At 42.2% G+C, this 71,494-nt stretch overlaps 3 protein-coding genes across 7 annotated transcripts in view; all 3 read left to right on the top strand.

Annotated features, from left to right (window-relative positions):
• Nucleotides 1-5,664, top strand: part of ap3d1 (adaptor related protein complex 3 subunit delta 1) — a 27,204-nt gene extending 21,540 nt beyond the window's left edge. For 3 of the 5 annotated variants that reach the window (XM_042220067.1, XM_042220068.1, XM_042220069.1), the window contains 8 exons: nucleotides 324-371; nucleotides 791-811; nucleotides 1,118-1,307; nucleotides 1,807-1,895; nucleotides 2,150-2,235; nucleotides 2,597-2,718; nucleotides 2,870-2,949; nucleotides 3,052-5,664. In XM_042220067.1, the coding sequence (XP_042076001.1) occupies nucleotides 324-371; nucleotides 791-811; nucleotides 1,118-1,307; nucleotides 1,807-1,895; nucleotides 2,150-2,235; nucleotides 2,597-2,718; nucleotides 2,870-2,949; nucleotides 3,052-3,147 (732 nt within the window). In that variant the 3' untranslated portion in view covers nucleotides 3,148-5,664. The remainder of the gene's footprint in view (nucleotides 1-323; nucleotides 372-790; nucleotides 812-1,117; nucleotides 1,308-1,806; nucleotides 1,896-2,149; nucleotides 2,236-2,596; nucleotides 2,719-2,869; nucleotides 2,950-3,051) is intronic. The other 2 variants (XM_005920802.2, XM_005920803.2) reach the window with 1 other exon arrangement.
• A 1,986-nt stretch (nucleotides 5,665-7,650) lies between these two features.
• On the top strand, nucleotides 7,651-19,035 carry cdc34a (cell division cycle 34 homolog (S. cerevisiae) a). Its single transcript, XM_005920807.2, has 5 exons — nucleotides 7,651-8,125; nucleotides 16,683-16,769; nucleotides 16,981-17,078; nucleotides 18,311-18,445; nucleotides 18,600-19,035. Exons 1-5 carry the CDS (start codon nucleotides 7,943-7,945, stop codon nucleotides 18,826-18,828), a joined length of 732 nt encoding a protein of 243 aa, XP_005920869.1. The 5' UTR covers nucleotides 7,651-7,942; the 3' UTR covers nucleotides 18,829-19,035.
• A 7,842-nt stretch (nucleotides 19,036-26,877) lies between these two features.
• Nucleotides 26,878-37,480, top strand: LOC102307496 (C2 calcium-dependent domain-containing protein 4C). Its single transcript, XM_042220066.1, has 2 exons — nucleotides 26,878-27,929; nucleotides 28,774-37,480. The coding sequence occupies exon 2, from the start codon at nucleotides 28,823-28,825 to the stop codon at nucleotides 30,077-30,079; it is 1,257 nt and encodes a 418-aa protein (XP_042076000.1). The 5' UTR covers nucleotides 26,878-27,929; nucleotides 28,774-28,822; the 3' UTR covers nucleotides 30,080-37,480.
• Nucleotides 37,481-71,494: the final 34,014 nt, after the last annotated feature.

Below are 71,494 nucleotides of genomic sequence, written 5' to 3'. Positions count from 1 at the left end.
GGTTTTAGCATTTGATGGATGTTAAAGTAGAGATGATATGAGTGAAGTAAAAATTAAATTGGCATCTTTGTGTCATTCCTCTTCGATTGAAAACAGACAAACAAAAGCTTACTGACCTCAAAGACACGAATAACTCAAAGCCGCATGTAGGCAGTATAATTTATCATCATTCATCTGAGCTCCACTGGGTAAACCCACTTACTGCTGCCAGCACACACTGCCTTCCTTGTTATATAGCAGCTAGGTAGGAGCTCCTGTTGCCTAGTTAGCATGCTTAGTGGCTGAGAACGCCTCCTCTGACCTGAGCTCTTCTCTCCTTTCAGCCCATGTCCAATTACTGCCTGCTGGCTGAGAACTCCTACATCAAGATGGTGAGTGATGGTGACTGCGATGCCAGGCTTTGGAAATTTGTTTTGCTCTCAATTTGTTAAAATAATTCCGGTCTCATTTTGGCCATGGAAACATTTAATTTTCGAATTTAATTTTTAGCATCCAAAGCTGCTCATGCCTTCTCCAATCTGATAGTTTGCATTGTTAATTAAAATGCACCAAGGGAACCAGATTGTGATAAATATTCTGCTTTATTTCGACATGTTGGGTTCTTCTGTTTACTTTAGTGAGACGATAAATAAAATAATTTTCTTGCTACATTATAGCGCACATTTCTTTCTAGATGCTGAGAAAGAGAAACGTTGTTGTTTCCAAGATCCAGCATGTGGAGTAATTAGAGTTAAAAAACCCAAAAAGAACTATCATATACAGATTTCTTTTTCTCTTCCTCTCTTTAAAGATGATGGAGGATGCTGATCAGGTATTGGTTAAAGTTTTGTCCTAGATGTGTTTCTCTCTGGTCTCGTTGCTCTTTACAGGCCTTCCTCCTTGGGCAGACTAATTTATGTTTCTCTAGCGCAGCAGCGCTCAGTTTCTGAGAATGATTCTGTCCTTGTGATTATCTCCTTGTGTTCACTTCTTGGAAATGGTGATGTGTGCTCTGGATCTGGGTAATGACTCTGATTTGCCTTGTTAACACTGTGTAAAGAGAGGAAAGATGAGACCGTAATTCACTGTTCCAAAATCCACGTTTAGCACTTTCCTTGTTTTCCCTCTTCCCCGTAAGGTGTGTGACATCCAGGGGAACCTACAGGATGGCAGTCAGGTGGTGGTGTCTGTCATCTTTGAAAATAAGAGTGACAGCTTCCTCAAATCCATGGAGTTCAATGTGCTGGACTCTCTGAACTCCAAGCTGCAGAGGCCAGAAGGGTCAGGTCCACATGATGGCCTCACCGTCCCCTTCCAGCTTCCCCCTGGTCAGTTATTATCTAAAGAAAAATCGTGTATGAATCCATCCATCCATGACTGTGAATTAAAAGCCCATAGCCCCCCTCAAATATTTAGTATTCATATTTTGGAGGGGCATCCAATCAGAAGTAAGTTAGCTTAAACTGAGGTTGAATAGAGCTGAAAGAGTTTTTGTTTGTTTCTTTTGTTCAGGCAGATTATTATCTGAGGCCCAGGATAAGATAAATTAGTATTACTTAAACCATGTAAAGCTAGTCTAGCATAACCCAAGATGGAAAATATGGGGTTGGAAATGGGCATCATACTTATCCTTTGCTATAATATTGGCTTACTAAAAAAATAAAGCATTTTCCTGGTAATTGTAGTGGGGCTTTTCAGAATAAATGTCCATCCTTTTTACTGAGTTACAGATGATTCAAGCAGCAACTTAAAAAATTGTATTATATGAGTTTTTAAAGTTGTTGAGTTCCACAATTTGATGCTGAGAGCTTCTGTTTTTTCTTGTAGGAGTGTCCAATGAAGCACGATTTGTCTTCACTGTGCAGAGCATCGTAATGCCGCAGAAGCTGAAAGGAACCCTCACCTTTATTGTAAAGGTTCGTAGGAAAAGCAAACAAGTGCCGTGTATACTAAAAAGAAAACAAAATCTAATGAAAAATCTGAAATCCAAATGAAACGCAAACAAGATTGACAGGATTTTTCATACGTTATTATTAAACCTGTGGCTTAATTAATTAATCTTTTGTATTTGTGATACTAGAGTTGGCCTAGTAGCAGATGAGTTAATTCCGAGACCTATGAAGGAATCAAACAGGTGTTTTTAATATGCCGTTTTGCTCCATTCCCACAGAACGAGGACTCCTCCACTCATGAGAAACTGGACTTCAAACTGCACTTTACCTGCACCTCCTACCTGATCACTACTCCTTGTTACAGGTTGGTTATGCCACTCCTCCATTCATATCAGAGTTTCAGTGAGTCATTTAAACTTTTTAAAGAAGCTGTTGAAACTCCTCTCAAAGTGTTTCCAGGGAGAAATCTTTGGAGTGGGAGAGTTTGTAGACTGAGTGGTGAGACTGTGGTTTAAGCGTGGCAGTAGAAAATGGCCATCTTTGAGGAAGAATAAATATCAGTAAATTTCACTTGTACTTGTTTTAAGATAGAGCTTGTGTGAAATTTTAAATTAAAAAGATCAAGAACCACGGTCTGGGAATCATTAAAATCTGTTGAATCTTCGTTAGATTTTAGTAATGGAGAAATCTAAAACTGACTTCTTTTTGTTCTTTTGCTCTCTCAGTGATGCGTTTGCAAAGTTGCTGGAGTCGGGAGATCTGAAGAGCAGCTCTGTCAGACTGGAGGGAGTTAACATGCCCTTCCATCACCTTCTGGCCAGGATCTGCTTCCACCACCACTTTTCTGGTACCTTTACATTATCACTTTTTTCGGGGGACCTGAAACCTGTGCTACTTCACATGCAGGAAATTACAATCATCAGAGGGGAATGTTTGAAAAGTGTATTAATTCTGATGCGCTGCATTTGTGATTGTGCTTCTTTCTCGTCTTTGATTAGTTGTGGAGAGGATCGACTCCTGTGCCTCCATGTACAGCAGGTCTATCCAGGGTCACCATGTCTGTCTGCTGGTCAAAACTGTAAGCGACAATAACATAAATCTGAGTTAAAACCGAAGATGAAAAGAGTTTTCAGGTGGTGATGCTGACATTGTCCCCCACTTCTCTCCCCCTCTCTCCCAGTCTGGTCAGACTGTGTCCATTGACGCTAAATGTGACGAGCCAACGCTGCTTGGGAATGTGCTGGATGAGATCAAGCAGACCTTCTCTCAGTGCTGATTGTGTCTGACAGCCGAAGGGTGCCCCACCCCCACCCTACCGCTCCATCCCGCCCCTCCCTCACTGAAACACAACATAATCACGTTACGAAACACTGCGACTGGCACTTCCAGTATCGCCCTATTTATTAGTCTGCAGATTTGCAAGATTTCTTTCCCCTTCTCAGCTTCTCCAGCGCCCCACACTTTGCCCCTCTTTGCACTCTGTGGTCACTCCCTCACACTTGATGTTGCTTTACAGACTCATTGTGTACATGCTTCATCTTCTCTGCAGTGTCATTTTCATTTTTACTTCCTAGTTTTCGAACAGCCGCCCTGTTGCACCCCGACTCTAACTGAGCTCCCGTTTCTGGACGCCTGGCGTCCTCTTCTCTTTCCTGCGTCTCTTTCCGCCCTCCACTCTGTCGGGAATTCAATCTGTGACGGTCGCGTCATGTAATGTTGACAACTGGACTTTTGCTGTTAATGGTTGAATTGTATTTTTACTGTTTTGACGTTTTTGTCTTTGGTTTGTTTTGTTGTTTTGTCTTTTCTTTTTCTTTATCTTTGTCTGAAACCTGACTGCGCCTTCATGTAATCCCCTTCTTTACTGCTCACTAAAATCTGTGTGTGCTGCTCATCTGTGTAGGCCTTGAAAAAAGATAAATCAGGTGATTGACTCTTTTTTCGGACTAGATGGGCGCTATAACCTGCTCACCCACCACTGACCTGGTGCCTGGAGAAGACCAGACACTGGGCAAGTGCAGTGAGAGGAGAGCAGAGGTGAAACCAAAGCTACAAATAAGGCATGGGTTTTAAGCTTGTATCGGGGTGCTTTTGCCCTACTTGCCTCTTGGCGAGGCTCAGAGCAGATCTGCTGGTGTTTAGTTGAACCGAATCCTTGTGTCTCTACGGGTGATTGTACAGTAGTTCAGTAGTTTTGCTCTGTGCCTTAGCCCTGCAGTCTGACCTACTCCGGCACTTCATAAGTCTTGTAGAGCCCCCACCTCTCCCCTGAGTGCACTGATCTAACAGTGCTAAACTGCAGATTGACCCTCCCCAAGGACTTTGAACATATCATTCCTTTTGCAAATCCAGTGCAATGTGAGGTTTCTATTACACCTGACAAAGCCACCTGTGTTCTACCACGCATGGATGGTTTAGTTATTGTATAGAAGATGTAATAATATTGTAAAGCAGGATGCTGTTCTTTGTCTGAAGGCAAGTCGTCACTTGGCCAACGTGTTCACGGAATAATCTGACGTAAAGAGCTGACATCACTGTCCTCTGTGGGGGGGAAGACAACCTGTGACAAGTTAAAGGACACCACACTTATACTCTCAGCCTGCCTGTACTGTTTCTTTTAAAACTGCTGGTCTGCATATGAGATTGCTAAAAGTCATTTTACTACTAAGCGGGCGCTGTTAACTGGTCAGTGGCTTGAGGCGCCCTGTGAGTCAGTATTAATCAACACGGCTTCCACAGTAAGGAAGCGTCGCCTCTGTCAGCAGCAGCAGTTGTGTGGTTTTTGTCTGTCCTCATGTGAAGTATTTGCGCCCGTCTCCCTCTCATGCATCACAGAAAAAGCCAGCTGACCCACCCATATAAATCCCCCCCATGTTTCTTTTTCCCTCCAGAAACTGCCTTGCTACTTTGTGTGTATGTGTGTGTTAGGAGAGACTTTAAAGAAAACACAACACCCGACTTCCTGCTGAACTCTGATGTCTTCATTTGGATCATTCATGTTTAAAGCAACCACCCCGTCCACTTCAACTGATCCTTGTAGTAGCAAGAGTGAAAGGGAAAAAAGACTTGGTAGCGTCTCTGTTCATATATATACTGGTAAGGCCCTCCTCTCTTGCATTTGTCTGCTATTGTAGATAAGAAATATAATGATGTCTGGCCTGAAGGTCAAGTCAGCCATTCCACTAGATTTTCAGTAGTAGTCTGAAATCAGAGGTGATCAGCTGTTTTTCAGGAACGTCAGTAGAAAAAAATTATGTACGCGCTCCCTGTTCCTGAAAATGATATCCATGAATCTGAGAAACGACTTCTCTAATCACACGCTGTCCTAATACTGATCATTCTGTGCATACTGTTAGATTAAAATTTGTATATTGCATGATTAGGAATGTACACTTTTATTTTCCTTGTTTCTTTCCCATGGTCATGCTTTCACAGACAAAGATGTCATTCCATTTTCTCTTTTGTTTTTCCTACTTTTTTTTTTTAAATGAGGTTTTCTTGACCATTCTCTATTTTTGATGGTATTGTGTTTTTATCTATTCTAAGTGCAGACAATTAAAAGAAGTGATACCATTGAATGTTTTAAAATTATTAGTCACAGGGGAAGGAAGGGGGTTCTGTTTGGTGTCGCACCACTGAGGACATGGGGCTCACAATAACAGTAGAACAGGTTACGTGAAGCAGTGTACTGAGAGGCAAACCCGCTCTGTCTTAATGCTCTGTTGGTTCAGCTGTAGTGACTTAATCTACCAAGTTTGGCTTGTGACATTGAAATATACTCTCATATGACAGATTTTTGAAGGTCCTGTCTTTTTATTTCTTCATATTCAACTCTACAATGTCATATTCAGAAGGGGACAACATAAATTACATTTCCTTCAAAGAAATTCCACTCAACAAAAAAATAAAAATAAAAAATAAAAGCTGTAAGAAGATGCTGTAGTCCTTTTGTGTGTGTGTGTGTGTGTGTGTGTGTGTGTGTGTGTGTGCGTGTTAAAGTGAGCCAATAAGCATACGAAAAACTAGTTTTGAATGAAATGATAGAAACCTGGAGTGTATACGTGTAGATGAAGATATGTTCTTGGCAAATTAATACCTGTCTCTTTATCAATAAAGCAAGATGTGCCGCTTTGAACTTTAATTCCCAGAAAGCCTAGCAGCAGAAGTAATCGAGACCCCTGACTGACAGCGAGCAGCTGAGTTGAGAAAAGTTGAGCAGACAAAGCCTCAGATTGAAGTTTTATGAAAAAATTGATTGTTTTATCGAAATTGCCGCTTGGCCAACCTCCCTTTCCTCCTTAAGGCACCCGATAAAAAGAGGAGGCTGACAAGCTTTCGGTAGCAAAGATAACCGAGATCAAAATGAATTTCCGGTATAGACTTTCAAAACAAAACTCGCGATTCGAACTGTATTTTTCTCTAAGAGCAAGCAAAAATGGACACTTATGTATGTTTAACTAGAAGTACATTAAACGACACAAAACCTAAAAATAAAGACTCTACCTTCATCATAAACAATGAACATCCTAACTGTAAGGTCTTAAGAAGTTGTTTACCTGAGAGAGTGCAACTAGGGTAAAGGTCAAAAGAGAGAGGGGTAAATTGTGCAGTGCTGTGAGAAAGTATTGGCCCCCTTCCTGATTTTTTTTTTCTTTTTTTTTTTTGCATATTTGTCTCACTAACATGTTTCAGTTTAAAGAAATGTTAGGCAAGCTAAACAAATGCAAAATGCAGTTTTAAATGATGGTTTCATTTATTAAAGGAGAAAAGCTATCCAAACCTGCCCTGTGTGAAAGAGCTAGTAACCTAATAACTGTTTGTGCCAGCCAGTGAGATCTGCAATCAAGCATTTGTGAAAACTGGCAATGAGTCTTTCACACTGCTGTGGAGGAATTTTGGTCATGAGAAAGTAAGTTTATCAGACCTGGACTTTGATTAGGCAACCACAAAATCAAAACTTTAATTTTCCTTTCAAAGGTGGACTTGGTGAGATATTCTCCTTCAGGATTTTCTGGCAGACAGCAGAATTCATGGGTCTATCATTTACAACAAGTCACCCAGGTCAATTCCATTTCCCAGGTTGGATTCTGTAGACCGACACCCTTTCTATTTTCAAGGTTTAAAACTTTTGATAAAGCATTTAGTTGGGGCTGGATCAGCTGACCCTGACTCCTCCCTTAATTATGCTGCAACAGGCCAATAGTCTGTTGGGGGCTTCCTGTGATGCACTGAATGTTTCTTCTTCACTTACCTTATTCACTCACTATGTGTTTACACCCCACTCTGCATTTAATCAGTAGTTATTATTAATCTCTGGCACAAACACAAATGTTTGTGTTGTTCTGTTTTCCTTCTCTCACCCCCAACCACTCGATGGATACCCCTGCCTGAGGTTTCTTCCTGTTGTAAGGGAGTTTTTCCTTCCCACTGTCACCAAGTGCTTGCTCACAGGGGGTGGTTCATTGTTACAGTTTTCTCTGTATTATTTTAGGGTCTTTATCTTACAGAATAAAGTGCCTTGAAGCGACTGCTCTTGTGATTTGAAAAATGAAAGCATCTTTTAAAAACTTTGTTTTGTATTTATATGGGTTAAACTATGATAAATATAATATTCTTTTATTAATGACATAATATCACAAATTTGTTTGACGATCTCAAACAGACAAGTTTGAAAAATTAGCAACAAAAAAAAAGAATTCAGGAAGGGGGGCGGGGGGTCACAGCTGTCTGATATGGGCTACTGATACTTTAGAGTTTTATTTTGAAGAATGTCACCGGAAATAAGGCAAGTAATGCCTTCGACTTGATAACGGTAGGTTCATGGTCGTTAATAACTGGGGCTCCGTTGGATTGTTCACAACAACAGAGAGGAAGGCGCACCAGCTCCGGCCAAATAAAGCCCAGCCGCGTTTTGGCACCGCACACAAACGGAAACCAACCGTTCCTGCGTGACGAGCTCCGTTCTTCTACTGTTAGCTGTTGTTTGTAACGAGCTAGCTTTGTCCTTCGCAGTCACAGCTGTGGTGGGTCGCTGATATATTTTTTTTTATATATAAAAATCGCCGTGGAATATGGCTCAGAATAGACATCATGTAGCCAGTTCCCAAAAAGCATTAATGCTGGAGATGAAAAGTCTCCAAGATGAGCCGGTCGAAGGGTTCAAAATAACTTTGGTGGACGAGTCGGACCTGTACAACTGGGAAGTAGCGATATTCGGACCCCCGAATACACACTACGAGGGTGGTTATTTTAAGGTGAGTGGCTAATGTTAGCTAGCAGTCCGTCTATTGTTCTTTAACTGGTTAGTTTTACTGTATATTTCAGTAATTTGATCATACAGGGCAACCAAGCGACCAACCTCACCCTTCATGTAACCGTTTCCACCAGCAGCAGGTAATAGTTAATAACGTTAACTTGGCTAATTGCCCCCCTGTTTAGCGTTATTGTGACAAATACTTCTTTGTTTAACTTTAAACCAACAAGACTCCATGAGAACTTTGTTGCTTGGGCATATTTTTTCATCAAAACACAGATTAGGTCTCTTACAGATCTTACATGTGCCCGAGTTACTTTTTTGTTGGCCTGAAACAAAAGGTTGTTGAGCATAACCGCCTCCAGCACTACCTTGATAGTTAAGCTCATCTTCTATCTCGCTAATTCAATCCTTTTCTTTGTGTTCATCATTACAATTCAGCAGCTCTGGCTTGAGTACTTTTTTTTTTTTGTTGGTTATTCAAATGTACCATACATACATGCATGGTACTAACCTAAATGGCTTCCAGCCTTAACTTGTCTAACTTGTGTAGTGACTCATAATTTGTTTTCTCGTCTACTTCCTCCCTTGAGAGTAAAGATGCGTTGGTTTTGTTCCTGTTTAGCAGAATTTGTGCTGATTATAAACCGCCGCCATCGTATTTCCGTCTTCAGAAGATTTCTGCGGCTGATGTTTGAGTGTGCCATTTCTCTGCCCTTTAACCCCCTGAGTACTGACCATTAAGTAGTGTTTTAAAGTTCTAGTACAAGTATTTATATTGGCATGTCATGTTTTCTAATTCTAACGTTCAAACGTTGCAACTCACTGGAGTCAGAATCAGAATACTTTATTGATCCCTGGGGGAAATTATTTATTGTTTTTGGTGCTGTGATGCTCATCCTGGAGGGCGATTGGATTCATTACTTTGTTTATGTTTAGTGCAATAAAGCCCCAAGTAGCTGTGCTTCAGATTTTTTTGTTTTTATTTAATTTAATTTTTTTCACTGTGTATAAAAACAAACAAACAAACAAACAGATGACAAGCCTTTTATTGACGTGGCACAATAATGTTTGCTTGAAACCTGAATATAATTTGCAGAAAAGCAAAGTAACAAATTCTGCACGATTGCTTTACAATGACTTGGTTTTATTTCCTCCCAATGCTAAGCCTGTGTTGTATCCATACAACAGTTGTTAAGCTGTAAATGATTAATATTGTCTGCAGACCTCATGTAACACCACCCTTCTTGCACACTGTCCCTTCAGCTGTCCTGAGGTTTTTTTTGTAGTTCCAGTTCTTAAGAAGCAGTCTTCATTTTGCCTCTGCTCTTTTTAAAGCCTGTAAGAGCAAATGGAGGGGCCCGACCAGGCTCCCGTAGACGGTGTTCAGTGGGTCTGTGTGGTTGCCGTGTACAGGATTCCTTTGTTGGGCCAGGAATGCACAGCTTGGCTGTGAAATCTGCCGCATGGCTGTGACTCATTGTTCTGTGCTGGGTTTCTATCCGACCAGTTTGCAATATTCAGAAGAGAGAAGGGAGGGGAAAAAAGAGGAGAGGGAAAGAACCACCTCTTTTTGGTGTTCCCAAAACAAACAAAGAGTTATGATTCGCTGTGAGGCCTGTTCATCTGAAGCGGGGCTGATACTGACGTCACGTGCAACCTGGCTGAGTCAGGCGTTTATTTCACATGGGTGTTTCTTTGAAAAAGGCACACCATGACGAACACATTATGCATGCAGGCGGGCACGCACAGAGTGGACCGAGACGTATTGAAGTGTCACTCACACAGGATTAGATAACTGTCCTGGTTGCTTTAGTAAACACACGGTGCAGAAGTAAACACACAGTGCCTGATAATGATAAGCTGACCATGACCTGTGACTTTCATATACTCGCTGGTGCTAACACCCATTTGCTGACTCTGACATTTCTGTGTATTCATGTGAGGAATCCGTTTAGGTTCTGAGACTCTGACGTTTACTGACTTTGGCCTGTAGTAAGCTGTGGTCTTGGGACATGAACAGCTGAGTTGGCCAGAGCAGTGGTTCCCATACTAGGTGCTGAGAAAGGTCAAGGTGTGCTTGGGGATTTAACGACACTACCTGAAAAGGACTGCTAATTAGTAGTGGTGGGGGGAAAGAATCAATACAGCATAGCATCAGTATTTTTTGTGGCAGTATTGAAGCGATACAGGGACACCAAGTATTGATATTTTCTTAAATGATATCAAATATTTTGGGAATACTGGAAACAAGAGGGCACATCTCATGCTCCACCATCCTGTGGTAATGTTAGCTGAGGAAGCTTGCATTAAATCAGCTCAACTGAAAAACCATCCAACACTGGACAAACTTAATTATCTCCTAATTAAGCTAATGGCTCAGTCACAGGAGTAGAAATAGGGCCGCAACCTTCTTGCAACTACAAATCAAAGCATAAAAACGGTGGCTGTCTGGTGATTGAATTATTTTTTTTTGTACATTCTGCAACCGATTGATTGGCGACTAGGCTGCCCGTACCCTCGTGGTGTTGCACGCTCACGACCAGTTTTGGTGGCGAGGTGATTGCACAGGTTAAAGGAGGCACTCTTTCTGCAAATGTTTGCAGTCTGAGTTGTACTGACGGCAATCACTCTCAGAAATAATTGATGTCTAATTTATAAATGCAGGCAAACGGCCAAGATCTAAGTGCAAATGGAATTATATGTGTGTGATATTTTATTTATTTATTTATTTTTGACAATTTATCACAGTAATTGCTGTATTATCAGAAACTGATTGCATCGTATTGGCAACTTGACCCCATTCAACCACAGACTGATAGCAGCATTGACGATGTCATTTCGCAGCAAAAGATAAACTAAAGCAAGATAGTGTTATCTTATTTAAAACTGACAAAGTTTGAGGATGTAATTTGCGGTTAGAAAAAAAGGTGATAAATGTTGCTGTGTTTTTAACACCTTGCAAAATGTTAAAGGTTGCATTAATATTGCACCGTGAGGCTTAAATATGAAAACTTGGGTAATGCAGAGAGTTTAAAAATATTCTCAGTGCAGGAAACTGTGTGTAGATTACACTGAGTGTAATGAGTGTTTGACTCTCACTCTGCTTTTTCTTCTTCTTCTTTCTCCTCACATCTGTTTGTCCCCGGGGATAAGATTTGAGTCACACAGCTAAAAACACTCCACGGCTTTAACAGCTTACTCACCAGCCCAAATCATAGGAAGCATAGTATCACGTATCGAGTGTGACTGCTGCAGAACCTTAGATGTTTGCGTATTCACAGATTTATCTAGTGAGCAGCGACTTGTTGATGATTTGAACTTGAATTGCAGTCCTTTAAAATTAGTTACAGAACATGGACACAATACAAATTCAGCAAAGTTTAACAGCTGTGACAGTCAGAGACGTCATGAAAGAGGCACTGCACTCAAATAGTCCCGAATTGATGCAAGAAGGCAGATGGAATTAGTTTTATTCACCTTTGACTGGTGGTTCAAATATAAAAGTGCAATGTTTTATGTGCAGGTGAGCACTGAAGTTCAGGCTTTAACAATCAGTGTTTTTAAGATGGCTAGTGTGGCAAGAATTGCTTCTGTAAGGACTTTAAGCTAGTGTCCCACCCTGAACACGTGCAAACGCTACAGTTTGCATCACAAAGTGCAGCACTTCCACAAGTGTATTTAAAGCTGTGGGTTTAATTTTGCTGTCGGCAGTACATTTAATGTCTGCCGAAAACCGTAACCATTAGCCACAAGTGAAACAGCCCAGACATTTTTAATTTTGCCAAACGTTTTCTAGAACACACTGACATGAGGCGGGGTCGGCCAGGTCACCAAGTCGTATGACAGAGAGACATTTTTACTTTGCCTGAAACAAAATAGTTTGTTCACCATTTGCTACATTTCTGTATATTTGTACTGCTTCTAATACCTCTGTGTTGGAATAACCTAAAGCATTTCACTGATCGTAGCTCTGTACTCTCCAGGAGGAGGTTTTTGTTTTTTGCCCTCCACTTCAAAAGCAGCAAAAGATGCAGCATTCACTATTTATGTCCACAGATACCGTCATCTAATTATGCTTCGCAGGAAAGTTTCCTGTGGCGACTTGTAGATCTCTCACTATGTGTCAAGTGGCACAGGTCTTTTGAAGGTTGGGTGGAGGGGCTGTGTCAACTTTCTTACTTGAGGTCATAGCGTAAATGAGGGATCTGCAGCTAATACTCTAGAATAAAATACCTTTAATCTTTCAGTGAAGCGTTTTTCTCGACTGACAGACCCCATGTTCACAGCTGTTATGAGAGAGGAGAGCTGCCCTTTGGTTTTTGCCCGGGCCTGCCTGTTTTTGTTTTAAAGCACTTGACAATCAGATGACAGACACTGTTTGCGATCAAGAAGCTGACTTTGTAGTTGCACCTTCCTAATATGCTACAGAATTTGTACATGTTCTCTGTTAGCCTTGCAGTAGCAATAGAAGAGAGTGTAAAAAAAAAAAACCTAACCTGACTGCAGTGTGCCTGGCTGAGCTGCTGGAGTCATGTTTCCCCCTCTGGCTGTGTCACAGAGAAACAAGAGCAGGGTAGAGGGGAGGAAAAAAACCCTCCAAAAAACATGGAATATTGAAGGGGCCAGATCAAGAGCAGGCACAGCCCTTTTCCTTGCAATGCCCCCCCGCTTTGAAGGCGCAGCCTGCTGTGAGCAGAGGTGAGTGTGAGGCTCTGGTAGACGGTTATAACCATCCCCTGAAGCCCTGGCAGTGTGTTCTCTTCCTCTTCCTGTTTGGGCCACTGGTGCAGTAATCATCTCTGAGACGTGGCTCGGTGGGCTTCTTGAAATGTCCTTGTGCTAAGATCACCTAAGAGTTGTTTGAAATATATCTGTATTACAGTTTGCAACAACCAGAAGGACGAGAATTAAAAACAATTGAAGAGAAAGGGGAGTCGGTTGGATCTGAACCTGTTAGTCTCACAGATCTGCTGTGCTGTGTGGAATCTGCTCGGTGCCGGGGCCGTTTTCCTTGTCCTGCATATGTGTGAGAGAGGATAAGGTCTGTGGGGACGGTGAAGAGGTGCACAGGGAGAACAGAATGATTTGTTCTGTTCAGGGTCTTTGCATTGACCTGATTTACTTCGCCTCGCTTGTCATTATCGGCAGGGTGGGCGTGCTCTTTCTCTGACTCGTTCCTTCCTCAAGGCAGCTTTTCAGGTCACAGTCAAAGATTTTCATAGAAAGAGGAAACTGATCTTCACTGTCTATGATGCGACAATAACAAGGGGAGTGTTTTATACGTTTTTGGGGGGTTTTGCCTGGCAAAAGAAAAATCAGCTGCACTTCCTGTCAGCTTCTCAGATGAGATGTTCAAAGTGAATCTCCTTCTGAGAATTAAGGCTGTTAATTGGCTGCTCGGGCCAATTATCAGGCATGACATGCAAACCAGCATACTTCAACAGATACTCTGAGAATAGCACTGTGTTTTGGGTAAACGTCTTGGTTGAGCAGCTGTATGGGAAGAGACTGAGGTAAAGACTCAGAGCAGGACCGTAGATGCATTTGAAAAGAGAACGCTGATATTGGGCATCGAAGACCCTGCTGCAGTGTCCTCGCTCCTTCTCCTCCCGTGTTTCTTATCTTCTGTCTGTTTGGAGCTGAAGCGGCTCACAGCTGCAGAGCAAATAAGCCAACCAAGCAGCCTGTCTTTGCTTGGGCCACTTCTTTACCTCATCTATGCATTATCTCCTCTATCCACATCCATCTGCAGCCATCAGCTGTAGAATAGGTAGTCATATGTAAGGTAGGTCAAGGAGCTGTTTTAGAACAGGAAAACAGTCTGAAGCCTCTTGCTTGCAATGTGAAATCACACTCTTTCCTTTCGCTCATGGTTATTGTTAATGCATATCCCTACCTTCCTGCTTTCTTATTTGCTCTCAGGCTCGCAGGGTTATGATGAATGGGACTATTTTATGGGAAGGGTTGCCACATGGGTCTCTCAGCCCGAGGTTAAAAACTGAGATATTGATTCAACTTATTTATTCAGACGTACAGATTTGGCTATTTCTTGACGGGCAGGGTGAGTTTGTCTCACCACAGAGCTGTGTTCTTCTTTTGAACTTCCCCACAGTTGGATAGAGTATAGGATTTCTTCCACATCTGATCACCTTTTGGTTTCACGGTATCTCGGTGGCTTTGAATAGATTTGGATGAAACTGCTTAGATGGAAGGCTCTCTGCCAGAGGTGTAAAACAAATTTTAATGGGGGTTTGGGGGAGTAATTCTAGTTTTAATCCATGATATGTCCTGTGAAGTAGTTGCAACCATCTTAAAGAAGCATGTTAGAGACTCATTCACTGTTTGTTTGGGGAAAAACAGGCACTGGAAGGATGTTTCGGCACACTCGGCCAAAACCAGTCCTTGTATTATCTGTTGAGTCAGAACAGATGAAAATGAAGGAGCATTTACATAACACTTTTGTCTACGTTACCACTGGAAGTGCTTTAGGCTACAAGCTATATTTCCCCATGCGTTCATACTGTGCTTTAGTCTTTGCATTTTGGCTGTGGATATGCAAAGCTGACTCCCAAAAGGCCCACCTGACCAGGAGATTGAAACCCAGAACTTTCTCACTGTGACCGAAAGTGTTGTTGAATGGCTGCTGATGATTAGTGTGGTTTATTTAAAACATCCTTACCGGTAAATGCTGTCACTGTCAGCTTATTTATTGAGCTCTAAATTACAGCAGATATTTGACTATCTATGGACATGCTGTGGAAAGGGGGAGCAACGGAGGGCCAGCTTTCCAAAATATACAAACTAGTGTCTCCTTTGCCCCATTTCCAGCCAGGGGACTGATATGATCTTACTGCTTATATTGTTTTGGACTAAAAACTAAGCAATCACTGTTGCTGTATGGCCTCCTCCCCCTTCCTCCACCCTCCTGGCTAGCTGCTATGTGTTGCACTGCTGCTAGGCTGTAATGTGTACAATGTTGGCTTGAACTCTGCACTCTGATGGGTCGCCAGTTATCTGGCAAGGCCGGTCAAACTCGGGGGTTTTATTTTTTTCAGGCCCTCTTCTCTCAGGATTGTCAACACTTCCTCTCTGCCCTGCTATGATATGGAGAGCGCAGGTTAGGATAAGCAGGTTGACTGAATTTATCTTGTGTTGTTAGTCGGGATGTACAAACACACTCCTTCATGACAAAGACTCTTAAATGCAGAGTATTCTGTGACTATCAACAAGTCACTCAGTGTTTTGCACAGATAAAACATTTGGCTGCATGCTCGAGGGTTAAATTAGGCGAAGCGGTCAAAGAAGGCTCAAAGCTTATAAAATTATATAGAGCCCAACCCCCTTTAGTTCAAATGAAATCCCCCTCGACCTCCTCCCACTACTGCGCCTCCAACACCCCTGCTGCCAGTTCACTCCCTCTCCTGCTAGTTGGTTCACTTTGGCGAGGACCAGCTGACCATGCCGAATCAGCAAATGTACACGGGTGTGTGTGAGAGAGACTTTGGCGGGGGGGGTCAGAAGGTTTCATGATGTGAGTGATGCGTTCGTGTATAATAAGTCCTGTTGGTGTGTGTGCTCCGTCACCGTCTCTCCCATGGCACGCTTTATGGAAAACGGAGGAGTGGTCTTCCACACAGGATTTACACTGTGTGTCTGTGTGGTTGTTTTCAGCGTGAGGACACATAATGGCAGAACATGAGTGTGAGTACTGGATTGTCTTGGGTTGCAGTGACAGCTGGAGAGGACAAACACAATGTCTTTATACCAGCACCATTACCCCCCCCTCAGCCTCCGGTGTTTCTCTAAGCTCCACGCGCTTTGCAGCTGAACGGACTGCAAGCCTCCATCCCTCCCTTCCTCCACACCGTATTACATTACACTGTCATTAGCTATGTTTTGCACTGACCCTGTAGCTACTATTTAGAGGTTTCTTTCAATCACGACTGGCGCTGATCAGCGTGATTGTGGAGGTCTTCAATCAGCTGCTGCGCGTTGGCACCCGCGCTGCAGTGTAGGGCTTTGTGAAGAGAAGCAGTCAAAATAAAGCCCTCTCTCCTTGGCAGCTGTGTCTGTACTTGTGTGGTTATCTTTTTGAGGACCACTTCAGTTTTAGACCTTGGAAGAGAGAACATTATGGCTTGGCTTATCTGACACAGGACTGTTTGGGGCACATGTTAGGTTGGGTTTTGATGGTTAAAGTAACGCCTAGGGCGTGCATTATGTCAGTGAATACCCCGACAGAGAGCCACACACATGCATGCTTTTATTTCTTCTGCAGAATCATTTAGACTTGCAGTGTGTTCTTGCAGTTTTTTCTGACCGTGCGTGTGCGTAGATCCATTACACAATGTAAGCAAATGGTGCCAAGACTGTCTTTAATTAAATGCCTAACTGTGGGTAAAGCAATCATCTTGTTGCTCGGTTGTACTAATTAGTTTAAATGGTTACCAGGCGGTGACAAGGGAAATTGGTCACAACTTGTCTGTTCATGAGAGAGAGAGGTAAACACTCGTGCTGTCAGTACGCTGCTAATAGGTGTCTTTTCTCACCCCAAGGCTCGGATCAAGTTTCCAATCGACTACCCGTACTCTCCACCGGCTTTCCGCTTTCTCACCAAAATGTGGCACCCGAACATCTACGAGGTAAATCTGAATTTAAAATAAATTTAAAAAAAGAGAGAGAAGTGTGACTGTCAAACGTTGACATTTTTGTGATTCCAAGTAGATTTTTCTTTTTTGTTTTTTTTTTTTTTTTTGTTTTTTCCAACATGTAGCCCTAATATTTGAATCTTTTCGCGCTTCTTAAAGGTGACTGCTTGTCTGAACATGCTTGTTTACTATCTCATGTCCCTAGAACGGGGATGTGTGCATCTCCATCCTTCATCCACCAGTGGACGACCCACAGAGCGGTGAGCTGCCATCGGAGAGGTGGAACCCCACGCAGAACGTCAGGTACACGTCAGGCTCTGGAACAACTCAAGAAAAAAAAAGAAGATGATGATCTGCAGAGTTTTTTTTTTTTCTTTTTTTTTCTTTTTTTCTGGCTTGTAGCGAGACCATAATGAATTTTTAATTGATTCATTTAGATGCATAGTGCATTTTTTGTCTGTCGGGATTTTGCTTTCATCATAGAGTGGGAACGTTTGAACAGATCTGGAGATGCACTGGCTGTGCACCTGCTAAAGAAGGTCATTGGCCGTGGCCAGTCATGCTGATCATGGAGGATCAGGGGAGGAGCTAGACAATGTTTGTAGCCGGGCACAGACATTTTCTTACATTCGGGCGGCATTGTTGTCTCTCCTTGCTACTGGATGTAATACCAGCTCTATGGGTACATTTGTGAGCCTCTAAACAGCTTCACCATTACTCAAGTGTGGTGGCAAGACAGCAGCTACATTATGTACTTTGGGAAATGAATTTCTTTACTGCAATTTTGTCCACAGTAATGAAGCCTCAGAGCTGAATATTACAAAAGCAGTGCTGCATTTTTGCCTACAGAGCAGAAAATGTAGATGGCTGAGTCCAGATCCTGTAGCATGAAAACAGGATGATTGTTTGAGGCCTTTTCTCAGCTTGCTGCAGTTTAAATGCAGCAAACACCCAAACATGATGTTTAATTCATACGTCTTTATTTCTGATATTTGCGTGACACAGATTGAATTACTTGGTCCCTCCAGATTCTCAGTTGTCTTTTTTTTTTTCTGTGCTCAGCGTAGACAAAATCCACTACGGCTGTGTCTTTCATAAAGGATCCTCCGACTGCTGCAGACAGAAGCGACAGATACAAAAGCAGCTTAATATTATTTACAGGAGGAGAGTGTGTAAAAATGTTTTGGAGGATCAAACAAACTGCCCACCCATGTTTGTGTGACTGGTCTCTTAATCACAGCTGTGTTTAGGCCAATAAAGTCAAACGCAGCAGCAGAGGCAGATGATCAGAGGGTTAACAGGCTGCTCGTCTGACCCTGACCTTCATCTCCCTCCTTCCCTCCCTCACCCTCTCTCCCTCTTTTTGTCTGTGTACGTCTGTCTTTCCATTTCTGTACACTTCTGCTTCCTGCACTCAGTGTCTCTTGTCTCGTCTTACCTCCATCTTTGCTACTCTCCGCCCCGTTTCCTTCTCCTCATCCTGTATTGCCTTCAACTATTTTAATCACTCGTTCCGCTGTCGGCCTCTCTCTCAGGACCATCCTGCTCAGTGTGATCTCTCTGCTGAATGAACCCAACACGTTCTCCCCCGCCAACGTGGACGCCTCCGTCATGTACCGAAAGTGGAGGGACAGCAAGGGCAAGGACAGAGAATACATCGAGATCATCAGGTACAGGAAGGAAGAAAAACGCACTCGACTGTCTCCTCACTTCAAACGTTTGCTTGTCTGTACAGTAGAAACAGAGCGCCACAACTGAACTTGCTCATAGCCTCATTTTTATTTCTTTTTTTCACCTCTTCTGTTTCTTCCTTGCGTCTTACAGAAAGCAGGTGGTGGCTACCAAAGCGGATGCAGAGCGGGACGGTGTCAAGGTTCCTGTCACGTTGGACGAGTACTGCGTCCGAACCCAAGTCCCACCCACGGACGACGGCTCCAACCTCTTATACGATGACTACTACGATGACGAGGAGCTGGATGATGATGATGACGACGAGGATGACGATGAGGACTGTTGCTATGATGAGGACGACTCGGGCACTGAGGACTCCTGACCTCGCCCGCCTTGCGATATCGTCCCCCTGCTCGCTGTTCTTGTTCTCAACACCCCCATCCCACCGCTGACCGCCCTCTTCTGTCATGAACTGAACTTTGAATCCCCCTCTCCCCCCTTCTTCCCCAGTACTCACTTAGCACAGCCCCCGTCCACCTGCTGTCACATGTGCAGTCACAGCGTGCGCACTAAAACCCGATGCATTGAAGAAAAGAAGGCTACAGAGTTTTTTCTGCTTGTTTCTTACATGTTTTCTTTTATTTATCTGTTCTTAGTAAAGGTTACACACAATATGCACACTCAGCAGGAAATCTTCAAAGTAATAGTTTTGGTTTCCTCACCTCCTGTTGATCTGCACTTACTAAAAATTAGCTTAGCCTTTTAGCTTCGAGTCCTGTTTCTTCTGCAGGCTTTGAGTGGAACAAATCTGATGTCTGAGTTAATTTTGGTGCAGAATGGTCACACCTGCTCTTAATCACAGTCATCAGGAGACAGGTTCAGGTCGGAGTAAAGCAAGATTTGTGAAGAAAGCTAACGTAGGATAATTGGCCTGCTGTGCGTATGTGTGTCTGCGCGAGTTGTTTTGTTTTTTCTTTTTCTAAAGCGGAGTCGTTTCCGCCTCTGAGCCCCGGATGTGTGTGTGACTCTACTCTAGTTTGCAGGCTGTTCAAAGCCCTGCCATGCCTCACCTCTGACCTTTTAAGCCGCAAGGCTTGTGCTGCTCCACACATGAAAGTTGTCTGCCATTCACACTCTCTTGTGCCTTCCCTAATATTCCACATATGACTGTCCAATGGGATCCATGAGTCATGGCAAACCCCAGTCAGCCAGGCAAGAGGAAAGTGGCATAAGGAGTCAGTCAGCCCCCCCTCCTCCCTGCTCTTTTAATTCTCAGGTGGCGATATTGTGTAAATGGCGCCCTCCTGATGGAGGGAACTTATTTATAGCGGCACCTGTCAGATTTTTCCGAGGTGTGAGTGAGGAAGGTAAGATCGAACAGCTGAACTAAAGAATGGCATGTAGACCAGAACCCCAGAAACGTCCTCTACCGACTGCCACACGGCCTTCGTCGTACAAGCACGCGCTACTAGTGGCTCGGATGCATTAAGAAACCGCCAGCCCAGCTCACTGCTGCTCGTGAAATCTAACGTACTGTATTTAACAAACCTATGCAGTCAGTGCTTGAACTTACTCAATATGCAGTGCTTTAAGCGTGTCAGTAAAGCTGAGCTTTGCAGCGTGTCCCAAACTCCAGCTCGAGTCTCACAAGCAGCCACGTGTCCTTGGTCAGAGACGGACATGTGAAGCTGTGTCGGTCTGTGGTTTGGGATCCCAACTCCTGAGTAGCACAAGTCTCCAGAGCTGAAGAGTTGCATTGTTCACTGCCCTTCACAGAGCTCGCCCCCTGCTGGCGGCTGTGTGTACTGGCATATTTCTTTGCGCCAGCCATTTTGACTCATCAGTATCAATGAATCCTGTTACCTCAAAGGCAAACGGGTGGCAGCTTGATGCAGGATGTGATTCAGAAGAATTAAAAATGGAGACGGATGGGGGAAGGAGGGGGGGGGGCGTCTTGTTTTCAGTCTACTGTACACCATCAGACCCTCTCCTAACTGCCAAGAGTGCTCTGTTACACCCCCGTTACCACCACCCAACAGTATTTCTGGTGTGTGTGTGTGTGTGTGTGTGTGTGTGTGTGTGTGTGTGTGTGTGTGAGTGAGAATACTTGCTGATGGTTTTTTTTTTATTATTTTATTTTTTTAGATGAGCTGAAATGTGCGGAAAAGCAAAACTGGGAAGGTACTGGGATGGGGTTTATCTCTAAGCATGAACGGGAGAATGTGGTTCTTCACTAGCATGCTGTTATGATGTGTTTGTGGTTTTAGACCTGCTATAAGGGTTGGGATTGTGTCCAAGGAAAAATGTCCTCTTAACTCAATTTTATCTGAGCTGCATTTGGAGGAGGGGGGGGGCTGCTTTTCTGTTTTCAGGGTTGTTGTTGTTTTTTTTCTTTGTAATTTGTGGTAAAGGCTGCAATGTTTTCTCTTATATGTATTGACTTTATTGTTAAAAGCCCTTTTGTTGTTCATATAAGACTGAGTAAAGATATGAACCAGTTACACAGATATGAAACGGAAAAGTTGGACAGAGCCAAACTGAGTCGGCACACCATGCAGGGATCGTTACCCGCTACTGTTTACGCCACAGAGTTGTCATTACTGTATAATTGATCAGTGTTTGTTACATAGTTTATGAATGAACCCCTGCCTCTCTATTGTAATGGTTTGCGAGAATGGGATTTTTTTATTTTTTGGGTCAAACTACTGTTTTATCGTCCTTGCTCCCCACACTCTGAGCTCTGGTTGGTGGCAGCCTCACTGAGGGAAACCCAGCAGTTAAGAAAACAACAAGAACCTCAGGAAAAAAACAAAACAACCACCAATAAACAAACCCTTTTCCAGCTGAGTGAACCTGACCCCTGGCAGTCTCACTTTTTGGCTTCAAAGGACTGTTTACAATCTACCTTGATATGCACATGTGGATATTTTGACGATCACTTGATATATTTTTTTTCCTCGTTTTTCTTTTCTTTTTTTTCTTATGGTTTGTAAATCTATTTAAAATCTGAATAAAGCTCTTTATTAGATATTGGCTGATTTTTATTTGTGCATGTGCGTGTGTGCGTGCGTTGGAGATTTTCACGGTCTCATTGGTTTCTGCATTTTCTGTGTCGTCTTGCAGTCACTGAAATGATGATAGTGAATACCATTTGAGGGGAAAACTCATACTTGTCTTGCAGAGGTAAGACCTGTTTCCTTTCTTAATTCATTTTAAAACTTCTGTTTGAGTTGAAGTGTAAGGAAAGCACGTGATGAGGCGTGTACCCCGTAGTCACCCTGCTACACTCAGAGGGTGGTGGAGACTTTTAAAGGATTTCCTGATGCTTTCTGTGTTTTTGTGTTACAAACGTGAGTTTGAGCTTCGTCTCCTCTAAGTGGACGCATTTTCTTTTTCAATTATTTCTTCTGTGTAGGACCTTTTGGATCTTGGCCCAACTGAGGTAAGAGTCCAGCTGCATGCTCTGTGAATTGTGTTTAAACTTAGCTCAGTGTTGCATGAAAGACCCTGGACCCTACAGAGGTTGTGCAGGTAGTCCAGCTCCTTCAGGATGGCACATCAATACATACCATTGCCAGAAGGCTTGCTGTGTCTCCCAGCACAGTCTCAATAGCATGGTGTGTCGGATAAAATCCTTGGCCCCACTGGGTCCTGGTTTCCTCCTAGTACAACCTCATGTGACGAGAGTAAGGAGGCCGCTCCTGGAGGATGAAAGGTTTGATACCAGTCACTGACCCCCTACACCTGAGCTAAATCCTGTGGAACACCACGTCTCGATTCATCCAACGCTGCCAGGTCGCACCTCAGTTGTCCAGCAGCTCCGTGATGCCCTGGTCCAGATCTGGGAGGAGAGCCTCCAGGACACCATCCATCATCTCATTATGGGCATGTATACAAGCCATGTTGAGGTCATACAAACTAGTAAGTACCATTCTGAGTTACTGCAATGACATTTCAGCAAAATGGACTAGCCTTTCACGTCAATTTTTTTTATTTTTTTTACTGTAATTTTTGGGGTATGTTTGAATTCAACCCTCTGTAGGTTTGCTTTCATTTCCATCAAACAAACAAGTTCTGCAGTGAACCATTAACTCCTTTTCTCTGTCCCATTTCTTCTTCTTTTCCTCTCAGCTCGGCACCTGCCTCACAGGGTGAGGAGGATATCTGTGGATTCTTTTTAGTTCTTCATCATTGGAACTGATGGAAATTCAATTGAAATCTAATGTGCTTTCAAAATGTTCCTTTAATTTTTTTTTAACCAGTGTATAAAATGTTTCCATACTGTTCTGGTAACCTGATAAATTCTGGGACTGACTGAGATCGTTTGTCATTTTTAATAGGAAAAGACGCCACTCTATTCAAGACAAGGACACTTGAGTGATATAAGACATGTCTTGAGGGTAATTTTTCAGCTTCTGGCTAAAATTGGTTTTACTTTTTTGTATTAAAACCTTTCAGGAATATCAGGGCTGTGCCTCTTTATCCTTTCATGCCGTGGTCATATGAAGCATGTGTGGCTGATTTGCAGAATCTTTACTGGCAGAGTTGAGATGTTATAATCTTTGTATTCAAAAGTTTACTGTGATCTGCAGTCATACTGAAAGAGAATAATTCAGTGTTCAGACCAAGGACTTTGGTCTGTCAGTAAAAAAAGGTGTGCAAATAACCAAAACCCAGAAATAAAAATATTCTGACTTGCTCCTGAGCTGGAGTTCAGCGACGACGTTTCTAATTTCTAAACAGATCACAGTATTGTACTGCATCACCTACCTGAAGGGTGTTTGATAATCACTCACGCGTTATCATCAAGTTGGAGACAAATCAGGCAGATGATTTCACTAATGAAGAAGTTCATGCTTTTCTGGGGTTTGCTGTTGTAAATATCCAGGACAAGTATGATATAAATCAAGCTGATACTTTTCTAAGTGATGGTGAATGGAAAAAGGGTAAAAATGCATCTATATATGGATTTTTTCTTTATAAAATAGCCTTATTCAGTTTTTTTAAAGTCTGTGTGCAGACAGGGAAGTGACTTTAACACCCTTTAATAAACCTTAAATGTTCAATTGTCTCTTTTCTGAATGAAACACTGCCTGTGTCTTTGCAGCTTTACACAAGATATATCCCTACATATCCATGTTTTTGGAAAACTCAACCACTTGCCAAAAAATCTATTTAATCTAGAATAGAAATCTGCTATAGAAATCTGCAAGTAAACTGAGGTAAGAAAGTTGTATGTGGTGCAGTAATTGTGCCTGCTCCAGAGTGCAATTACTTTCTGGCTTCCTGTGAGTACGTCTTGCTCTATTTCTGGTGTTTTATTTCATTGTGGGGCAATAACACCCTGACATTCAGTGATGCCTATGGTGGTGGATGTATTTCTCTCAAGCCTGCATTGGTTTTCTGTCTTAGTTGCACATGTTCAAATAGGGGAGGATAAAGATCTGCACTTGCAGATCTGAACAATATTTTTTCCACCATGAATTCAGTTTGTTTCTGTTTAATGCCTCTAGGGGGCAGCATCAGCTTGCTTCTTGTGAGCTTTGAGCCGTTTCAGTGGTCTGCGCAAAGCTGAGGAAGATTTGTTTTTAAATAACTGATTTTTTTTTTTGTCTTCTTGTTTTTCTTATCTTTTGACATGTTTTTTTCTACCTTTCTTGGAGGCACTTTGCATCCTTTAGAGTAATCTGTGCCATATTCAATATTTCACCATCTTTAAAAAAGTGCAAATGCATCATCTGGTCATTTTCCCTGCTCTACCCTTATATTCTCTTCCTACACTTGAGTTATATGGTTTATTATCTCCACGCTATGCTTTCTGGTAGAGTTGACCCACATTTGGCTGTCTGTAATATGCTGCTTGAAAATGAAAATCATGAATCTGAAATGCCATGCGGGAGCTTTCAGCTGACAAAAATGTCGATCAATAATAGAGTAGTGCACACAGGAGTATACTTTTCTCATTTATGTGCTAACGCTCTCCCATGCTCCTAGATCACGAGATGTCCTCTGACGGTGATACACCATTTTTTCTGCCGAGCCGATCAGATGTGTTTCCTGTGGCGACGGTTATGACCTTTTGCCCTGCGTCCACCCAATCAAAATGCCAGTTCAGTGGACCAGAAAAAGCAGGCTGCTGAGCAGGAGCTGGATGCCACGAACAGTGGCTCTGGTTTCACGCTGTGACCCCGAGCCACGTGCGTTACTCAGTTGCTCTGCTCCAACTGGCAAGCATCTGAGCTCGAGCCGTCTGTGACCTGCATGGACAGCCTGGAGGAGGTGACGAAATGTGAGATGAGAGTGAGAGGATAGAGAGTTGGTTATTGGGATGCTATGTCTGTGCATAAGGCGGCAGAAGCTGTCTGTAGGGTGGGAAGAGGCTGGCAGGAGGGAAGAAAGATGGATGACGACAATAAAGAGTGGGCCGCTTAATCTTATTTCTCTTACAAGAGAGACCTGCGACCAGAAACCATAACAAGAATGTAATTAGCAGGAAGAAGAGGACAGTAAAAAAAAGTATTAAAAACAACATTGTGAGATTTTAGCATTTCTTAGAGGAAATAACAAATCTAATCTATGGTATCTGAAGCCAGTTCTACTGAAGGTAGTGCAGCATCTTATGTTAGCGATCCCCTCGATCCTGATTTACATGGTATGAGAGATGGCTTGAAAGCTTTTACAGCAGAGCTTTGATGAATGAATAACAGGGAAGGGCTGTTTTTCTTCTTCAGTGAAAAGGAGGTCTGTGCAACCTTTTCACGCAAAGAACAGTGATGAAGCATACCGCACCATTGCGTGTCTGCTGTGGCACTAATGGGTTGCCATACATGCTACGAGTAAACACACTCAAAGCGATGACGGAACAAGCGACTCTACGAGGAGGAGCACTGAACCTCCTGCAGAGCTTTGGTGCAGATTTCTGTGTACCAGCTCCAACTTCTCCCTCCCGTCTTTCTAGGAAGCCAGTCGAGCGTCAGCAGAGAGGATGCCACAGTGTTGAAACACACTCGGGGGTTTGTCCTTTAGTCACAGCCTCGGCGGTACATCTGTCCATCCACAGAGAGAACAAGCAAACACGATCACACTGACTCAGCTCTGTATTATTCAGTGGGGCAGGCCACTTTGGTACAGTCAGGTTTGTAATAGCTTCAGTGTTCCTCACATTTTCTGACAGAGTTGTAGGGTTCAGCCCCTTAATGAGAGCAGAACAGACACATTAACCTTTTCTCAGTAGATTCTCCGCCGCTGGTGTATTGATCTCATTATTTTGTAGAGGAAGCTGTTCGCAGTGTGAGGCTGGAGTTGTGCACAGAGTAGTAGCACATTCAGAAGAGGTAGTTTCAGTTTTAATGAGCCTCGTTTTCTATTACACTTTTAAGGTAATATATTCACATTTTAATTTATGCTGTAGTGTCCAAACCTTGGTTACCCGATTAGTCTGTGGACAGAAAATGTGATAATTGGTTAATCATTTAAATAAACTCTGAAGCCAGATGGTGCTGACATGTAGTTTGGTTTATAAACAGACATGAGTTCTTAGAAAGAAAATAAATCGAAAGTAGTTTAAGGCTCTTACGCTCTCCGTTACGCACCTACTAAACTGACAGCCTCCCACTGTAATACGGGCTTTGCTTAAAGAGGCATCAAGTGTCTCTATGGTGATCAGGCAGCTCTGGCATGCAGTGGATGAGGGTTCAAATGTGTCTTTGCAATCTATATGGTAAGTGCCCCCTCCAGATTACATCAGCCGGTGACCCCTGGCTGGACCTCCTAAGACGAGATGTATAATTATGTCCACTCCGCCACTCGAGTAAGAATGGCGGTTTCTTGCACCCGTGTTTCAAAAGGATTCCGCAATATTTAAATTCAAATGTCACGACATGTTGACAGACCAGTGTCGATCAATTCTGATTTTAAAACAAAAGCACCTGCACAACTCCGATTACACACATTTGATGAGGTATTGAATCCTTGCAGGGGGATTAATGTGCGTCATCCACTCCAAAACTATTCAATACAATATCTGATGATGCCCTCGGCCTTTTATCAGCTGCCATGCAAAGGTTGCATGTTTTTTTTATTGTATCCGTTGTTTACTAAACTATTGATTGCCGTCACCCTCAACCATACCTATGCTACACCAGGTAAAAATTACCTGCAATTTGAGGAAGCGCTTCGACGGCTAGTAAGATCCATTTGACTTCATATCTGCTGAACTCTGTCTGCAAAGCATCTGCTGTTGTGTCCTCAGTGTCACCGTGAACTTGTTGACATGCTAATGTTTGGCTGCTTCTCCTCAGCACATTAAGAACCGACATTGCAAGAGAATTTAGTCTAATTATTATTATTATTCTTTTTTCTGAGTTTGTTGAAGAGAAATAATGTATCCATGACAGGCTACGGAGAACCTTTTATGCACTTTGAACTCAGCGCGGAGTTCAAATATAGCTGTTAGTTTACTGTAGAGCGCCTGTTTCCCCTCAGTGAGCTCCCAATTAGTTATGACAAGAAGGGCAACAACACGACCCATGGCAATCAAGCTCGTTTTCCATGCGCCTGAGGCACAGACAGGCAGAGATGCTGACACCTATTCCAGGTCTGCGCGCGGTAAATGTTGGCTAATCACTTGTTTGCAAAGCGCTTGTCGGAGTCACCAGACACGGACACTCTCCATCTGCACATTTCTAAGTTGGCGAGCCAGTCTAGTGTTGCTGCCTATTTACTGATCTCTGATAAAGCAGCAGCAGCCGTAGCCCTCTCAGTCCACGGGCTGTATGGCACTTGACTCAAAACCAGGCAATCTGGACAAATAAAGTGCCTTTTGTGCTGCAGATCAATGAAGTCAGCCCTATTTTAGACAAATGTATTTGTTGCCATAGCAAAGTTTCCAGGGAGACCAATAGGTCGGGTTAAACGCGAAGGGAGAGAGACACACACACACAAAAGAAGAGTTAAAAAAAGGTCAGTCTAAAGTTAATTGGACCAGCACACAGTTGCATATGCTCCACGTTGCATTGTCTGCTTGTGCTTTTTCTGGTCAAACAGCCCCATGTACATATCTATCTCTATAGATATAGATTTGGATATATGCAGAGAGAGAGAGAATGAATGATTGGAACATAAAACCTCAGTGCTGTGCGCAAAGGTTAAAAAGAAAACCCCGGCAGTTAACTGCAGTGACTCTTGGGGACTCATGTAAACCCAACCTGTATGATTCCTTTCCTCACAGGAGCAACTGGTGTTCTTTCTAGCTGGTTCTGCGGAAACGCACAATTTGATCTTATTGGTCAGCTGCATCTGTGTGCCATCTATAAAACGCACCACAGGCGCTCCGGAGCCGAGACCGTCTGAGGGCGCAGAGTAGCGCCACGGAGCGCACAGACTTATCCGAGGTGAGAGAGAGAGGGGGGGAAAAGCACACCTGTTACTGAAGAAACGAAAGCAAAGTGAAAAAAAGAGGACTGCGTCTTCCTCTGCATTGCTGTAAGTATCATAATTTTATTACATAGCACAGATATCAACATTATTGAGCTTTTCGAAGCAGACCAGAGGAAACATGCAGGCACCTGTTGAACTGTCTTTTCATTACGGAGTTTTCTCTTAAAAAACGAGTTCATGTGATCGTTCAATGTCGAAACGTATCGAATATCTATATGCAGGAGCGTTATTAATGCATTTGGTAAAATAATTTATATTTGTGAGCTTTTCTTTTCTTGTCGTCTTCCCGGAACTGAAATTAAATTAGATTAAAGCATAAGTGCAAATTAAAAGTTTCCAGTTACATCATTAGGGAGAGTTTCTAATTCAAAGAATGCACTTTTAAATTTTGCTCATTAAAACGTGACCGTGCGATCGGAAATCGAGAAGTAAATCCTTTGTTGCTGATTTATCCGCAGACTGATTGCGTTAGTCCGTAAAGACACTCTGTTATCTAAAAACTACACAAAGACTTTATTCCATGTGTTGGAGATTTAATGTAGCTGGATTTATTTATTTTATTTTTAGTAATGACCTGTCTTTTGTCCGTTCAAAGGATTCTCTCCTATTGTTTATAAGCCTAGAAAACCTTTTAAAAGAAGGGTTTGTCCGTATGTTCGACACTAAACAGAAAGTTAAGCTCAGGTTCAGTGCGATAACGCTATAATATTTCCTGTTTACTCAAGTCTTATTCCTGTAAACGCCTGCGGTCCTAATCACAGACTGCGTTTCAGCGCGAAAGCACTCAGGTGATATTTTTATCCCTCTTCTCCCCGTGGAGTGACGCTCTGATCGTTTAACCCCCCCCCTCTCCCTCTCCCCGCCCACCCATGTGTGTTATTAATTGCAGACACACCTGACTGCACCTACTCCACACATCCCACTTTCCAGTGGGGACCATGTGGGTTCTGGATAAGATCCGCGGGTCGGTGGAGAGTGGTGTTCTGCGACAGGGGGAGAACGGGGACAAGAAGGGTGGCACCCCGACCTACAGCAACGTCCTCACCCCCGACAGGATCCCAGATTTTTTCATTCCTCCGAAGTTGGTGAGCTGCCCCCCAGAGCCCGAGATCCCCGCCGTAAAGCCCAAAGAAGGCCTGCACCCGTCCACTTCTGAGCACACCATCGGTAGTGGGAAGATCAGCAGTCCGAGAAGCCCACGTTTGGTAGCCAAGATTGCAGGAGACACCAAGAACTTGCTGAGAGCTGCAAACCGCCACATTATACAGATAGAGAGTGCTGATGATGTGGTGGCTGGAGACACTAACGCAGACCCCCAGTCGCAGACTGCAATGTCTCTGCCTTATGTCCCCAAGACCCAGACGTCCTACGGGTTTGCTACCTTGAAGGAAAGCCCCCACACGCGCCGTAAAGAGTCGCTGTTCCACTGCGAGCTCACCAGTCCCATCACCTCCCCAAATACGCAGAGGAAGACTCCGGGCAGAAGCAGCGACACGGGAAACCACCTGAATCCAGCTGACTTTAACACCTCTCACATGAATCCCTACCGATACTTCAGCGGCGGAGAGAGCGACACCTGCTCCTCAGCCGAGTCCTCCCCTTTCAGCTCCCCTCTGCTCTCTCGCTCCGCGTCCCTGCTCAAGATCTTCACCCATGAGACGCAGGCCAAAGTGGTGAAAGCCAAGCGGACTTTCGCACGCCACAGCTCCCTCTCCACCGACGAGTGCAGCTCGGCCGAGCCCAGCCCCAACGTCCAGCGACGGCTCCACGTCCCCACCTATCACGGCGGCGCTGGAGCTTCGGACCACGGCCTCCATCAGGAGCACACCATCAACCTGCACAAAGGCGGGACAGTGCGGATCAGCGTCAACTACGACTCCAGCACCTCCCGCCTTCTCATCCGCGTCCTGGCGGCGGAGAGTCTGTACGACAAGCACTTCGACATGAAGAGCATCAACTGCTGCGTGTCTGTCTACCTGAACCCGGGCAAGCTGCAGAAGCAAAGGAGCAACATCATCAAGAACAGCCGCAACCCGGTCTTTAACGAGGACTTCTTCTTCGACTCCATAAGTTCGACTCAGGTGAAGAGCCTCTCCGTGAAGTTCAAGGTGGTGAATAAAGGCACCAGCCTCAAAAGGGACACCTTGCTGGGAGAGCGAGAGGTGCCTCTGGGGAAGTTGCTCTCAGGGGTTTAAAGCTCCAGGAACTGAAGGTCAAAGGGGGGCAAAGAGCGAGGATACAGATTAAGCTTAAATTAGATGTTTGCACTGGTTTCTATGTTTTATTTATTCTAACAGTGACCATAAAGACAGAGGGAGACGACAGGGAAGGACCTCCAAGAATGAAAACCAATCCCATAAGGAACATCAGCTTTAATAAATCTAAATAAACACTAAGAGCACTAAATAACCCAGATGTAGCCGATATGTGGACACCTCAAGGATTTATCATCCCAAGCTCTGCCTAACTCCATCTCCCATTAATGAACACTCATTAAACCAAGCTGGGCTGAACAGCAATGGTTGAATTTGACACATGAAAGGTTTTCTTTCTGGCCGGGTCTCCCAGCCAGCTCCGGTTCAAAGGTTGGAGGACACCTGTGCTTCACTGCGCTCATCTGTGCGTGCCACGGTTTTATTATTGTAATGTGGCAGAAATCCGCAGCAGCACTGGATGCGATTCCCCATCTCGCCATGTGCTGCACGGGCACAGAGATGCTTTTGTGAAACGGTGGGAGCTTTGAAGTGGCACTAGAGCCTGATGTGCAAATGACCCTTTGATCCCAGTTGCCAGAGCAGCCCACATTTACATGCCCATCAAAAAGTACAATTATAACACGATTGATCTTGTAAGAAACACTAAAGTCTATGTTATAACGATACAATTAAGGATAACTGAACATTACAGAACATTTACAAATGTGGGGATCCTTTCCTTCAGCATCAAACATTTTAAAGAAAGCATTTGTCGCTGTCTTTTTGACACGTCATTGAACGAAACAGAGCAAAACCACCTGTATTCTTACAAGCATGCAAAATATGAAAAATAGCCTAGGTGTAAACAAATCATTTCTCATCTATTTTGATTGCAGAGCAACATTCGGACACTATCCATGAAAAAAATCTTATGTTAGAAGCAGATTTCTTCACCTTAAAATATTCCTAAAGCTTAATTATAGACAGAAATGACTTGTTAAAATGAGATTTTTATTAGTGAGCAGTAATGTTTTTGGATTTTAATATTTTTAATAGCCCCCAGTCATGTCTGTAACCGTATGAAACACAGCTATGAGTTAATGAAAGTGGAGCAGCAAGGGAAACTGGTTGCAGTATATTTGATATACATATTTATCTGGTTGGTGAAATCCTTATACTGTGATGAAATAGCGGTGTGGGCACTCCAGTTAATAACAGTCCGTCAACATGCAGTCAAGTCCAGTGTGGGCACCTTGATTAAACATCGACATCGACTCCAAGACCAGTTGGTAATTCTGAACTACAAGATAAAAACGCAGGCAAATACTCAAATGGTCTTTCCCTCATTTAAAATTTCATTCCAGGTCGCTTCACTCTTCATTGTTTACTCCAAATCTCAACAGATATGAAAAAAAGTACTCATTTTAAATATAGTAGCATGTAAAGGACATTTTCTAGTTTGATTATTACAAGTGAGTGTAAGGTTTACACTGGACAAAGTGCTGATTTGCTGTTTGCAGCAGGACAAGAAAGTCGAACTTTTTAACTTTTTAATTTTTAAATTTATGCAACAACACAGTACTGTCCAATAGTCACCCCTCATTTCTTTATCCTTTTAAGGAAAATGGGAAATAAGTGCAGCGATTTGTTAAAACGTGCAAACATACGTGGAAAAACAGTGTGTGCAATTCTAAGGAGCTTAAAAGTCAATATTTGCTGTGAACACTTTATATTCATCAACACAGCTGGAACTCTCAAAGGCAAGCTTTCTGCTAATTTCTTTAAGTGGTCTTCAGGAATAGTTCTCCAGGACATTCAAAGCTCTTCTTTGGATGTTGACTGATCCCACTCTGCTTCAATAATTCTGATCTGGGCTGTGGAGAGGCCAACCCATGACTGATAGTACAGCTTAATTTTCTACCCGAGTATGCTTTCACTGCGTTGTTGGTGTGTTTGGGATCACTGTCATGTAGAAAAATGAAGCTCTTGACGATCAGATGCTTTCCAGATAGTACTGTACGGTGGATTGAAACCTAGTGGTGATTTTCTGTGTTCACATTTCCATCATTTTTGACAAGATCCTAGTTCAAACGTAGCCCCGTATCCGTATGCCCAGTAGGACAGTATGCCTTTCAACTAAAAAAGATGTGAGCAAACGATGGTTTGTGTGATCAGCCGCTAGTAACAAAGTACCAAAATATACTTATTTAAAGTCGGCTCATTTCTAAATTCGTCTTTTATGTGTAGACACATAGGTCAGTGGCTTAACAGAGTCTGAAAATGGTCAGGTACAAGGACTGGACTGAAGATGAGTGAAAAAGCTGCCGAAGGAAAACTGTTGCTCAAGGCCACCTTAAAAATGACACGAAAGCCTGTCTCCTTGGGAGCAAATGAATAAAGAGATGAAGGGTGGATTGAGACTTTTGCACTGTACTGTACATTTGCCTTGTTGGCAGTAGACAAACGATCATACCATTGTGCATTGTGTAACTTTATTCAATGTCTCATTTGAGCAGATTAGAAAACTCGTGTCACAGCAAGTACCAGCTGCACAGTGTGAACATGGCGCTGGTCTTTGCATGATGTGTGCAAGGATTAATTAAACCCTAAAGCCTTACACTGTGGGTGTACGTGAGTGTGAGTGTGTTTTGAGCCTGATTTCTTTTCTTTTTCCTTTTTTCGTCCAGAGTTGTTAATTTTCTATGTCGTATTTTGTAAACTGAATGCTTTGAAACGACTCTTCGATGTATGTCGGGTTTGTATTGTGTATATACACTTGTCTGTGAAATGCTAATTATGCACCAGCGAGGGAGAAGTGCTTATGACAGACATTTTCAGATATACGGTTTCATCTTTAATGAAGTCCGATGGGGAGGAAGCAGACGAGTCAGGAAAGAGACGTCGAGAGAACAACCTTGTGTGCTTTAACGGGAGCAGCCGCCCTGTCTTCTGTTGCTGTTCTCTGTCGTCCTTCTGAAGAATTAGAAGAAATGGGAAGTGATTGCAACCTCGAGTGCCCAGCAGAGGAGAGCGACTTCACAAAGAAAATAAGTCAGAGACATCAGACTGATGCAAGTTACTGAGAGTTCCTCACACGTCCACCCAAAGCTTCGTTTAATTATACGAGAACCGCTCTCACCTGGTGTTTGTAGCTCACTTGTAGCACCACTATCGTCGTGCTTTATATACAGTGACTCTGTTGGTTGGTTTGTTATGGTTATGGCGTGAAACTCTGATCTGTTGCAATCCCTGCTGCATACTTGTGTGCAACATACAGTGCCTGCTTGTAGACTTTGTTGTTGTTTCTTTTACTCAAACTTCCAAATTGTTTGGTTGTCGATGTTTCTTTTGCATGCCTAAAATGTTCCAGTAGTTTCAGTACTAAATCTCAGTGGATTCTTATTGTGCTTTTGTGGCTCTCCTTGTGCTATAGGTGAGGATTTCCTAATACACTAATGTGTATATAAAACTGCAGCTAATATATGGAGGGTGTGTTTGAGTGTGTTCAACTTTTATAACTGTTTTCATGTGGTTTATCTTTTAATAGAGTTGAAAACAATGCCTTTATCTGGTATTTCTGCTTGGATGGGCTGTGCTGTTCTCGGTTAATATGTCACAGGTTCATACTCTGCAAATTGTGAGATAGACCCTCATCACTACATACATCTTGTAACTTAAATAAATTCAACCAGTTAATTATTTTTTTATCACAATGAATGCAAACCAAAGTACAAACTGGAGTTTTAAAAGTTTTTCTGAAGAATATTTTACCCGAATCTTTTATTATTCACATCTGACTCGCTTCATTTTCTTGTCAGCTTTTGGATGATATTTTGAACTGAAATAGCAAGGAGTAGAGGAGTGTAAATACCTGGGGTCAGTCATCCAAAACAATGAACGGTGCACAAGAAAGGGGAAGAAGAGCGCGGAGCCGGGGTGGAAATGGTGGAGACGAGTGGTTTATAAGATGGTAGCGAGATCTGCTATGATGTGTGGTCTAACAAAAAGACAAGCGGCAGAGGTGGCAGAGTTGAAGATTTTCATTAGGAGTAACCAGAATGGACAGGATTAGTAATGAGTATAGCAGAGGGTTGAGCGGTTTGGACATGAGCAGAGGAGGGATAGTGGATATTGTGGACAATGGATGTTGAGTATGGAGCTGCTGGGCAGGAGGGAAAGAGGAAGATACAAAGGAGATTCGTGGATGTAGTAAAGGAGAAGCAGAAAGATGACGTGACAGAGATAAGGTGAGATGGAGGCAGATGATCTGCGATGGGGACCCCTAAAGACGGCAAGAGCCGAGGCCAACAGGACTCGAGTTATTCATCTTAACTTTGACATTCAGGGAAAATGTCAGACCACTGTTTGAATTCTTCCTTGATGTCACAACTTAGCAGTTAACCACCAGGAAAGAGCTAGCTGATGATGGAGCTTGAAAAAACAACAGTAATAAGCTCGAACACACCATACGTACCAGATGTTACGACAGTTTACCCAGCAGCTGTCAGGGTATTAAACTACAGCATCTCTAATCGCCACTGCGCCTGTGCAGCTAACCTTTATTACATCAGCAGAGGAATTACCAGAATCAACTTACTACAATTAACTTTCCCATTATCCACCCTGCTGTTGTGGTGGAAATCAGTCTGTATATTTCTGCACTCAATAGCTGTTTAATTAGACACAGGCCAGAGAGGCCTGACTGATGACATTTAAAATGAGAATTGAGAAAAGTGTCAATACCTGTGTGTCTGTGTGTGTGTGAGAGAGAGACTGAGCTGAATATTATACTGACGCTGACTTTAGTCACACTTCTCGCTAAGATTTGCTTGAAAAATATGCTGTATATATATATTTATTTTATTTTATTTTATTTTAAATACACTGTGTTTCTCAAGTCTTCCTGTCTTGACAGGTTCGCTCTGAAAAATGCAGCTGCAAAGTGCCGGTCCGTTACTTGATATCGAATTCCTTCATTTCTCTGGTGGAAGTTGGTTTCCATGTGCAGTTGTTGTTCTTGTTGTGTTTCTGGACCTGTGCAGGTAGAGATTTTTATACTGTGACGCTTCAGCCACTTACAGATGTTCTCCAGTTGCTGTGTTAATGGGTGTGAAAAACTTTAATTAAAAGTGAAATTCAATGAATTCTCCTTCTTATCTTGTTATTGGTTTGATGTTAATGAGTGCACCGACTTCAGGTGATATTTGAGCATGGGCTGCGGTTCTTGATCAATAAAACCTCAACTCTAGTTACAGTAGATGTAGTAAATGTTCATACATTTGTACAGACCTTTTATTTGCAAGGTGCATGTGACTGGAAGAATGAAAGCATCCATACGGTCCTGAAGTTTTCCCTCAAAGTAAATGCTCTATAATGCAATAATGAAATAATGAAAGGCATGTGCCCAACTCTCCTGCTTTCTCAAAGTAATCCCAATTTTCCTCCTTAAAATCCCACATCCCTGATTTCAAGCCTCCGTATTTGCTCAGTTGTTGCTCTGTATGCATCTTCTTAATGATTCAGAATGAGCAATATGTGAAGGCACAGGGTATATATAGATTGAGACATTAAACCTCTTACCTCTGACGTGTTGTCTGTAATTGCAGCGTAAAAATACTGCACAATCTTTCCATCTTCATTATCCTCAGGGAGGAGTCAGTCTTGGATTTGTTTGTTTGGAGAGGAAGCACGTGGGAAACATTCGGAGACATGAGCTGTTACATACGCCGGTAATAAGTGATGCTAATGTCACATTTGTGTTCCTCTGCATGCTTAGTGGTCGCTTGTTGTGATGAACCCAAAGTGAATGAGTCAACAGACAAATCTACAGCTGCCCTCAGCTCTACAAATAGTTTTCTGTCAGTAATTTATTTAGTTTTTACATTTGGTGGGATGGTTTTAGAAGTTTCTGTTCACGCCAAGTGGTGAAAGTTGGCAAAAGTGAAGCAAAGGTTGAATCTTATGTGATGAGTGAAGTGAGAACATATCATCAAAAGTACCCTGAGAAACTGAAGGAAGAAGTCAGCGAATCTTCTGAGGACCAAGGCAACTTTCATGGTAAATAATGATGTAGAGCAGGAGTGCTCCAACCACCACACACTGCTAGATGCCATAAATATGGAGATCTGCACTGTAAGAACTGTTAATTCTTTCCTATAATTAAGTCAATAATTGCAGAGACGTTTCAGCATTAACAGTAAATCAAAGTGTCTGTTACAAAACTGGGGAAAAAAAGCGTGCAGGTGTTATAGGTCTTTACCACAGAGCTGCAATGAAACGTTTGTACTTTAATAAACTTAAATGAATTTGTTTAGGTTTGTGTCATTTAAATAATTTGACTGACATATAACTGCTATTTCTGAGTGTTTATAAAAAATAAATAAATGCAAATTTATATTGCCTAATTAAAAAAAAACAAAAAACGCCAAACCTGGCAACCTTATGACACAAGGCTTAGCTAATGGCTAACATTAGCCGACATGGCTTACAAACAGTGCAGGATGGAGAAAAGCCACAGAAGCATTTCTTTAGTTTAACTCCTGATAATTATGGGAGATCAGACATTATAGAAATACAACAACCTGCAAGAAGGTTACCCATCAACCTGAATAATACTGGATTAGAGCAAACCTGTTGCCTGGTAGGTCATTTATTATTCCGTCACTTGTGTTTTCTTAAAAACTCTTTTGCCATTGCATTTCCAAGGCAGGCATACAAGATGAACATCCGTGGCCTCAGTGGTGAAATGCTGAGGCATCTCAGTTTATTGCATGCTCTGTTTTGAGCTGTTTGCCTACCTGTCGAGGTGCCACCCTTGCTGTGTTTGTGTGAAAAGTGTAACTGGACACTGGAGGTGGCAAGCAAATATTGTCGATTGAGGTGTTTCCACCGCACAGACAGACAAATAAACTAAAGTCTGGATTATGGCAGCTATCTAAACTACTCTCTCTCTCTTGCCTATTAGATTTCAATTTTCTTATCACTGTTACCTTTAAATTGAGCTGTGACTAATGGTTTCTGCTTTTTATTACTGTGGTGATACTAAAACTCCTGTTCAGGTCACAAACACCAGTTTGATGTATCATTTCAAGCCTGGCTCACACAGTTTAAAAGAAGGATGTAGCCACTGTGACATCACCCAGCAGTTAATAAAGTCCCCTGTGAATGTTTGAGCTGAGCATTATCGCTGTGACCATGCTGGTGTTTTTAAGCTGGACCTGATGAGCAAGGAGCGTGTTTGCAGAGGTCACCGAGCACAGGAGCTAAGGAGTTACTCCCTGCTGGTCATTAAAAGATGTAGGTTTAAGGAGCATTTTGTCTACAGCTTCATTTTTAAGATCCAGAAGCTACATTCGTCTTTTATACTTGTTATGGTTTAGACCAGGGGTGGGCAACTCCAGGCCTCGAGGGCCAGTGTCCCTGCAGGTTTTAGATGTGTCCTTGAACCAACACAGCTGATTTAAATGGCTAAATTAGCTCATCAACATGTCCTGAAGTTCTCCAGAGGCCTGGTAACAAACTAATCATGTGATTCAGGTGTGTTGATCCAAGGTGAGATCTAAAACCTGCAGGACACTGGCCCACGAGGCCTGGAATTGCCCACCCCTGGTTTAGACCAACTGAGAGCCTTCAAAAACCAAAGTTTTCTATTTAGTTCTTTATGTTAATATGGTTAAAAGTAAATCTCCATAGTCTCCCATATGAAAATGCATTAAAATACTTTTTTTTATAGCCCAGTACAAAAGTCTTAACCAACAGATTTGGCCTTGGCCATCTGTGAATTTGTTTTTTTACCTAAATCATCCACCTGGATAATCACAGGTGTCCTCACAAAGGCAGTTGGAGCCGATTAGTGTCCGCTGGCCTCATCTGCTGCTTCGAGTCACCGAACTAAACCTCCTCGCTGTGTTTGTGCTGTCAGCGCCTTTTGGAACATTTGAATGGATTCTCGGAATAATATTATATCCTGCTGTACGGTGCAGATAATCCCAGATGTTTGTAGTTTGGTTTTGGTGTGTGAAATTCTAAACTTGCCTTTATGTTTACTTAGCGCGAATTAGCACAGGTGTGTCTGTCTATTGCACCCATATGGTTTATAAATTCAGTTTGCTAATGAAGCCTGCTGATAAATTAGCACCCTTTTATCCATATAAGCCAACTTCAGACCTCAAAAACAAACACGATGATTTCCAAAAAGTCTAAAATAAGTGGGTGATCGCATGGTGGCTACGCCCGCCTTTTATACTGTTTCATGGTCGATCCCTTCATGCATGTATCAGTGGAGCGGTACGTCTCGGTGGTCACAGGTCCGATTTTTAGCATCTCTCCTTTCGGCTCTAGAACATCTGCTCATGATTTAAGGAGAGATTCACAGAAGCCACAGCACACCAAGCTGACATACACATATCCACCCATGTAAGCTGGTGTCAGAGTGACTGATGGAGAATCACAAGTGTAAGCACTTTCTGTATCCTCTCCTCCACCACCTCATTCAGAAATTGAGTTAGCGCAAACAGCTCTGCCAGCTATGATTGCACATTTCCACTAGTTATTATTCAGAAATCCACACAAGCAGCAGACTCACACAAACCCTTCCTTTCTCCTTATTATTCCCATCCTTTCTCTAATTCATCGCACGTGCACACGCAAAAATACGATTAGGTTTCTCTTGGCCAGCTGCACACGAGGTGGTACCAACGCATTCACCCGCTCACAGTGAGGGGAAAGAAAATGTTTTCCAATATGCTTCATCTGCCATCGTTCGTTTCCATCGTCTGCCCAATGTCTCTCCCAGCTTGTAAATTGATTTATAATGCTGTCCTCTCCTGAATAAGGGTGGAGGTGGGTGGGGGTATGATGGCGGAGACACAGTGCAGGCTAAAGGTCTGGTATTGGGTGCAAGGTTCAGGGTGTGACATGGCGTCAGAAATGAGAACCTACGCTTGCTGGGGCAAATTTGATTGGGGCAATTTTCATCTCTGGCTTTCTTCGCAGGAAGGAGGAAAGGGTTAGGGCTGTTATTGGCTTTGGGATTACTATGGCAACCACAGAGGAGAGCCCTCTTTGAGTGAAGGAATGAAATGGGTGGGTGTGTGTGTGTGTGTGTGGGGGGGGGGGATTTTAGTATTTCTGTTTTTCATTTCCACATTAAAATGAAATATTTAGTCTTAAATTTGCGCCTGTCTGGCTACTTTTGTGTAGTTTCTGTATCTGGAAGGGGCGCATGATGTGCGATTACACTTCTATACCCAAATATCGATTTCCTGTCAGTTCAAAGGATATATCAAACTAAATACTGGATTCGAGCACTGTGGGGTCACCAAAGCTTTTTGAATCTTTTTGTTTGTGCTTTAGTACATACATTATTCTTTTTAGTGGACGGTTTGGCATCATTTGCTGTTTCCAATGCTTTTAGCCTTTTTCTGTTGTTGTGTCAAAACAAAGCTGTTAGTTTTTTGGCATTTAATCAGATTAAAGTTTATTCATGTTTGGTCCCTTTTTAAAAAATGATTATAATTGTGTCATTCTAGTATAAAAATCAAATAGCAGAATTTCTTTTGCAATAAATTTCCCCACAAGTCACTGTGACCTGTTTGCACAATGTTGTAGTTTAAGTGCCAAACAACATGAAACCGTGTTCCTTGAGCTTCTGTGCGCTGAACGCTTTGTTAGAGCAACGTCGACAGCAGTGGGTCAGGCGCCCTTTTCTTCATCTTTTTAACATGTTAACATGATAACACACAGTTTCTGCAGATTTATGACTCTACAGCGGTGATGTAAATCTCCAGTTCCACGACCACATCCCAAAAGTGCTGCGTCGGATGGAGGTCTGGTGACTGTGGAGGCCGTTTGAGTAGTGAACTCATCGTGCAAGAAGCCAGTTTGATCCTCAGGTAGAGCGTAGCATTTAAACGAAGCTCAGTTTGTACTAAGAGGCCCAAAGTTTCCCCCACACCATCACACCACCAGCAGCCTGAACCTTTGATACAAGGCAGGATGGATCCGTGTTTTCATGTTGTTTACTTGGTCTGACTAATATCACGGGTCCATCAGTAAACCGTGTCTCATCTGCTTCTCCATATTTTATCTTCAGTTTCTGTCACCCTGTCAGGTTACAGCTGAGTGTAAAAATCGAGTGTAAAATTAGGATTACAGCTTTATCTAATGAACTGACGAGCACAGACAGAATAAGAAAATCTTATACTGTGAATGACAGAGCGGTGTGCACAAATGACTTCTTTCTCCACGCCACTATTTTTTTTAAAGATAAACGCGCACACATTCATATTCCTCGCTCCATTAGATTAAATGGAGGCTCTGCTCTTTATGTACCTGTTGCCATGGTGGATCGTGGTATTGGAGCTCTACCGATGATGGCTTTAACTCGAGCTGACGGTGTTCAGAGTTGATTGAACTAACTTCGGTCAGCCTTCTTGGAAATTCAGACTGGCTCATCTCAGCACTCGGACTTTATGGTTAGAGTTTGTTGAACCTCTTCTCTGTCTGGTCTGTGTTTTCCCAGCATCCCTCGTGCTCCTTGTTTTTGTCACGGATCCCTGTTTTGTGTTCCTCCTTGTGGTTTGTCATATATGGACTTTTGAACGAGCCACAATTAAAAAGGATCATTAATTTCTTCTGCCAATGACTTCTCATGATGCCCGACAGTTAAACAGGTTTTTGGAAGATTTTCCCATTTAGTGATGAGCCTGAATGCATGGCCTTCACCTCTGGACACTGCGACGACTATGCTTGTCTCTTCCAGGAGAATTGCAGTTAAACTTGAAAAAAAGTATCATGAGAACAACATGCTATCCTTGGTTTCTGCAGCTGCCTGTGTGCAGATAAAATAACTTTTCGTTTGGATTCAGTTTCCACATGTACAGTAGGGTTTCGGTGGAGATTCAGATTACTGCACAAGCCTACAAAAGTTACAAGCAACATAAACTAAAGGCCACAGATCCAGTGCTGTTAGGTAACACAAAAGCACCGTCCTGTAAGTACTGCTTCTTTTACTGTTAGACTTGATTTCAGGCTACACTTTTGTTTAATTTAAATTTAGTTTCATTGTTTTATGCTGTGCAAAAGAAAACAGCATTTTTTATGTCTCAGCGCTTGTTTGCAAGCCTTTTTGCAGGCTGTCGAGTTGTCATCAACTGCCCCACTCTTCCTGTTTCTGCTCTGTTAGAATTATGACAAAACTATGAGAAAAACTACTGTGACCATATGCACAAATATGTACAGAATGTATTAAGGGCTCTCACACTGCTTTGTGCCCTTTTATCTGACAAGGGAGGGGTCTGTTAGGAGGAATGACTGGTTAACTGGATGGATAGATGGAGCATCGAGAAGGTCTTTGACTTCCTGGGTGCAGCAGTCTAAGCAGAGATGCTTACACCTCCTGGTTCTCATTCTGGGAGTGATACCTGGACACTCCCAGAATTTTAAGACAAAGTGCAAAAATCAGTAACCTTAAATAAAGGCTGTAATTTTTGATCTCGTAATCAAGACCGACTACTCTACACACTTTGCTCCAAAATGTCCTTTATGTCTGATATTGAATGTACAACGTAAAGGACAAATATTTATCAGCCACTCTGTTGTGTGTCGCTGTGTGGCAGGCAGAGTGTGAACCCAAATGCAGAGCATGGAAAACAGACCTTTTACCTTTAGCTTTAATGCTGGCACACTCAGGGGAAATAAAATACAAAAATGACCTGTGTCATGGAGCCAAAAAAAACAAAACAAATCATAATCTAAGAAAAGACATGGAAAGAGGAAGCACACAGGGACATGATAGAGAAGAAGGGGAGACACAGCTGGTGATGAGGCTAAGGAATAACAGGTGGGAAACACGACAGGAACAAATGAGGGACAATGAGACAGAGCGAGTAAAAGTGAACATCACACACCCACGACAAGAAACTTTGCAAAATAAAACAGGAAACACAAGAACAGAAACTAAGATGTGATCTTGACTCAGACATGAAGATAACCAGACCGGGGAAACAAGACTAACTACAGCGACCTGAGACAAGGGGACAGGACAGAAAGAAAACACACTGGACTAAAAAAAGAGGTTATAATAATGACATAACTATGTTACTAGTATTTTAAAGAACCAAACTGAGACACAAGCGGTCCATAAAACAACAACAACAACAAAATAATGAACTCTAAACACTGGGTTAAAGCTCCAAAACCGAGACACATTCAGGATGTGCAACATGTTGTAGTTCATCACAGAATAGTTTGCACACAGCTGGCCTATACGTGTGTTTCCCAAGTCAAATCACACTACAGGCTCACTGCGTTTGTTTGCTCTCAAACTCACAAATTCTCGTTCCTAAAGCACTGAGCAACATCAGAGTCGCTAATATGAGATTCTTGGTCAATTTTAAATGCACAAAATGACGAGGAAAGAACTCCATAAGATACCAAATGATGTGATAGCTTGAAATATCACTTGGCCACACACTTACATGCTGTTAGACAGTCCTGATCAGGATCTTATTGATCAGGATGCTGGAGGCAGTGGTCCTGTTGGTTGGTGTGATTGGGTCCTTTCTATCACGGTTATGCTAACATCAGTAATACGGTCAATGCTGATGATTTCCCATATTTTCACGCTTTTTCGCATTTCCATCTGGTGGTGAACAAGATTCATTTGTTCTAACTGAATAAGCCTTCTTGACCTACCAGGGGATTTTCATTCTCATTATGTAGTGTATGGGATTTCTTAGGTTTCAAGAGGTTCAGCAGTACTGGGATTAGTGGTTGTTCAGGTAATAACAGACAAAGCACCAGGTGTAGTAGGCCTCTTTGTCTTGTTAAATGAAGGAAGCTGATTCAACACGGTCCTCCAAGCTGTAAATGTACCATTGGAAAATCACATTTTGTCCTCAAAAGCCAAACAAATGCATCTCTTGCATGAGCTGTTATAGTTGATTAACTGATAACTTGTGGCTGAATGTTCCCCAGAGGTATGCTATGAAATGTAGTTTTAAACACTAGTGCTAATGGGCTTGCTGCTTATTTTTCATGTACACAGATTAATGCAATTATTCATAAAACGAATCGTAATGGTGCTTCACACAGTGCTGCATTTTTACCTTTCGTCTTGTTTTCAAATTTTATTAATCAAGTTGCACTTCTTACTTATTGATATAATTAATAAAAGTGCTTATAGTAGCACTTAAATGGGGCGTTTTTGGCTGCTGTGTTTATTTAAATCTCAGTGTGGTGGTGAGCCGATTGTGAAATACAGCCAGCCAAGGACAAGAACACTTGTTTTTCCTGTACTTCTCACATGACAGGAACCTGTGAATTGTGATGGATGATGAGTCGATTGAGCTGCTACGTCATCGTCGTTCTGGTTTGGAAAAACAAAAGTCAAAAACGACTTCCCACATGTGTAATTACAGCAATCTTACCATAGAAAAACATTATGTTGCTCCTGTGATTTTCTGCAGAATGTCAATCCTGTTAACATCATTTCCCCCAAGTTTCTGTATGGTTACCCATTACTGTATCCTATTTTAAAATGTTCTGAGCATCATTTAGTTCTCACTTCCAGTAAAATACCCGGTTATTAGTCTGTTATTTTTTTTAAAAAAAAGCTTCTTTTTAGACCATGTGCCAGTGAAAAGCTATTAGGATCTTTCTGTTATGTAAGTCATCATGCTGTAAAACTGCATCATAAATCGCAGCCTTTATCAGGTCTTACTGATTGTTGCCGTGATTCTCTTAAAACTTTACCCTGATTGGCCTGTGAATGAGCAAACTGTTGGCTACTGTATGCACAATAAATCTGGCCTTAACGTTGCTCCTTTATCGTCTCTTTAACCGGCACAAAGTCTTGGAAGCAAACAAGCAGCTAATCAAGACAAAGCAGACTTTTATTACAGATCCACCAACACTACTGTAGGTGGATCTGTAATAAAAGTCTGCTTTGTCTTGATTAGCTGCTTGTTTATAGGTGTGTGTGTGTGTGTGTGTGTGTGTGTGTGTGTGCACATTTTTTCTTTATTTATCCTTTATTGATTCAAACTAGATTTAAAAGTGGCAGCCAATGAGAACAGGTCTCTAAAAACTAACTCAACAAACTTGGTTGAAGCAGTTATATCGCTCTCAGGGCAAATACGGCACCGCAGATCGACAGATCTTGGTGATGTTTCCATGTTTTCCACAGACTCCAGTCAGACTGTCTCATACGAAGCAAGAAATATTGTTCATATCATCACAATAGAGAAAACAAATGCATGCGTTTTTTTTTAATCCAACATCATGGATGTGTACCATCATCATCTGGCTGGTCTCTCTCTCAGGGATATGGAAATAGGTCATTCGAGGAGCTCAGAGTAGAACAGCTACTTCTCCCTCTAAGGATGAAAGAAACCGGTTGAGAGGATTCGGGCATCTGACAAAGATGGGCGTCTCCTGGGTGATCGGGCCAGACTTAGGTCACGCTGGAGATATTACATGTCGTGGCTGTCCCTGGATAAGCTGGAGGAGGTAGATGGGTAGAGGAAGGTCTGGGCTTTGCTTAGAAAATGGATCAATCAATTTGATAGACAGACCCACTCCAAATACACAGACAAGTATTACTAAAGCCTTTGTTTCTCAGTTCAGACAACACTGCATGCATTTAAAGTCTGAACTACTTACTTGCATTGTGAGCTTATTTGTCTGGACAGGTGTGGTGGAACTGGTTACTGAACCAGTTAAGCAAAGTAAAATAAGAAATAGAGACAAGCGCAAGCACTTCATTTAACCTTACTAGATATTTGCTTATTCTTTTCTTGATTGATTTGTTTTTTATTGAATTTTATTCTATTTAATAAAAGGATAATATAAAACATTTCATCTACGCAAACAAACTGTTGATAGAAAATCAAAGGTATCCAAATGGTATTGAAAATGAGTCAGGGGACTCTGTGTTTATGTTGTGTTTTTTTATTGTTCTGTGATTTAGTGTTTTTTCATGGTTTCCTTAGTTATTCTTTAGTACTTTAGAGATTTTCCAGTCCTTAGGTTTTGTCACTCTGCCTACCTTGTGTTCCTTGCGTCCTGGCTTCCATGTTCGTGTATTTCCTGTTTTATTTTGACAGTCCCCTGCGTCAGTGTATTCTGTTTTGCTTCCTCACTGTCTCGTCTCGTCTGATTATGTTCAGCTGTGTTCCCTGCCTGTGTGTATTTTCCTCTGTTCCTTGTCAGTTCGTCTGCGTTTCCTCTGTGTTTCCATGTCTCAGCTTCCTCGTTCCTGGTTTTCAGGTTTTTGCATGTTTTCTATGTTTCTCGGGTTGTTTTGGTTAGCTTCTCCCAGTTTAGGTTTCGTTAGTGTTTTTCAGTTCCTCCCTTCATTTGAAGGGCTTTGAAGTATTTGCCGCCAAATAAAGGCTCATTTTCAGTTTAAACATTCTCCTCCATCTATTTTCTGCGCTTGGGTCCAGACTCTCACGTCTCCAACCGTGACAGAAGAAGCCAGGGTGAGGTTACCGCTGTGACATTGTTCCATCTCATTTTGGAACTGTTATTCAATCAAAGCTGGATAAGAAGAAGCTCCCCATTCTGTCATGTTTTATCAGTTCAATTATAATAATTCAGTAACAATAAAAGCTAGGAGCAAGGACCAGTACAGGTACTGGTGCTGACAGGTGCTGCTAATCAAATGCACTCGATTAACTCGATCATCAGCAAGCGTGACCACCTCTTTAACGGCAGACGTTTTGGCAGTTTGACCAAAAAAGCTTGGCTGAAATGTGGTCATGCAGCACAATGAGCCCGAGCAAGCTAGCAAATCTACAACACTGGCTGAAAAGGAAAAGAATGAATGTATTTCAAGGACTCGGACAAATAACCCAACCCAATAATGTCAGAGACTGATGACTTCTAGTTATTTCTGCTAAAGGTGGTTCTACAAGCTAGTCATGCAACTGATAAAAGATTAGAACCTGTCTATAAAGTGTGAAAATAACCATAATTTTTCAGATGGCTACAACCAATAAAACCCAGAATCACAAAGAGTCATGTGATCTTCGTTCACTCCAATGGACCATGTCTTTTTATAGCAATGACTGATCATGCAGACTCGCAATAGCTCCAAAAGTTATTCAATTAAATTCGATTTTATTTATATGGCGCCAAATCACAACAAAAGTCGCCTCAAGGCGCTTCATAGATACAGAGAAAAACCCAACAATCATATGAACCCCTATGAGCAAGCACTTTGGCGACAGTGGGAAGGAAAAACTCTCTTTTAACAGGAAGAAACCTCCAAGAGAACCAGGCTCAGGGAGGGGCGGGGCCATCTGCTGCGATTGGTTGGGGTGAGAGAAGGAAGACAGGATAAAAGACATGCTGTGGAAGAGAGACAGAGATTAATAACAGATATGATTCAATGCAGAGAGGTCTGTTAACACATAGTGAGTGAGAAAGGTGACTGGAAAGGAAAAACTCAATGCATCATGGGAATCCCATGACGTTATCAACGTCATATTATTTGGTAGAGATATAGCAGCTCAGTTTGCTCTGTTCTGTTTTACCAGGTAAGTTTAAACCTGAGCACTGGTTCAGTTCAGGCCTTTGTCAACTGACTGTTGAAAACGTGAGAAAGCACACAGAGGGGAAGGTGTCATAAGTGTATAAAGTCAAAGGCAGGCTGTCCACGAAGGGTGTTTGTGCTTCGTTTATCAGCCAGCAGCATTAGTGATCAGCTGCTGCTCCTTTGTCAGCGTGGCCCCCGCTGACCCTGCCGGCGAGCACGCTCTGAACCGAACCAATGAGATCGGGTAAGCCTGATCCAAAAGCGCTGTGGCTCAGCAGCCGTGAACTCAAGAGGCACTTTAGCTGTACACTCTGTTAGGGTGAAAACTGGAGAAAATGTGCTGTCAAACCAAACCTACCATGTCACTGTTTCCATGGCAACACGGGGAGTGTTTGTCACAGGTGAGAGGGAAATGAAGATTGTTTTTTTTATTTAAAAAAAAGAACAAGAGAAAACCCATCATACGGTCAGCGTGAGTGATTAGTTTGTAGTAGCAGGTTTTGCATCTGGTATCTATGAAGAAAATAAAAATCACTGTTTTTATTAATAATTCTTAAAATGGAAAATGTCCAATGCAAGTTTCAAAAAATCTAAATATTCACATTTGAGAAGCTGGAGACGGAATTTTTAATGTTGATGTTTAGGTTTCGTAAAATGATGAAACTTAATAAGGTGCATGTGTGAAATCTGACGATTGAGGGCTACAACTTTTAAGAAAGCGCAATCAGTATTCCTGCATCCATCCCACTCCTGTATTTACCAACATCGCTGTGGGGATAAAAGTGGCGCAGTGATGAAAAACAATGTTTGCATTTATCTTCCTTTATTTGTCATAAAAGACAGGAAATGCCCACCTCTTTGACAGCCAGTATTGATTTTTATTAAGGGAACAAAACGGCCGAAGCTTCCCCTTTCACTAAGAAAACACAATGAACTGGATGGAAGGAAATGAAGGCAGTTACATTAAATAGTCATCAACACCCTGGAGACAAGGCGAGGGCTATTTTCCTCCTTAATCTCTCATCATATTAGGATGATATCAAGGGGAGTGCTGTAGCATTTGTTCTCCCACAAAGCAGCACATTATTCACCTCTTCCTGACGCGATGTCCTTATAAACAAAAGCACACTACACAGTTTCATCTCTGCAACTCTTGTTCCCTCAACCTTTTACGATGCGTCCTCTTCTAAACCTCTATTTCTTCTCACCGTGTAGAACGACAGCTTTCCGATTAACACTTTGAGGCCGGTCTGTAAGCTGTGTGCATGTCTGCACAAGCTGAGATATAAGAGGCTCCTTTTGCGCATTTGATTGCACAGAATATTCAAAGACAAAAGCTGCTGCACAGACAAAATTGTGCAATCCAGATAAAAAGTAGCTTTTGTTTTTTTAAATTGTGTGATAGAGTCCATCTGCTTTTCAAATCTGATGTAAAAGCTGTTTTTGGAGTCCAAATGTTCCTTCAGATTGCAAAAGTGAACACTGTGGCAGCGCTGAGGGTTTAGCTTTTCTCTCTGGGTGTTTAATAAGAAGCATTCCTTCTAGGGGTCCATGGAGGTTTTGTAGGGTTGCTGAAGTCAGTACAGTTGATATATAATGACCTGCCAACCTGTGATTTACTGCAGAGTGAATGTTGGGCAAACACAGCCTAGAAAAGTTTACCTTTGGATATGCTCACTTCTTACAAGTCACTGAATTTCACTGACCTTCCATGGCACGGTCACCACATTACTCTTTATCTTTTCCTGTGTAAATATCCTTTAACCATCAAAGTACATATTAAAAAGCTTTAATTCTAAGCTGATAAAACAGTCGCGTCGAGGCAGGAAACTTAAACACTGGAGTAAAAGTAGACAAACTTAAGTATTCACGATAATGAAAAAAAGCCAGATAGCGAAGGCATGTAGGACACACAGTGGAAATGATGATTGGAGGGGAAATGCACAGAACAATATCAGGGTCACACCACCTACCTCTGTGTGTGTGTGTGTGATGGTCACCCTGCTGAACTGCTGCAGCAGGCCTTTGTGTGGTGTCTGCATAGATGATGCTGCTGCAGTGATGCTACAGTTAGAGAAAGTGGAAGCAGAAGGAAAAATGCTGCCCTTTACTGTGAATGGAAATGGATAACATATTACTCCATTGGTATATGGATAACAGATCAGTTTTCTTTGTGGAAAAATCTACAGGTCTATACAGACTCTCAGCTTCATCGCCTGTTTAATTGGCTGTCTGCTTTCAATGGGACACCAGCTCTGTAACTGATTACTCTAAAGATATTACATGTGCACAATATTCTCGAAACATAATATTAAACAATACTGTGCAAAGGTTTCAAGCCACTCCTCAACTGTTTCTAGTTTACTCAGAAAACGTGAAAGAAAAAGTTTGTATATTTAAAAAGAACTTAAAAGTCAATGAATTGAACTTTGAACTCTCTTAAGCTTTCTTATAATTTCTTAAAGCAGTCTTCGGGAAAGTTCTCCAGGCTTCTTGAGCAACAGTAAAAGTTGAGTGACTTTTGTTTTGTTCCCAATCCACGCCTGTTAGTGTTCCTGTCATGAACTCAAGGTTCACCCAAAGAATGGACCAAAATGCAGACACCAACACACGTAAAATAACTATTTACAAGAAAGTTTATTTTGATAACAGAAAATGCTTAACAGGTTGAGAGTCAGGTTAATAAGGGACACGGGGAATCAACTACTGGAGCGGGGGAAGGATTGTCCAAACAAACTGGGTCACTGGAGTGGTCACAGCGAGAGACAGAGGAACCTGAGGGATTCTGAAACAGATGGAGACATTTACTGGTGAGTGATTATCCAGGTCCAGGTTTACAAGCTCTGAGGAGGGGAGGTTCCAGGGAATTTCCAAAGAGTCCGAGGTTTAATGGAAGGCTGACAGGCAGGCATGCAGGCAGGGAGATGAAACGGATATCCAGGTGAGTTAAAACCGTGGAAGCAACCACCTCTGAACACAGGGAAACACAGAGAAAGACAACTAGAAAGAGTTTCAGGAGGTCAGCCTAGTTACTGGCAAGGGAAAGGAGGTTGCACAGGTTTAAGAAGCTCTCCTGCTGATTGCTTGGAGATGAAGTGCAGGTGAGGTGCTGGAGGTCCCATGCAAAAAGGGAAGGACCAGCTGCCATAGGTGGAAAACCTCCCAGACACTCCCACAGACCATGGTAGAGAGTTTGTGTCACAGTCCCTCTGTCCTCACCGGTTGACTCATGCGTGTCTGTATGTGTGGGGTTTGGTTGTAGGGCAGAAGCAGGACTCTGCCTCCAAACTTGTTGTTGCCACTTCTCAGACCTTCAGTCCTTGCTGAATCATTGAATTGCTGCAGTTGGTAAAGTCCAGCTTCTATCTTTGTGATGTCGCTGCTCACCAGCCTTTTCGCTGTGTACAGATCCTCCAGGAGAAGCATGCGCTGGAGAGCAGTGAGCTGTTTTGTGTCTGTCGAATCAAATGAATCTGTGGAAAACCCTGCCTCGAGGGGACGGTCACTACTGTTGGTCATATTGTGTTGTACATTTCACAGTAAATAAACACAATCAACTGTGACTTTTGGAGTCTTACCCTGAGCGTCTCTAGACCTGTGATCCCTGACAGTTTAGGATGACTGAAGCCACTGCCAGTCAGACAATTTCCACAAAATATGGTCGATTAAAAACCGAATGGTACCATCAATTTGGCGTTTCATCAAGTCTGACAAGATTCCCAGCAGCACTGGCCCCAAACTGGTGACAGAGCCTCCAGCTTGTTTTACAGATGGCTGTTGTATCTTTCTCCTGACTTCCTCCGTGCAAATTTTAACTCATTACTTGATCCTGTTGCCACTGATTTTCAGTCCGGTTGTAATTTGCCATACCCCAGCCTTTTCTCCCAGTTTCCCCAGTGTGAGGGTGCTGGGAAGCATCTCGCTCACTAAGGTGAAGCACACACCTGCAATGTCTAACAGGAAGTTTTGGTTTTGTTATGTTTTTGTTTTGAAGTCCTCTCTCTCTTTTGAGGTCAACTTCCTGAAGGTCTAATTCAGGGGTGCCCAATCCCGGTCCTCGAGAGCTACTATCCTGAAGCTTTTAGATGCATCCCTACTCCAACACGGCTGAATCAGCATGCCGTCAAGTTTGGCAAAGGCCTGATAACAAGCCATTCATTTGATTCAGGTGTGTGGGAACAAGGATGCATCTAAAAGCTGCAGGACGGTAGCTCTCGAGGACCGGGATTGGGCACCCCTGGTCTAATTCATGGAGTTCACCCATGATTACAGGCTAATGATGTTCACCTGAAAGGAGTTCCCTAATTATCCACTGTTAGTGGGGTAAACCATCAGATGAGGGCTGAGGGTGGGAGTGGGGTGAATCTTTAGTTTGATTTAGTTAGTTTCTGTATTATTTAACTGGGGTTTGTTTGTAGTCAGATGTATGTGAGGTGTGTTAAAATGACTGTAGTGTTTGACTGTATATGTTTATTTGTAGCTGGAGTGTGTTGGGGGAAATTGTTTAAATTTTATTGGTGGTGGTATGACCGGTTCCTATTTAAGGAGGAGGGGTCTTGGGGGCGGGCTGGGTTGTTTGTGTTTTGATGTGTTGCTGCTGAGAGTGTGAAACCGTGTGTACCTGTACGAGAAATATAATCAGAGCTCTGAAAAACGACTGAGGGCTCATGTAGTTATTTTTTGCCGTCTGGTCCCCTTCACGTTACCTTGCGACCGCTACACCCTCCTTAAGAACGATTCCTTGACAGGCAACCCTTCTGTGAGATTATTTCAGATGATGCTTCAGTGAACAGCAGATGGTGCTTTTCTTTTATACTTGAATGATTCACAGGTCAGTCTTAAGTAGTGTAAGAAACAAAAAATGAAAATGTTCAGGTGCAAAGATTGGACTTAAAATGAGTGAAAAAGCAGCCAATGTCCAAAGAGAAAGAGCTCCAGAAAGCCTGGAAAACAAAAAAAGAAAGAAAGGAGTGGCTCAAAACTTTTGCACAGCACTCTATAAGCATTTCTTTTCTATTTTATTTTTCTTGAAACCACTAGATTGTGACAGTAAAATTCAAACTGTGCCCAACCCAGAAACCTCTATCGACTGCTGCAAGCACACTTCAAATTTCTCCAAACGTCTGCTGCACACAAATAAAACAAGAGGAGATGTGGCGATAAAAGCTCTTCACACAGGACTACTCTTATCTGGGAATCTCTAGTAATTTATCAGGTTTTCTGCAATCTTAATCCCATGCCATCACGCCGTGCCTGTAATTTGTGAAGTTAACATTTCACCACAAACCTGTCATATTTTGCAAAAAACACAGAAGTACTGTGATGTTAATGTGATAATGACAATGAGCACCTTCAACCTTTTTTTTTTTTTCCTCCAAAGTGGTTTTGTGTTCTCCACCTCCTCCTTCTTTCTCCTTTCTGGAATGAGGCAGGAAAGACGCAGACATCAGGTTGTAATAATACTCCTGTGCAAACATTACACGAAGGAGGTGACCTTAAAGTAAAAACAGGAATTGGAAGAGCAAACCGTAGTGCTCTGGAACTTGTGTAGGCTTCTATTTAATTCACAAGGCATGCAGAACGGTTAAAATTTCATACTAAACCAAACACCTGCAGACTGAATACATGTGCAGTTACACTCCCAGATGTAACAATATGCAGATATGCAGGAGGCCTATTACTGAGACGGAGCACAGAGGGGAAGTAGAAATGCTATAAAAGACTGCAGACTATTGAGTGATGAAAGAAAGGGATGGTGTTTTGAGATGAAGTGCAGAAATGCCACGAGTGAAACCTGAATTCCTTTGAAGGTGTGGGCATTGATCTGCCATCAGCAGGTTTTTAAGCTGCCCGTTCTGAGACTCTTAGCGCTCGCAGTTATGTTGATCTACTCTTCATGGCCTGAGTAAACATCCAGGGGAGTTAGGCAGCTGAGAGGCTTTAGTGTTCTTTCAAGAACAAATCTTAATGGTTTATTTGCCATCCAGAATGCACTTTAAGATCCGTCTTTTAACAGACAGCCTCGATTTCCTGTTCTGGAGAAATCAGCGGCAGGTTGCCCACGCTGCCGTGAACATTGTTTGCTGTCCAGATTAATCAGTTCTGATAAGAGGAAAAGAATAAAATGATGTGTGTGTGTGTGTGTGTGTGTGTGTGTGTGTGTGTGTGTGTGTGTGTGTGTGTGTGTGTTACGGATTAGGCGGCATACCTTGAAGTTGCCATGGTGACTGGCAGGCAGCAGACACCTGTGAATTAACATTAGTGCTGCAGCACCAGGATCTTAATTAGAGACGCAGGGAAAGAGCAGGATGGCCGTGCGATTCAGAGCGTTATCCGGGCGCTTTATCAGCGCGCTGCTTCCATAAAATCAAAGAGAATTAGCTTTCAAATGAACAGGTGTCAGGCACTGGAAGAGAGGGATGAGTGAGGACAGGTTTTTGCATTTACAAAAAAACTAATCAATTTAAGCGTAATCTGGTCCTCGGGACATTTTATGGAGAGGAGCTTCTGAATCAGAACTGGAGTTGTGATCAAAACCGCTACAGGAACTGAGTAAATGGCATTTTTTTGACGCGGTAATTTTGCACCTTGCAGGAAAAAACCAGGCATGGAACAAGAGAAGCTCGTCTTTGTCAGGGTCGGGGTCTATGACCCAGCGCTTTCATTTGGTTTTTGATCTCTTTTGTTATAATTTGAAGATAATGTTAAGTTCTAGGTTCATTATTTAGTTGCCTCAAGTTTAATCTATTTATGTTTCACTTACGTCTTCTGGTTAGTCTCATGTATTTCTGTCTGTAAATTCAGGTTGTCAGGTTTGTATTGTCATGTCTGCATCTTATGTTTCCTGTTTTATTTTGAAAGTCTGTGTCCTATGTCAGTGTAGTCGGCTTTGCTTCCTTTTGTCTCCTTATATCAAGCTTAAATGTGCTGCTGTTGTTTAGCGCGACACCCGCTGGTTTCTTCTTTCTGGTGCAAAGTGGGCGAAAAGCCGATCAGCTGATCATTGATCAGTTTCATGATTGAAGTAGCAACAGGAGAGGGAGGGGGGAGGATGAGAGGAGAAGAGGCAGCTGTGCAGCAAAGACAGGATAACTCCAGCATTGTGTCTTTTTCCATTCTAGCTGAAGTACGTAACAAACTGTGTTCCTTCTCACCTCAATACAAAACGCGTAATATTTTCTCTGAATGAGGGACAATTCCGTTTTTTAAGGAGCAGTTGGCAACTCTACTATCTCATTGTTCATGCTGTTACAAAAAAAACCCCAAAATCATCGGCCCATAAAAATGAAAAATCACCATCGGGCATACCGGGCCAGTCCAGGTCAATGGATATGACATTTACCCAACAGTATGATGATATTAATAGATAAACCGCAATAGACCCTGTGCACGAGAAAATGCTAACTTCCTGTTTTAAGACTAGATGTAGAGTTGGACGTTTCCGGTAGCTTAATTTTGCAGTCAATCGCTACTGCGAAGATGGACCCAAAAATCATACAAAAATCGAACACAACACCCGCGATAAACAAGGGACCACTGTATACAAATACTGAGAAATATAAAATTTGAATCCTTTCTCTCTTTTGCTCTGAGGTGCGAGGGAAAAAATATCGACAAGTCGATGAACATCATCTACAGATACATTCGGTAAATGCCCAAGACATCTTGAGTAATGTAAATCGCCGGAAACGAAGCGCCATACAGGAGTTTCCCCACCGGAAGTAGCATATGCTAAGGCGCACATAGTTTTTTGTAAAAAACCCACCAAGTAATTTTAATTGCCTAAACCTATATATTTAAATGTGTAATAAGAAAATGCCCATTAAGTGTCCAAACATTAGAATTTAGTTTCATGCTTTGCATGTGGGTGAATGTTTTGTGTTTCATCCGCCACAACTTCATCACGTGTCTACCCCTACAAGCCAAGCTATGACATCACAACAGTGTTATTGGTCTGTAGCAATGAGGGTGCTGGAGGGGTATGAATACAGTGATGTAGAGGAAAACCAACATGGGGATATCAGGCGCACCATTTCAGTGCGGTGCTTGCAGGGTGTGTAATTTTCTTGTTAAAATAATAATTATCTACTCTGTCTATTTCCCCTGAACCTGGTCTCCATTTGTTTTTTGATTATGATAATTCACTTTCAGATGCTTTAATAATGCCTCATGTAATTGACTTGAATCCTGAGTAATTTGTGAGTCATGTCACGAGGAGCTTGTTTATCTGTTTACTTCACAGTCGTTGATTCGTTTGTCGACCGCGCAGATTCAGAGAAACACGGAGAAAAAAACAAAAACTATAGCGTCTCTTGTTTCAGTGTTATTTTTAACTACATTCGATATAAACAACTCATCTCACCCCTGATTAAATTGTTTTTGTTACTGTTAGTATTTGATTGAACTTTATGACCTTTCTGTCAGGTGGAGTTGACAGACCATGACGTCCTCTGATCCAGTGTTAGTTGCAGGGAGGTGCACAGGAGCAACAGGTGAGCGGGTGTTAGCAGAAAGAGTTGTTAGAGCACACTCGCTCTGCTTTCTCTTAATGCAGATAAACAGGAAGAGCTAAAGGCAGTGAGAATGAAGTGAGCTGCTGGAACTATTAATTGTCTTATACTTTTTCCATTATTGCCTTATTAATTACTTGTGATGCAGGAAATGTCAGATCGGTGCCCCTTATTCTGCCTGTCACCTCATTTAACGAGCAAGTAAGGGAGGGTTTTTAAATCGACATGAAAGCTCCTGCAGAGAGGGTTTTCATGGAAACTCAGAAGGGTGCTTATTAAAACACTCTGTGTTCCAGACAAAGTAGAAAGCTCTGTTTTACAATCAGGACGATACACGGGAATGTGTTTGTCTCTAAAATTATGTTCAGTATAGTGCTTTTTAAAAATATTGGGAGTTTTTAAAAGCTCAAGTGCTTTTCTGGTTTCAGGTTAACAGTTTCACACAGCCTGAAAGGCTCCTTTACGTGGTTTTTGCACGTCTGCCTGTGTGGCACTTCAGAAATAATGAAAAGGCAGCACTTACTATCCAAACCTCTTGTACAACAATCATTCTTTACTCAGGCAGAGCTGTGAATCTGTTTAATTCGTGCACCAAAAATAGAAATTAATGTTGCCATCCTGTGAGGATTGAGGTTGTTAATAGAAGAAGTCTGGATCAGAACTTCCCCCTCTCTATATCTTGAGCGCAACTACCAGTTAAATGATGTGCAATCAAAGTGAGCAATCAAAATACAGAATTTAACCTTTATTAAAGCAGACAAATGAAAACACAGACATCAATTTCAGAGGCTCTTCAGCATCTGACTTGTTTTCACTGCATTGCCAGAATCACTTGTTATTGATAAGCGGTATCTGCAGATGCAGGAAGCGGCACTCTCAGCACTAGTCGATGCATTGCACATCGAGGTTGGTGTCAGATGCATAGTGTGAGTACAGAGTGGTATTTGTCCATTGTACAGCATTCAGTCTTTTCCCTTTTGCCTGTTCCACAGTCGCCTGTCCCGTCTGCATACATTTCTGGGAAGCGTGCCGTTAACTGTTGTTTTATTGTGTTTGCTTTAACTGTTCTGTGTGGTTGGCATGGCAGCGCAGGTTAGTGATGTTATCGCAATTCAAATAAGGATAGGGACTATAGACACAAGCTAGTGAACAATAGCTGATCTGTTAACACAGCAAAAACAAGAGACACACACCTTTGTGCATTTTGTGGCTTGTGCTGCGCGTACTGTAGAATTTAAACAACTGTGTTTAAAGACTAGCTGCAGTCATGACTCACACTCAGTTGGTTTTTAAATGCATTATATGCATTACTTTAGAAGGTAAGCGACGGTGTGTGTTTCTAGTCAAAACTATCACATCAAGCTCAAAACTAGGAAACACTACAGGTAGGATTGACAGCTAAGTAGAAAATCTGCTACATCGCCTTCAGCTGCACATGATACACAGTGATACTGTTGCCTCACAGCTAGAGCGTCCTGGGTTCAGGCAGTCTGTGTGCGGGAGATCCATCTTCTTCTGCCACTGGAAAAACATGCAAGCAATGCTATGTTGCTGAGAAGTGTAAAGTGATTACAGTAAAGTGTTTCTTTGTAACGCTGTTACACCCAACTCTGCATATGAGCATCCAGTTTCCTCAGTTTCTCAGTCAGATTCACCCCTCACTCATGACGCCCGGTTTAAACAAATCAACATGGTGACAGACAAAAAGCTTCACTCAAGGCTTTAAATGAGGAGTCGGAGGAAAGAAACAAAGTGGTTTTCATTTTGAGATTTACTGTGACTGACATCACCAGAAAAGCAAGAAAAGATCTTACACATCAGCCCTGATACCTCCTCGATCTCATAACTAACTTGTAACTAAAGATAAGCCCGGAGGTCATGAAAGTGACCATGACAGAGACCCTAATGGAAGGATGTTGACATAAGAAGAGAAAATGCTCTCAATTATGGAGACAGTCAAATGGTTCATTTATGTTTGATGTGTGGTTTACATTTGTGTGGCTGTTAATAAAGTTAGTGCTCTCTAGGGGGCGTATGCGTTCATCAAAATGGCCGAAGGCTGATGTGTGTTTATTCCTCCCTAAATATCGTCGGTGAAGTTTGCCATGCACGTCAGATTTTCCTGCGCATTTTCATACCTCTGCCAACAAGGGAGCAATGCTGAATAGATTCTTTGGATGAGATACCCCAATCATCTGCAGACGATGCACACGATGTATTAGGGCTGTGCGATATGACCAAAATCTCATATCCCGATATAAAACATCTATCGTCCGATAACGATATAAATCACAAAAATGTAACATTTTCTGTAAATTCTGTGAATCTCGGGTAGCTGAAGTGTTTCCAGCTGGGCGTCGTGTATCTGGAGTCGAGTGTTTTACCAATGCATGAAACTATACATTTTTAGACATAGGTTGTAACAGCCGCCGTGTTCTTTGCGGCGTGCTGCAGGGAAAAGCCTGTTGTTTGAGTCTAAGGTTTATTTTTTAGCACCAGACGGCTCTTTTTTAATTCTCATCCGTAAATACTCTGCATACTATTTCACGTGATTCAGTTTATTTTGAAAAGTCTCAACAGGATCTTGAGCTTTATTGTGAAAGATTTATGTGGAAAATAAACAAGCGGACACGTGATGGTTTTACCTTCATTGTTGCTAACGACAAAGCATAAAAACAGGTGCTTGTCCGTCGATAGTGTGGTTATATTAAAAATAAGAGAAAGAACTTTAAGAAATTAATATAGGTGGATGTTATGCGTCTCCTTCCTCGTTGCATGTCATCTCTGAGCTGTTATAAGAAGGATGTAGTCATCATCAGCTTAACCGCACACCTACTTGTCTGTTGACAGATGGGAGTTCCTTCCAGATTAAATTATCTCCATCAGGCGGACAGGTGCTTCAGTGTAACTCTGACACATTTACCCCCAGTGACAGTGACCGCGGTATTGTCTTCATTGTCCCGAGTGTGTGCGTGATCTTGCAAAGAAAGGCTGACTACAACTATCCATCTGTGCCTGCACTCAACAGTAGTTGCTGCGATGTGCTGCTCGTGTCACTTTTTTCTGTAGCAGCTCACGTCCCACAGTACAGGTTACCCACAAGGCTGCATTCCTTAAAGACAACAGCTTAAGCAAAGTAACAAGAGCATCGCTCATCAGATTTCATCCCAAGGATTGACTATCAGGTAATTTACCAATGGTGATAGAGTAGCTGGGGTTGAAACAAGCATCCAGAGAGGCTGACTCTTTCTGGAGTAAGTATGGGAATATGAGAGTTCACTACTCTGTGAAAGATGGTGCTGACTAATAGTTGAACAATTTAGCAATAAATTAAGATTAGGGTTTAATGTCTGTGAAGGTTCTCAGTCATCCAGGTCATCGTAGTCAAAGGAGCTTGCAAAGAAAAGCGTCTGGACTTCTTTAAGTTGCTTGAAGACGTTTCACCTCTCATCCGAGAAGCTTCTTCAGTTCTAAGGTCAAATGGTGGAGAGTCACAGATTTAAACCTAGTGGGAGTTTCCCCCCACAGAGGGACAAAAGGACCCCTGATCATCCTCTAATCGCCTGAGCCAAGGTGTGAACCTGGGTGTGGGTCCCAATCAGCCAGGGTTTCGGGTGAGCTCATTGTGAAACCTGGCCCCACCTTATCATGCGAATTCCTGAGGTCAGATGGCCCAGGATGTGAGTGGCCGTTAAGGCGTCTGGGGAGGGATCTCAAAACTGGATTATAGATGGCAGAGAGTTGGTGTCGTAAACCACCGCCTCTGTTCAAAGATGGTCGCTCACAGTGGACAAATATGGCTTCTTAGGGTTTAATGTGCAAAAAATTGCAGGCTTCATCACCTCGATACATGCTGTCATCGAAAGACTCAGAGAAACTGGGGAAATTTCTCTACACAAGGAAGAAGGAGGAAAACCAGGACTTAAAGTTAAAACTGGGGATGCACTCACCGACTGGCCAAGGACTGGAGTTGGACAATTTCCAGACCAGAGTGCTCAGGCTGAACCTGTGACTCAGCTTCAGGAGACAGTCTGTTTCATCCATGCATTAACACAGGCACAGCGGTACAGCTAGATAGTGATGCGCACACTCGCAGCCAAAAGCTAACATGTTTTTGTGTAGATGATTTTCGCTGTGACTAAGCACAAAGTTCACCAAGGTAAGCCCAGATGGACCTCTATGAAAACGTTTGTCACAACACACCTTCTGTCATGGTCCTGAGTCTGTTGACTCAGTGTTTTGTGTTAATTAATATTATCTTATGTCATCTGCTAAGATTTCTAGTTCCTAGGTTTTGGTTCCCATGTTCCCTCTGTTCTAGTTCAGTCAGGTCTCTGTGTAAAGCCCGTGTCTCTGAGTCTGTGTCTTTGGATGTGTGTTGAGCTTCCTGTTTTATTGTGAAGGTCAGTGTCTTATGTCAGTGTATTCAGTTTTGCGTCCTCCCTGTCTCATCATGTTAATTAGGTTCAGCTATGTCTCCCTCCTGTGTGCAGTTTCCCTCTGTGTACAAGAGGGCGTGCTCTCGAAAACGCATACATTTCAAAACTGTGCTTTCGCGTCGCAGTGTGGACACCGAAAACGGAGACTTTCTAAAACTATGACGCATGCTAGTCATAAGATGCAGTCATGTGACCAATTAAACTAAGATAGCGGAGGGCATTATACAGCAGTTGTTTTGATTACTCTCAATTTTGACAACCTTATTAAAGATTAATATCAGTTTGTGCATGCTCCAGATAGCTTTTCTTGTTATTGTTATTGTTAGTCCATTTAAAAAAAACCCTCTGTGCTTTTCCTCAACATTTTGCTGCGACGTTTCAAAGAGCTGGAAAGTAAATAAGCGGCATACACAGTACTAGAAGGCAGTTTCAATATGGACTCACAACTCTGTGAAAAGAACAGAAAAGGCTAGTGTGGACGCGGAGCGTTTTCAGACAAAAACGCTGTTTTCAAATCTATCCGGGCAAGTGTGTCACGTAACAGTGGGTGGGTGTAAAGTACTCACTTTCATTTAATTATTTGCTGGTAGCAGAGCATTTTATTTTTAGTTGTTTAAATGAGAGAAGGACCTTTAACTAGTTTGGGGGGAAATTGTAAAGTCGAATAATTTCTTTAATTACAAAAATAAAATGTAATAAAATAAAGCAGTATCGGGATTGTCACAATGTCAAAAAACTGGAAATTAGTTGGGAAACTGCAGTCAGTGCACTTCTAGTTAAACCCCCGCCAATATCCAGAAACATGGCTTTCTTCGTAAACTCATTCAAGAAAGGGCAGGAGAACAATGGACGTCTGGATTTAAAAGGACTCTTAACTCTTTTGACAGGATCACTGCAAGTTATGCAAAACACTTTTTGAACCTGAACGTTGCATCTTTAGAGCTTAGCTCACGATTGTTCTCAAATCCTGACTGACAGTGTTAGAAACTTGATCCAGAATTCAGCTAAACCTAATGAAACTGGATGGACTCGTGTTACAGCTGTAACATAAACAACACTCCCACACTGTTTTCAGTTTGTATCCTACAGTAAAGCCACCACAGCATACCTGGAGTGCTTTCGTAACCTCACCTGACTTTTGTCCTAAAGAGAAGCATGAGATCATCTCAGAGATCTGCGACATGCTTTTCTGTGTCAGCTCTTAAAACATCATAGGTGTAAAGGCTGTGACGTCACCCACAGATTTCCAGAGGCACTGTTTTAAGCTCACTGCTCCTTTCAAGTTGCACAATGGGTTCCTGTCAAGAGGATGAAAGAAAAAAAAAAATCCCTCCTCCATATTCATCGTGGTTTCATCCAGTAGGAGTCAATTATGTTCACCGCTGTGTGGGTGTTCCTGAAGTGTACATGTCATGGTAACTTCACAAGAAGCAGAGGAAGCTTAGTTTTTTCTTTAATACAGCGCTGCTTGAGCCTGTTCCAGCGGCTAATAATCAGTAGGTGAACAGGTGCTCTCTATTGATCCTTCCTAAGAGTTACATAACAGAGGACGCCGAGCCTCCTCGTTTGCTTCATGTATGTTTTCAGTTCATTTCAGAGAGAAATGAAAAATAAAATGTAGCTTCTGACCTCGCGCTCTGCTACAGTGTGTGTGTGACAGGTACATGTGAGAATTAGCTTCCATTCATCCATGAAATGTAAAATAAAGTTTCTGTTATCAGCAAAGCTGTTTGCACAGGAACAGCAACAGCGGGGCTCTTATCGTTATGAAAACTTAAATTTGACAAATATTTAAATATAAAGGCATCCCATACAGCTATGCATGGATATGTAGATATCCAATTAAATTATAATTTTGAACACAAGCAGGGAAAAGACTGATAGGCACTAATTGTTTAATGGAAAAAGTGCAAATACGAAGATTAATTTCTGGGTGTGATGAATTAGATAATGGCATTTTTCTGGGCTGACTTTCCATCTTTTACCATTTAAAATAACATTTCGACTGATAGGAGCAGATCTTTTGCTTTATTTATTTCCTTTATATTTGTTCCCTCTATTGTGACGGGGAAACAAAGCAAGCGTCATAAAAGATGTAAACGTCTTTTAAAGAGCACAAATTTCCTTGTACAAAACCTTTGGTAGAAACTTTTTCCTTTTCTGTTTCAACAAACTTCTATTTTAGCCCGCTAATAAAATAACTACTCGTTATAATCAAGGTATGAAGAGCAACATGTTTTTTTTTTTTTTTTTAAATGACATCAGAAACAGCAGTATGCGACATTACGTGATGGCAGAGCTTCAGTTCATCCTTTGTCATTTTTTTTTTCTTTTCTTTCCTTTCTTTTTTTTTTTTTTTAAGAAATAGGACAGGGGGGATGAATGAGAGAAAGAGGGGGAGAGAAAGAAAGAAAACCAAAGGGGAGAAGAGACGGTGAGAAGGGGGGGGAAAAAAAAAACAACAACTCCTGGGTCACCTGTATGGAGAAAAAAAAAAAACAAACAACAAAAAAAACAAACAGAGGAGACAGCAAACAACAAAGAGCAACATAATAATAGAGAAAACAAAGCACCATCACAATAAACTAGCTAGTCATAGATATCAATAGTTACTGAATAATAAACGATATTGTGCAGCACGCAAGATAGACAGCGCACAGTGTGCTTTGAGGCAGCAGCCAAGAAAGCTTTAGTCCGCGTCTGTGAATACCCATGTGTACACCTGTGTGCATACCTGTGTGGATCAGCATGCTTGCATTCCAAAGGTTTCTCCATGTAATGATCTGCTAGGGAGTGTGGGGGGGCCACAGCCCCGTCCTCCAGGGTGTGAAGCGGGTATGGAGGAGATCAAAACTCCAGACATCCAGAGGCCCCCAGAACACAAGAGACCAAGGAAGACCAACAGAGGGGCAGCCGCGCCACTGTTCCAGTAAGAGCTGAGGAGAGTCCCAGATGAGGGCTCACTCAGCAGCCGCGGAGCAGAAGCCAGGGGGAGTTGCAGAAGAGCAACATGTTGAACCTTGAAGTAGACCCGAAATGACCCAAAGACCCTGTGAAAATTTTTCCTCAAGTTCGATTTGAAGATTTCCAAATAGGAGGAGGACTTTATACACGAGGGAAGACTTTCCAGAATCTTGGAGCAGCGATGGAGGAAACCCTGCCGCCTTTAGAGCAGGAGCAGAAGACCAGACCAGGTGTCACACCTGTCAGCTGAGAACAGCAAAAAAACCACAATGTAATGAACGTCAAATAATCTTAAACAGGATTCTTTAATATCACAATATGCTCACTCTTTATTTACGAGATCTGGACCAAAATCTCTGCGGACTGTTTCCAGAACCTTGCTGAATCTATGCCACAAAAAAAATTAAGGCAGTTCTGAAAGAAAAAGGGAGTCAAAGCCCATACTAACAGCCAGAAACTTCATGGTAAGAAAAAAAGACGTATTATCCATTGATTCATTTACATTCTGTCTCTTATCCTTGTCCAGAATCGTGGGGGCAGGAGTCTAATAATAGATGTCCAAACCACCTTGTCTCGAGCCACAACATGTCCCGATTGGACACACCTTAAACACCTCACCTGAGGGGTAACATGGACTGGGTGATGCTGGCAGTCTGACATCTGGCTGCTTAAAACAGACAAAATCCAGTTTAGTGGTCTGTTTATAATTATTTTCTGTTAGTATTCACTAAAAAGTCGTTACTGCAGCTTAAAGTGATCTAAAAATATTCATCTTCATCTTAAGTAGCATGCGGCTTAATGAACTGTGCCTCAGTAGACAGAGAGACAGACGACTCCACCCTGTCTACCTCCAGCTGGGACAATTTCATGACTTTCATCAGGAAAACGAGCAGTCGTCTTGCTCCGAGTATATTTGTTCATTCACGTCGGGCTGAGAGCAGAGGAGCTTAAATGTATTGATCGGTCACAGAGCTGAGAGAGGCACAGATAGAAATCAGACCTCCAGCTGCATTTGGGGATTGAATGCGATGGAGATGAGAGAGCTTGTTGCAAACTCGCTGTTTCTAATTTTTCCTCTTTGATTACAATAGCATGGCACGGCTTCATGTATTTTGATAAACGCCATCTATTTTTACAGTGCACTTGCAATCCGAGCCCAAGGTCTTTCCCTGTCTGCACTCAATCAAATGAATCACTGCACAAAGTAATCACTGTTTCTATTTCAGGTTTGGCATGTTTATTTCAGGCTTCAGTAGGTATTCTCTGGTCTAATTGTCTGTTGCTGTTAGTAAAGCATTTGCCCGTTTACACCGGAAGATTTTAATGTCCCCCAAATTTATGAACACATGCAAAAACAAATGGCTTCATGTTCTGGGTTCGTCGGTGCCTGAAGAATGCAACAGTTGGTTCAGAAAATATCTTGAAAATTGGTGAGTGGTTGCTTTGATTAAAAATTACTTTGATTGCTAGCAGGTTGCTGCAGTCACCTGTAGTTTGTATGCAAGATGCCAACTTGTCCGCAAACACTTGCCAACTATCCACCAAGAGGTAAAGAAACTGTAAAAGGTTCAATGCAGACCAGGAACAGAGAGCATTCACCTTCAAGGTGAAAGTGCCACCTTTTGAATCTTGTTGGTTTCAGCTGTGAGACACTTTGAACTTTTACTTTGGAGGCGAACATTCGTTCAGGTGTGCGTTGCACTTTTTCATGGTTCACTATCGCTCGGTTGTTAGTTAGTGTCTTCCATCCAAATTGCAGGCGACCACAGTGAAGTTTTTGAAGCAGAACCCCCTTTGTGATCAATTTCAGAGTGACAGCCAGCAACCATCTCGCCCTGGAGACTGGATGGTGCCACACGATCACCAACGGATCTCTCAGCCTGTGCGACTCGGACCTAAGAGTGCATTTACACTTCTGTGTTAAATCTACACTCTAAACCTTTCTGGGAAACCTCTGCTGTAGCAACAAAGTCAACAACGCAGACATATTGCTGGCAGCAGCACTGTCAACTTGAGTTGGCGCCATCATAGGCTCTATATAGATGCACCACAGAAGCACAATTGCGGTGTTACGTAGTTCACAAGTGTCCTAACCATAAAAGAAATTGAAAAAAACAAATGCAACTAATCCAAAATACAGAGCAGTAACACCATGGCAACTAATGTACCTAAACAAAACAACCACTAATGTGTGCACAGTGTGAGTGGGGGTGAATGTCTAAACATGGCCTAGCCCAAGGAAATTGCAAGAACCCCAGACACAGAGTACTGACAATGCAAAACAAAATCTGGGTTTTCTTTGTCTACATGTAAATGTATCACCTCTGATCGTTTTCCAAAGGGGAGTTTTCAGTGATTTGAAATGCTGTTTACATGTGGATAAAAGGCCACAACCCATAAGCACAAATACATTTACTGAAATACCCATGTATACATGGAGTTATGTGTAAGAGTATCAATCTCATCATTAAGCTCTCACTCTCGAATAGGAAGAACTCTGTTAAAGCTAATATTTCGAGACCTATAAACACCCACCAGTGCTTTCACCGTGACATTACCTTCTACACCCCATTTTTTGTCATCTCATCTCTACCCCACCTTTTCCATTACCTCCACATTTTTCTTCCTTTCCTGTCCTTGCCCTCTCCTCCAGCAGCGTCTGGTCATGGTCTCTGGGTGCAGATTTACCAGAGTGATGAGAGAATTACCTTTAGATTTAGTTTGCTTTTTCTCGGCAGGACTGAGGGCCATGTGCTCCTATAAAGCCGACAGACGGAGGAGTATGGATTTCTTTTGCAACCCGGCTTAATAAATCTGCCACTTTTGCTCTGCCACACTACACCACGCTGCAGCAACTGTCTCAAATGTCTAAGGGTGATGGATAATCTCCAAGAGAGTGCTCTGAAACCAAAATGTAATTAAAAAAAAAAAACAACAACAACAATGATTTGAAAATCATTTAAAGCCTATATTTATTAAAATGTTACAAAACCAACAGATGGTCAAACTGAACAATGTTTTTCAAGTAATATGTGCTCGGGAAATTGATGCCAGGAAACAAAATTTAAAAAAGTTTAGTCGTTCATGGAAAGAAAATGTTTGATATTTAAAAACAACAAGAGAAACAAAACACTAATTAAACAACTAATAAGTTTAATTACTTAGATGATAGAGTGTAAAAAGTTTCTTACTATGGAGAGAGTGAAAGTTCACAGAGAGTTAATTCAGCATTTAAAAGCATTTACCTATAAGAATGAATGTCAAGAAGACAAAATATTAAATATTGAGGACCTGATTCTGATGAGTACTGTTTCAAAAAGCCAACTTTATAGTGTCACCTTAAATGTTAATGAAACTTTATTGATTTTAGAGTCATATCAGTTTTCTAAAATGCCAAACTGAGAAAATATCAAATTGATACTTGACTATTGATATGTTTTTGGTCAATAGAGTAAAAACTTCATTTTTAATACCTCTGGCTTTTAGTTGCTTGACATTTCAGATAATGTTATCACATAACCTTCATGGACATAACCCTCTGCTCACATTGATGTACCATGGGGATTGTATTGCCATTTGCCCATCTTTCTGTTCTAGTTTACAAAGCAGTACAACATAAGCAGTGGTTGATTTTTAGCACTCCTATTCCAGTAAGGTCTGGTGATGTTGTGTGGCTGTTTTTGAAAATGCAGTGAACCATACTGATGACAAAGCATTTTGGACCCATTGTTTATTTTTCAAGGAATCACCACAGTGGATCATTTATCCTCTGCGTGTGTTTCAGGGTCTCGATGGGTGAGTGCCAGATGGGAACACCTGGGCCAAGTGTTCCCGGACTACAAAGCTCCCGATGGCACTTCGTTCTACCCTTTGCTCTCCAGCCTGCCTGCCACCATGCTCTGCATCTTTTTAGTCTCCCTTTGGTTTTCCTGAGTTGCTTTCTGCACTTACAAAACACACGTTTCCTCACCCTACACATCATACATTGTTGATCCTACTGATTCTCTGTGCATTAAATTAATTTGTAATACTAAACAGCATGTTTGGCCTTATGACACACAGGGCTGCCCATCTTCAAGATGTCAAGGTCACTTCCTGTTAAAAGGGAGTTCTTCCTCCCCCCTGTCTCCAAGTGTTTGTTAATAGGGGACCATCTAACCGTTTTTAATTCACAATATAAACCACTTTTTGTTGGCTAGTGTGCCTTTCTTCCTTGTGGTTCAACTGATGAGAACACTGGGGTGATCCAAGTATCTCCACTGAAGCTGAATGCTTGGTAAGAGAGCTGATTTCATGTGGTGATGGCTGAGAATCTCATACTTGGTCTCCAGCATGCCAAGAAGGCAACAACACCCTGTTTTATCACCAGCTACCCAGTGGTTATCAGTGCACTGCAGGGGGTACGAGCTTTGTTTATTTGTTTGTTGTTTTTTGGGGTTTTTTTTTGCCTGTCATGGGTCATTTCTGTTTATTTTGTTAAACCATCTCACACAGCTTCAGCAAACTCCCCGGACGGCAATGTCTTTGGTCTTTAGATGTTTTGCCAAGCTGTTTTTCATTCCCTGCGAATCTCTTGAAAAATCTACCACCTGCTGACATTTCTTCTTGATTGGGTGTGTATCAGGGGTATTGCGTCAGAAGCGCTGTGATAATGAGTGCAAGTGCACGAACAGCATGAACAACTGGACTATTATCGGCGCATCACTGGGCAGTAGTGTGAATATTTGCTTGTAGTTGGATGTGACTGCATCTCATGGGAATGGGCTAAACAAATGCAATAACAAAGATTTTCTGAGCAAAAGTAACAACAATACATAAATACAAAAATATATTTCCTCGATATATTTCTGGAACAGCCTTACCCTCAGTTATTAAAGTCAGAAAAGAGGGTACACAACACACTTCAGTCCTTGTTTACTGTATGTCAAAGATAATAAAGGTTTTACTCAATATATTTGTGACCTCCGTGGTATGTTTGATGCACTATCTACAGCACCAAATGAGAAACTCCCAGAACAAACAACAACAAATGACACAGCCAGGTGAGCTCACATGTCAAATGTAGAAGATAAAAGAATGTCGGGCAAGAATAAAGAGAACTTCAAATTCGAGCCGGGTCTCTCTGACACACAGACTCACACACAATATTCCAGAGCAATGTTTAGTTTACTGATTGTATCTGTTTTGCAATTAAGGCAGCATGCTGTGCTTTTTCTTATTTATAAAATTTCTGTTTAAAGAAATGTTCTTGGTTTTTCTGTTGCATTTAGTTTGTCTTATTTTGAAGATTATTTTTCTTGTGTGCCTTCTTTTGTTTGACATCCTGTCTTTTTCCCACCTGCCAGTCTATTAGCTTCACCTGCATCTTGTTTTCTAATCAGTAGAGGTGGGCGGATCGATATTGATAGCATGAATACCAAAGCTGGTGTTGGTACTGGATTGATACGAGCGAGACAGGATCAATATTTTATTTCTATCCTTTAGATTCAGTATGAAGACCAATGAGTTGTGTCTGAACCTTTTTGTGTTGACTGTCAGTATTTTATTTATAGCCTTTAGCATTTAAACAACAGAAGTTGAGTGGGAGTACTTTAGAGATGGACACATTTACATTCCAAGTCTCCAAAAAACCCAGTTTCAAAATTCAAGAAATTCTGGAAAGTTGGTTTTGTGTTATTAGCTAGTTATTGTGGAAAATAAAAGTCACTGTGATTTAATTATCAGTGGACAGTGTTCAAAATGTCCTGTTCCTAACCACAACTCCATTTACTTCCATTTACTTTAACCGCTTTTATTCGACATCGAAGAGCTGTGTAGTGACTCTGGTCAGACTGGCAGGGGGATTCTTTAAGAGTGCCTTCATGTTTTCATAAAATTGCCACTGCCATTGACAACAGGAGGTGAGACAGTATGATGGTGATATGTCCCCCCACATTGTGGCTCATTTACACTGGAGTAAAAGCAGGATGGCAACCTCGCAAATAAGAAAAACTGGTAGTTGCCCAGTGATTGCATTGAGTTTTTTCATGGTCAGAGACTGATTGCAAGTAGTTGAGCGTGCAACACCCTCAAGCTCTGGATGACCACAAGATAATGGTCTGACTGCGGTCGCATCACACAGGCACAGACTGATAAAGGCTTGCAGATAACTGAGTCTAATTTAGAAACACACATTAAAATCAGTCGGGTCACTCTCTGCAGATGATTGCAACTCGTCTGTGACATGTAACTTTCCAGTATCAGACTCAGCTCATCTGGTTGCCAGCTGATTGTATCTTGGTTATAGCCCAGTGTCAAAGCATGGTTGCTCTATCATTTTCCAGTTCAATCACCATCCTGCAGCAACTATGTCACTACTTGTGGCGTAATTTATGAATTTCTGTTTCAGATCTCTAAATTTCACCTTGAACTCTGATTGCAGTGAATTTGGTAAATGGACTCTTTTCTACTCTCCTGGAGTATTCAAAGTGCTTAATGCAACATGCTTCATTCACTTTCTTCTATGATTTTAAGTGCTTACTAACTAACATTCACACTCCAATGGACCTGATATCTTGCAGAGTAGGGGGAGCCTACCAACCTGCCGATCAGCAGATGACCTGCTCTGCCTTCTGAGCTGCAACCACCCTAATGGTAAGAAAGAAATCATGGCTCTGAAGTGTTTCCGTTACTGTTTGATATGAACTTCTGTGCACATGTTAACAGATTTGTGATTTAGTGAGTCTGATGTTATGTGCTCTGCTTTCTTGGTTGTGATTTGAGTAAATCAGTTGTATTATCCCATGTGAAAAGGCCACCTATAGTTCGTCCTTTAGTGTCAGTGGACTTGATGTTGATCTTTGTAGACTTTATTTGGGAGTGAACCCAGGCCTGATCTCCGTGATGTAGTAGAGAATTGGACCTCCAACTCCACAATAGAATTGCACTCTACGGTCGAGAGGTGTTCATCACCTCAAACTGACCCCATTGTGGGCTCGAGAGAGAAGTAATTTAGTGCAATTATCAAAATAATGTGAGCCAAGGATGCTTTTTTCTTTTTCTTTTTACACACAACACACACACTGATTGATAAAACCTCGGGAGGTTTGAAAAAGTGTCATATAATAATAGTATTCACGATAGAGAACATTTTGAAACAGAAATAGAAAAGATAAAAAGAAAAACTAAACGTCACATCCACAGAATAAACCACTGTGTAGTTAAATACACTGACATGAAAAGGTAAAGGTAAAGCAAACCATAAAAATGTGCCGAAAAACGCTATATAAATGCTATCCATTATTATTATTATTATTATTATTTTTATATTGCTTCAGATTCTATTGCCAGGTCAAACCTGTGCCCTAGTAATTACATTTATATAGTATGAAATGCTTACCCAGTGGCAGTGTAACTGCTGCCTGAATTAGATTCAGAGGCAACATATTTTCAGGTGAAGTGCTACATTTATGTAAAGCATCGCGGAGGTATGAGGTAGGTAGGGGGTGTTCAAAAGTTAGTGGTGAATGAAGTTTGTTGCAAAGCTGCAGAAACTCGTCAGTGATCTGAATTCTAACTATAATGTTTACGAAGAAGCCTGAGGGTCAATGAATCCCTTTTCTTTACAGTTCCCCTCTCTAAGCTCAAACTCACTTGCTGTTTATTAGTGCAGCTCAAGGCAATGTGAATAAAACATGATCTTTGGTCGACAAAGCTGGGCAAAGTAATATTAACACCTGTGGAAAGGTTTTTAACTGTTCTCTGTGGCTGTTAGTGCTGTTAGCTACTGGCTTTGGCACAGCATTGCTTGCCTTGTGGCCACCTGTGCAGGTCTAACAAGGCATGAGAGTCTGCTGCTGCTTAGGGCGCTCTTTACCCCTGTTTGCACCTGCAGACTTGCTACAGGTGAAGTGAGGCTGCTGCCAGGGACTGGCGATAGTCTTATGTAGAGATAAGCTTTACTGTCAGTCAGGGTGTAACTTCCTATTGGGCAGTCTCGTATCTTCCACCACACTCATCTAATCTCTAATCTAATCCTTGCTTTTTTGATGCTTATTCTGTCCACGTTGTGGGACAGTCTTTCCCAGACCACCTCCTCCAGCTCTTACCTAGTTAAGGCGCCCCCAAAGAGGAATTTTAGTCAGATGCCATTTGGGTGGCGCTGGCTCAGGAGGTAGACCAGGTTATATACTAATTGAAAGGTTGGTGGTTTGATCCCTGGCTTCTTCAGACTGCAAGCCGAAGCATCCTTGGGCAAGATACTGAACTCAGGGTTGCTTGGAGTGTGGGTGTTAGATAAAAAGCACTGAGACATGTTGGAAACTCCTTTTGGCCTTTTGTATCTGCAGTGTCATTCAAACCCGTATAATTGACTCATAAGTTATGGACCAATAGGTACCCAGAGGGCCCAACAAGGCACAGCTCAAAATCTGTGTGTGGTGGGTGCACAGGAGGGGCCACAAGGGTTTGGTGCTCCATCAGTCAGGGGCGGAAGCTTGGAGCTTCAAGACCTCTTTTATTGTTCATTGTGTCTTTGTCCTGCCTCCTTCCCTCACCCAACCACTGGGGGCAGATGGCCAGCTGAGCCTGGATTCCAAAGTATCTTTGGGCAAGATGCTGAATTCCAAGTTGCTCCTCCGTCATAGTGCGTGTGTGTGAGTATTAGATAGCTTGTATTAGAAATAGATAAAAAGGCTAAATGATGTGTGAGATTGGGTGCTTGTGACTACCAGTCAAAAGCTCCTTAAGTGCCCAAGTCCATTTCAAATATTGCCATAAATAATCAGAATTGTGGTAACATTTGTCACAGCAGCCTTTACAAAATAACTTTTTTCTCCAAAGTCTAAGTGCAACATTAATTTGATCACTTTATTTTCTTGTGTCCTATCTGCTGCCAGCAGGCTGTTATTAAAAGAGGACGCACCTTAGTAAAACGTAACATTTTACACAGCAACCGGTAGCTTATGCCTGAAATACACCA

This window comes from Haplochromis burtoni, unplaced genomic scaffold, assembly GCF_018398535.1.
Source record: "Haplochromis burtoni strain Fernald_Lab_line unplaced genomic scaffold, NCSU_Asbu1 Contig_42, whole genome shotgun sequence".
NCBI lineage: Eukaryota > Metazoa > Chordata > Actinopteri > Cichliformes > Cichlidae > Haplochromis > Haplochromis burtoni.
The sequence above is the reverse complement of the archived record's forward strand: the minus strand, read 5'-3'. Positions and strand labels throughout refer to the sequence as shown.

What these genes read in the sequence shown, in the direction of transcription:
- LOC102307496 (XM_042220066.1), top strand. Translation starts at nt 28,823, where the DNA reads ATGTGGGTTCTGGATAAGATCCGCGGGTCGGTGGAGAGTGGTGTTCTG.
- cdc34a (XM_005920807.2), top strand. Translation starts at nt 7,943, where the DNA reads ATGGCTCAGAATAGACATCATGTAGCCAGTTCCCAAAAAGCATTAATG. An exon ending in ACGAGGGTGGTTATTTTAAG is followed by an intron (nt 8,126 to 16,682) that starts GTGAGTGGCTAA and finishes TCTCACCCCAAG; the next exon opens with GCTCGGATCAAGTTTCCAAT. An exon ending in GAATACATCGAGATCATCAG is followed by an intron (nt 18,446 to 18,599) that starts GTACAGGAAGGA and finishes TGCGTCTTACAG; the next exon opens with AAAGCAGGTGGTGGCTACCA.